Source organism: Meriones unguiculatus (assembly GCF_030254825.1).
Source record: "Meriones unguiculatus strain TT.TT164.6M chromosome 13 unlocalized genomic scaffold, Bangor_MerUng_6.1 Chr13_unordered_Scaffold_56, whole genome shotgun sequence".
Taxonomy (NCBI): Eukaryota; Metazoa; Chordata; class Mammalia; order Rodentia; family Muridae; genus Meriones; species Meriones unguiculatus.
In genome coordinates this window covers 464,361-536,449 of record NW_026843662.1, presented here as the reverse complement: position 1 = coordinate 536,449, position 72,089 = coordinate 464,361, and the positions used below count along the sequence as shown (strand labels likewise).

The following is a 72,089-nucleotide window of genomic DNA, read 5'->3' as shown; positions in this document are numbered from 1 at the left end:
GGCATTTCAGCCCAGTTATTGTCAAGACCAACAGGAGCTTTTCATTGCTGAGCCCCCTCAACTGCCTTATGTTGCTCATTTATGACCAACTATTCCAGTACTAATGTTTTCACCTGTATATTTGTACCTGTTTGAACACTCATTCCCTTTTAGTAAGTTCTCATTCATATTGCAGTTAAAACTGGGACACTTCAGGTTTCTGGAAGATAGATACAGAATTGTATTGAGTATATAATTCTTTGTAGGAACTACAGAAATACCATGGAGTTCTTTGAATCTTTCTTAATTGAATGATTTTTGCAGCGATAAAGGCCTTAACTCTACCTCAACTGGATGTCATGAAATTTGTTTTGGAGGCCAGACAGGCTTATAGCTCAATGAGATACACATACCTCTGCTTTCTGACTACTGGAATTAAAGTGATGAGCCAATATATCCTGCTTATCCATAATTATTGTAGTTAGTAATTGTGCATACAATTTCTGTGATCTGCGGTCTGTACTGTTCATCAACATCCTTGATATGCTTACTTTCTGTCTGTTAATTGACATTTCTCTTGGAAGGCTATATTCTATTCAAATGGTGAAGAAATGAGATGAACCACCTCATTTAGTTTACTTCTAAAATGACCAGGTGAGTACATCAGAACTTCTCTGTCAGGAGATAAGTCAGGGAATATCCAGAATTATATGACTATATTGTCAATGAAGTATACTTTTACATTGTTGCCACTATTGTGCTTTCTCTTATACCCATGTTTGAGATAATTTAGAATTTTATCACCTATGATGATGTGAATGTGTACTTCACTCGGGAAGAGTGGGCTTTGCTGGATCCTTCCCAGAAGAATCTCTACAAAGATGTGATGATAGAGACCTACAAGCACCTTACAGCCATGGGTAAGACAGTGAATTTTCTTTCACTATTTGGTTAAAGTGGACATCTGTTGTTGATTTTTCTCAATGATGCTCTTATGTAATTTCAATTGGAATGAGGGAGAATAAATCAATCATGTTTCTAAAGTTCACTGAAGAGAGAAAGTTAAATTTTCCCTAATTTTCAATAAAATATCAACTCTTTCTGGTATATATTTTAGGCTACAATTGGGAAGACCATAATATTGAAGAACAGTGTCAACGTTCTAGAAGATATGGAAGGTAATTATCTCATGGAAGCTGATATAAATATGCCTGTGAAAAATTTTCAATGTGTCCCAGGAGTTTTAAAGGAAAGCAATAGTGTAAAGAATCCAATATTCTAGAGTATTAAGGAATATTAAATTCTCCCAAACTCATGTTCCTCAATGTAAGCTATCTTATGTTTTCAAGGCATTTTGATATGAATGAAGGCAGTGAAACCTTTGCTAAACAGATATTACTGTAAAAAGGACTTTTATTCAACCCAGAAATCATGGTCTCCAAAGATTACTGCCCCTCTGTCTGCTACCCTAGGCCTGGGCAGGGCAGATTCTAGGTTTCATACAACCTACCTTAGGCCTAGGAGTTTTTTGTCTTCTGAGAATTCCTGCTCAATAGACACACCCTATCTTGTTCTTTCTGAGCTCATAGATGGCTGATTCATTTCAGCTTTTCTGGCTCAAACTCCTCTCATAGCTTCCATATTAAATCTGGCTTTTCTGCTGTCACCTAATTGCTTTGTATAGTCTCAAACTAACTCCATCTGTCTTTTCCAATCTTCAGGTCTTTTTTATTCTCTGGCTCATTTGATCTTGACTTCAATTCTCTCCTTCCAACCTGTCTTTCTATTACTGTCCCAGTAAAACTCCCTCCATCTTCATGTAGTACCCCTTAAGAAGCTCATTTCCATTCTTGTCTCGTGAGAGATGCATGTATCATATTCTGCCAAATATTTTTCTGATTCTGTCGGCTTTTCTGCCACTACTTTTTCTTCTAACTAATTTAGTGTGTCTGGTTTTACGTTGAGGTCTTTGATATAATTGGACTTTAGTTTTGTACAGAGTGGGTAGTATGGATCTATTTGCATTTTCCTGCAGGTAGATATCCAGTTAGACCAGCACCATTTGTTGAAGGTGCTTGCTTTTTTACATTGTAAGCTTTTGGATTTTTTGTCAAAAATCAAGTGACTGTAGTCGTGTGGATTTTTTTCTGAGTCTTCTATTCAGTTCCATTGATCCACCATTCTGTTCTTATGCCAATATCATGTAGTTTTTATTACTATGGCTGTGTAGTATAGCTTGAGAACAGGGATAGATATACCTACAGACAAACAGTTGTTGTACAGGATCGTTTGGGCAATTTGGGTTTTTTTCTTTTTCCATATGTAGTTGAGAATTGTTCTTTGCAGGTCTGCAAGATTTATGGTGCTATTTTGAAGGAAATTGCATTGAATCTGTAGATTGCTTTTGGCAGGATGGCCATTATCACTATGTTAATCCTATGGATTCATGAGCACGAGAGATCTTTCCATCTTGTGATATCTTCTTCAATTTTTTTCTTCAGGAACTTGAAGTTTTTTCAAAGAGGTCTTTCACTTGCTTGTTTAAAGTCACACCAAGGTACTTTGTTATTTGTGGCTATTGTAAAGGGTGTTGTTTCACTAATTTCTTTCTCAACCCTTTTGTCTTTGGTATACAGGAGGGCTTCTGATTATTTTGCATTTATTTTGTATCCAGCCACTTTGTTGAAGAAGTTTATCAGCTGAAGGAGTTCTCTGGTTGAATTTTTGGGGTCACTCATGTATACTATCATATCATCTGTGATTAGTGATACTTTGACCTCTTCCTTTCTTATTTGTATCCCCTTCTCTCCTTTAGTTGTCTTATTGCTGTAGCTAGGACTTCAAGTAATGTGTTGAAGAGATATGGAGAGAGTGGGCAGCCTTGCCTTCTCCCTGTTTTCAGTAGGATTGATTGAAGTTTCTCTGCCTTTAGTTTGATGTTGGCTATAGGCCTGCTGTATATTGCCTTCCCTATGTTTACATATGGGCCTGTATCCCTGATCTCTCCAACAGTTTAAATTTGAATGGGTGTTGGATTTTTGTCAAATACTTTTTCAGCATCTAAGGATATGATCAGGTGGTTTTTCTCCTTCATTTTGTTTATATGTAGATTACATTTTGACTATGATGTGATGTGAGTTTCTATCCTGGCCCTGTCTATTGGTGTCCAGTAGGCCTCTTTTGTGGTAATGGACATCTCTTTCTTTAAGTTGGGAACATTTTCTTCCATGATTTTCTGGAAAACATTTTCAGGACCTCGGAGCCTGGAATCTTCTTTTCCATCTATTCCTATTATTCTTAGATTTTTTCTTTTTTTAATTAATCTTTAATTAATAAAGAATAATAATTATTAATAATTAACAATAATAAAGAATTATTAATAATTTTATTTTTATAGTTTATATATTTTATATATTATATTCATATTTTTATATACTATATTTATAATAATTTTATTAATAAATTGATAATTTATTAATAATTATTAATAATTCTTTATTAATTAAACTTTTTTCCCTTTTGTATCCCCCCTGTAGTTCCCTCCCTCCTGCTGTCCCAATCCCTTCCTTCCTCCACCCTCTGCATGCATGCTCCTCCCCAAGTCCACTGATAGGGGAGGTCTTCTTTTCCTTCCTTCTGATCCTAGTCAATTAGGTCTCATAAGGAGTGGCTGCATTGTCATCTTCTGTGGCCTGGTAATGATGCTTCCCCATCAGGAGAAGGTAATTAAAGAGCAGGCCAATCACTTCATGTCAGAGACATTTCTCTTCCTATTACAATGGAACTCACTTGAATACTGAACTACCATGGGGTACATCTGTGCAGGGGTCTTAGGTTATCTCCATACACAGTCCTTGGTTGGATTATCAGTCTCAGGAAAGACCCCTGTGCTCAGATTTTTTGGTTCTGTTGCTCTCTTTGTGGAGTTCCTGTCCTCTCCATATCTTACTGTTTCTCACTTCTTTCCTAAGATTCCCTGCATTGTGCCCAAAGGTTGCCCATTAGTCTCAGCATCTGCATTGATAGTCTGCAGGGCAGAGTCTTTCAGAGGTCCTCTGTGTCAGGCTCCTGACTTGTTCTCTCTTTTCTCCTTCTTCTGATGTCCATTCTCTTTGTTTTTATGGATAGGAATTGAGCAGTTTAGGAAGAATCTTCCCTCTTGATTATTTTCTGTAGGTGTATAGATTTTAGTAGGTTTATCCTATATTATATGTCTGTATGAGTGAGTATATACCGGGTGCAACATTTTCCTTGTTTCTTATTGCTGAGTAATAGTCTATTTTATATTACCTCCATTTGTGCTTCCATTCCTCCACTGAGGGGCATCGGGGCTGTTTCCAGCTTCTGGCTATTACAAATAAGGCTGCTACCAACATTGTTTAGCAAATGTCCTTATTGTATACTTGAGCCTGTTTTGAATATGTGCCTAGGAGTGGTATATCTGGATCTTGAGGAAGCGCTATTCCTAGTTGTCTGAGAAAGTGCCAGATTGCTCACCAGAGTGGTTGTACAAGTTTACATTCCCACCAACTGTGGAGGCGGGTTCCCCTTTCTCCACAACCTCTCCAGCATGTATTGTCTCTTGAGTTTTTTATCTTAGCCACTCTGATATGTGTAAGGTAAAATATTAGGGTCGTTTTGATATGCATTTTTCTGATGGCTGATGAGGTTGAGCATTTCTTTAAGTGTTGCTCTGCCATTTGATATTCCTCTATTGAGAATACTCTGTTTAGCTCTGTACTCCAATTTTAATTGGATTGCTTGATTTTTTGCTGTTTAACTTCCTTATTTCTTTATATAGATTTTGTTTTCTCAGAGTATCCTTGATTTCTTGCAATGATTGTGTTTTGAACATTTCTAATATTACCTTTTCTTTGAGAGAAGTTTAAATTGCTGCAAGCATATCTTAAGTACCTGAGATTCTCCCTTCCATCTCTTGTATTCTATTGGTGATGCTTACTTTTGTGGTTCCTGATGTTTTCTAGAAGTTCTCCAGCTGCAGGTGTTTCTCTGTTTGTGTTTTTGTTATTGGTTCTAATTCTGTTTTCACACCTTGCACCATTTCCTTTCTGCTGTTTGAACATGGATTCTTCTCTTTCTGCAATGGTCTCTAGTTTTTGATGGTTTCCTCTCTATATGGCACTAATTGTGCCTCTACTTGTGCCTCTTCATTTGGCTATGTTTGCCTGTATTTCTTTAGGAGCTTTGGTCATTTCCTCTTTATTTGCCTCCATTTCTGTGGCTATACTTTGAGAGATTTGTTCATTCCTTTGTGTGTCACTAATAACTGGATAAGTATAGCTTCAAAATCATTTTCCTGTGTTTCTGATGAATTAAAGTATCCACTGATTTGTGGGGTTGCTGCTGAAGCCATGATGTCCTGATTTTTTTATTGGATGTGTTCCTGCGCAGACCTCTGGCCACCTGCTTATCCGTATTCTTCACTTTTTGTTCTTGAAGTCTATAGTTCAGACTGGTTTCATCTTTCTCTGGTATATGGAGTATTCATCAGGAAGATGGGAGAGGTCCACAGGTGTGAGTGTGTGTGTTGGAATATCCACCAGCACAGAAGCACAAATGTGTTTGAACAAGTGTGTACATGGAAGGGTGCCTTGAAGGAGAGTGTGCTAGATAGTGTAAATGCCTGGAATATGGTGCCCGGGATAGTGCATGCACAAGAGTGATTGTTTACACTGCCAGATTTGGCAGACACAATGCACATGTGCAGATTCCCCAAATATCTCAGTAGTCTACATGCCATTGGTATTCAGCTCTGCATGGGCTCCAGTAGTTGTTTGCCTGGAGTCCACTGGTTTATTTGAAGAACCGGGGCTTCCATGTTGAGAACACTGTCCCAAGAATACCAATGTTGTCTACAGTGGGTGTGTGGGTGGGAGGGATCTGATGTCTGGCTGATAGAGTAGAGGGACCCTGGATCTGGGGCTCTGCAGGCACTCATTTGAAGGCATGCTCAGAGCTCTTTGGTCTAAACAGAGAACACAGGTTTTCACCCTGTTTTCTACTCCCAGATGTGTCCCTGCTTGGGCAAATCTGGATGTAGGAGCTCTATCAGCTCAGTGGTGCTGCAGCTGCAAAACTTGGAAGCTGGTAAAACAGTCCACTGGGGGAGTCCAGCCACAGCTGCAGAAGTGGGAGGCAGGTACAAATGTCTTATGGGAAGCGTTGTGGAGACCCTGCAGCAGTCTGCAGTCCTGGGTGGCCTGTACAGCCAGCTGCCCTCCAGTTAGGGTCTGGGAAGCTGGTACAGTCACTGGCTGGGAGGCCCTGAAGGGCCAATACAGTTGCTTGTGGACCTGGGACATGGAAGGCTGGTATAGCCAGCAGCTGCCACTGAGGACTTAGGAGGCCTGCCCCTGCTGACTTAGTCAGGAAGCAGGGATTGTTCTGCTAGGAGCTGCGGGGTACTGTGAGCTGCCTCGGCTAAGGAGAAGGGAGACCTGACAAGGGAAAGTGCACAGGGATCAAATGCTCACCACTCTCAGTCCCCAGAGGAGTCCTTGGATGACATGGATCTAAATGGTCTCAGCTCATGTGTTGTCCCCTCTTGCCAAGGAAGCCGCGATGTAGATGTTCTGGCTTCAGCTGCCTCTCCACTCACCAATTTCAGAGTTTCAGATCCTCGGCCTCTCAGATATGATGTACGCTGGTTGCCACCATCTTGGATCCCCCATTGTTCTTTTTTAAATAACTATTTTTTGTCAAGTGTGATACAACTCACGTGAGCATACGGATATGTAAAATAGAAACATACCTCTCTTTCCCAGAACAAGTAGAAGATGTGTAGTAGTCCTTATTTTGTGCAAACTTTCTGAATGTGGTGCAAATTTATATTTAATTTATTAATCATCATTCATAAATAAATTATTAATGAAATGTTAAAGAGCATTCATTGTCTCCCCAGTAGCAGTGATGATCTTGTAGGTCTCCATCATTACATCTGTGTAGAGGTACTTTTGGGAAGTATTCACCAAATCTCACTTTTCCTGAGTGGGCTTTTTCCTGATGCATATTATCATAAGTTATTGCATTCTAAACTTCACTATACCTGTGTACAATAGAACACATGATAGTGACCACAGTATAAATTAATATTTGTTCATGTTTTCATACATTCATTATTAATAACAAATAAATCATGAACTTGTATTACATTCATAAAGTCTAGTCTGAGTAGGGGATTTTTAATAATTAAACTAATTACTTAATTAGTTTTCCAAACTCATTGAAAATAAAGTCAAATAAATCACACTACAAAAAATCACTATGATTACAGGCCCTCTGGAAATTGTTGTGTTTATGATGGTTCACTTTACAAAATCAGTATGACTACAACTAAATGAATGCATTCACTGTGATAAAGCTGAGTTCTTCTAGGCCTTTTTAAATATGTGATGAACCACTTATGGAAAAATGATGCTATGAGTGAGGCATGTAATAAAGTTTCTCCTGATCAATGGTATCTTGTAGGGTACAAAACACCCACAATCAAGGGGGAAACTATGAATGTAAACAAAGGGATAAAATGTAAATATGAACCTTTATTTTACAGTTATGCCAAATTGCAACCTTAATTTACACTGACAAATAGATCATCATTGTAATGATTATGGTAAAGCTTACACATATCCTAATTATCTTTGCAGGAATGAAAGAACACATGTTTATGGGAAACCCTATGAAAGTAACCAGTGTGGTAAAGCCTTCACACATCACACTGATCTTCAAAGGCATAAAAGGAATCAGAGTGGAGAGAAACCATGCAAATATAATCAATGTGGTAAAGGCTTTTTGCAACACAGTAAACTCCACCTACATAGAAAAACACATGCTGGAGAGAAACCCTATGAATGGAATGAGGGTGAGAAAATCTTTTCCCAACATGGAAATCTCCAAGTGCATAAAAGAACACAAACAGGAGCGAAACGATACCAATGTAATCAAAGTGATAAAGCCTTTGTATGTTGCAGTGATCTCCGAAAGCCTGAAAGAACTCATACTGGAAAGCAGTCCTGTGACTATAATCATTGTTGTCAAGCCTTTTCACAACAGGGTAGTCTCCAAATGCATAAAAGAACACATACTAGAGAGAAACTTTATGAATGTAACCAAAGTAGTAATGCCTTTTCATGCCCCAGTAGTCTCCAAAGGCATAAAAGAACACATACTGGAGAGAAACCCTACAAATGTAATGAGTGTGGTAAAGCCTTTTCACACCACAGTAATCTCCAGGTGCATAAAAGAACACATACTGCAGAGAAACCCTACAAATGCATTCAGTGCGGGAAAGCCTTTTCAAACACTAGTATTCTCCAGGTGCACAAAGGAACACATACTGGAGAGAAACCCTATGGATGTAATCAGTGTGGTAAAGCCTTTTCACAACCTAGTGGTCTCCATGTGCATAAAAGAACACATACTGGAGAGAAACCCTACAAATGTAATCAGTGTGGGAAAGCCTTTTCACAACCCAGTAGTCTCAAAAAGCATAAAAGAACACATACTGGAGAGAAACCTACAAATGTAATCAGTGTGGGAAAGCCTTTTCACAACCCAGTAGTCTCCAAAGGCATAAAAGAACACATACTGGAGAGAAACCTTACAAATGTAATGAGTGTGGTAAAGCCTTTTCACACCCCAGTACTCTCCATGTGCATAAAAGAACACATACTGGAGAGAAACCCTACAAATGCAATCAGTGTGATAAAGCCTTTTTACACCCCGGTAGTCTCCATGTGCATAAAAGAACACATACTGGAGAGAAACCTTACAAATGTAATCAGTGTGGGAAAGCCTTTTCACACTACAGTAATCTTCAGGTGCATAAGAGAACACATACTGGAGAGAAACCCTACGAATGTAATCAATGTGATAAAGCCTTTGCAAGTTGTAGTGGTCTCCAGAGGCATAAAAGAATTCATACTTCAGAGAAACCCTAGGAATGTACTTAATGTGGTAAAGCATTTGAATATTGCTGTGATCTCCAAAAGCTTGAAAGATTTCATACTGGAGTGAAACTCTCTGAATATTACCAGTAAAGCCTTTGCATGTCACATTTTTTTTTCAAAGCCAGGAAAAAATCCTACTAGAGAGAAAACCTTATGAATGTATTTAGTATGATAAAATCTTTGTTCATTTCTATAGGCTTCACTTTCATGAATGATTGATACTGAAAGGAAAGCTGATGAAAGTGGTATAATTAGCAATTGACTGCATCTCACTACATAGCATGATGTGATATGAATATGTATTTATAATTTGATGTTCCATGATTCTGTATGTTTCTGCTAATTATCCGTTTGTCATTTCATCTTGAAGTACTATGTTCTATAGGAAATATATAAAAGGTTCTAGATAATGTAACAGCAAGGATAATTACTAAAAAAGAACCACTTCTGGTGTGTGTGTGTGTGTGTAAGGTTGTGTGTAATGTTCATGGGGTTTGAGGCCATGGCAGATATGTACAGAGTGGGACACAACTTTGTTTCATCTCCTTTGGCCATCTAAATATGATGATTGAGGTCTGGTTACCTGCTTTAGACAACCTGAGGACAAGCTACCTCCTACTGTATTCTCTGTATCTACTCAGCTATGGTGGGTCAATTCTCCAGTTCTTCCCCTCTTCTTTTGTCTTCTCAGACATGTGTACTTGTCAGTCAGAATACCAAGGAGGCCACCACTTTGTGGTCTCAAATAGGAGTTTAAATCTCCTCAGTCCCCACTCTGTCATCCCTGTAATCTCTCTGCCTAGCAGGAATAAGGATATTCTGAATAAACATTCCTATATCTCCCTTGGGTGAATATCTAGTCAATCAGTGAACTCCATGAAATTCTGATTTCCTCTGGAATGTCATTGTTCAAAAGACCTATGCCTGTAGATGAGGTATTTTCTGCTCAATAACATTATGTCATTCTTTGAATACCTTGCAGAAGATAAGTTGAGCATGGGGGAGGAATTTACAGATGGGAAGTTTTTAATATGTGGCTTGGTTATATTACTAAGTTGTGTATCTCTTGCCTGCTGTCTAAACCTGTTAAACCTAAAGGATGAATTAGGTACCATATGTTGTACTTCACACCTGAGAAGAGCTGGTGAGGTGCCTTTTTGACAGAAGGGATCTGGCTTCCAGGTTCTCCCAGCATCCCTCAATCCCTACCTTCTAAAAGACATGATTGGCATACTCAACCTCTAACATTAATTTTCCAGTCCTGTAGAATGGGCTTGCTATCTCCCAGAGGCTCTTCCCCATATAGCTAGATATTTTGTTTTCTTCTATATACTTTTCTTCTCTCACTCTTTCTTTCTGTGTTACTTCTCTCTCTTTCTGTTTAATCTCTGTGTGTTCTCTCTCTATTTCTTTTGCCCCCTTCCTCTCTCTGGCCACATTTATGTTTTCTGCTTGGACCTTTAATGCAATTCCTTAAGAACTGGGAACCCTCTGAGAACTGTTTGCAATAAGCCTGCTTTTAAATGCATTATCATGTCTGCAATTACCAAATTTCACTTGTAGGAAGAAAGATAAAGTGAAAACTTATATATTCATCACTGGTCAAAATTAGTCACAATAAAGAAATATGTTAACATGTTTCAAGGTTTCGTTAATAATTTGTGTTTTAACCATTGTTTTTTTTTTTTTTCTTTTTTACCTACCCCCTTATCGGTGGACTAGGGATGGTGCATATGGGAAGATGGGGAGTGGGTGAGAATGGGTGGATATGGAAGGGGATACAGCCAGGATACAAAATAAAGAAATTGTAAGAAATAAATAATTAAAGATGATTTCATTGTCAATCATTGATTTCTTTTTTTTGTTTGTTTTTTTCATTTGAAAGAATAGTCTCACTCTGAGTCTCAGGCCTACCTGGAAGTTAGTATACATACTAGATCTGCTTACCTTGCCTTCTTAGTGTCTGCAGTATAGTTGGGCACGGTCTTCCTCAGTAACTCAGTTTTTTAAATGGGCTTATTGAGAATGAATCGCTGAGTTCAAATGGTCATAGTAGGAAGGACACACGCTCTTGTCTTAACTCCATTAAGAGAAAAAAAAATCTTTGTTCAATTACAATTGTTTGGTTTAAAATCCTCTCCTATAATTATAAAGAAAAATGATTTTTTTTCTTTAACATTGAGTTTTTATCACTCATCATAGTAAATCTGAGTTCTGTCCTTATTCAACAAATAGTGAACAGGTGCCTCACAGACATAAGTATGTATACTTATGTGTAACCACTCATTACACTCATCTAAACATTCTACTAAGTCACTGAGGTTGAAACCACCTAAGCCAGGCTTGGTAACACAGGCCTATAGTCATGGTGCTTAGAAAGAGGAGGCAGGAACTTGAAGATTTCAATGTCATCCTAGCAATTATCCAAGGTCAATGATATAATGGGAGGTCCATAATGGAAACGGAGACTGATTGGATAAGACCAATGTCCATAGTCCTCCCTACAGCCCCATAACATCCAGGCCATGCCAGCACGATGTGTTACCTAAGGAATTTGCCACCCCTTGCTTGCTAATGTTTCCTGTCCAAGACCGGTCAGGTCACTTCAGAGTTAGACTTATTTTGGGAATTGAAGATTAGAATACTCTTGGAAGTGGGAGAATTAGCCTCAGGCAGTGGTGAGTTCCTTATTTATATACCCTATGGAAAGGGTTAAGCACAAAAACCCTTACCCACACATGCCATATAAATGGACTAAGTTTTGTTTATATACATCGATCCATACTTATTCACACATTCTTTTTTAAGACATTGGAAGGAAAGAATTTGAAATGGGGTGGAGAAAGGACAAAAATAGGGGAAATGATGTAATATATTTTAATTAAAATGTGTAAAATTAAATTCAAATAAAAATTGGTTATAGAGGGCATAGGGGAACCCCCAGTTGGTACTACCTCAGATCATGCTAAGCTATGTAACATTGACAGCTAAAGCCAACGAGCACACACAGACAAGGTATAAGAATTTTTAACAATTTAAAACCAATGTATTAGCCATCTCAATCATCTTAGTAGGAAAACCACAAGCTAACACAGCAACAATTGAAAAACGCAGATATGCCAAGAAATGGGTTACTGACTTTTCAGGAACTGAGATTTTTTTTTTCCTAGATAGAGAGGCATTCATCTCTAGAATTTTCTCCAGACATGGGGCAGATCTGGGTGTTGTTATAGGAGACAGGTTCCATTTCACGAATCACAAGCTAGCTAAGCATAAGCTGTAAATGCATCCCCAAGGGATCTGATGTCCTCTTTGGCCTTTGCAGTTAAGACACACAGACAGGTGAATGCAAAACATCCAAATAAAAGAAACACATACAAAGCTTTAAAATGTTGCTTTCTAAGGGCTGATGAGATGGCTCTGTATTTAGGAAAACTCACTCAGGACTTCACAAAAGATAAGGCTGAATCCTATCTCCCATAGACGCAGCCTCCCTGTTCTTCTGACTGAGAGATTCACACACAGACTGGGGCCCTTATATACCTGTAACATATACATCTTCCAAGGGGCTCAACACAGTCCCAGACCCTTTGGGTGATTGTTCTCTCTCTGTCTCTCACACACATACAGACACATTCAAACATGCACATATCTCCATGAACTCCACCAGCACAGTGCCCTCACATGGCCCCATAACTCAGAAAATAGAAGATTGTGTGGTGACCAGGTTGTCCTTCTCACCATATTCTTTTTGAAATGGTGCCATACTTACACTCCAGAGAGTGACACACCCCATCCAATGATTCCATTATCTCTTAATTTTCCTCAGTCTGTTCCATTAGCTGAGCACCAAGCTTTCAATTACATAAGCATATTGGGCCATCATCATTCAAATCATCATGTAACCTCTAGTCAACTTTTCATTGAGTCTATTTTCCACTGAATCTTCCCTTACCTTGACCTCCATGACCTGTATTTCTCTCGCCACTCCCTTCTTTCAGTACTTCCTGGAATAAAACATTAAGCTCCATGTTAAACATAAAGTGGCTTTTGATATCTAGATTTCTTATATATTGTGTATTGGTAAAAACAACAATACTTGGATTTTCTGACAATGACAAGCATATTTTGAGGGTACAAATTTTGTTCTTCCTTTCTTCTCTGTTGCTGTCATTAACTCCACTAATGGAAAATGACTCAGGTGATAAGTTGGCTTCTTTGGCTGATGCTGGCAGGCCCCAAACATTGAGGGAGCTCAGGAAAGAAACTCAGGCTATCAAATGAAGGCATGGATTATTGTGGAACACTGTTTGCTGCTATGTTCTTTTACAAGGTCACTGTCTACTTCTATGTATGTTTTCTTAACCAGCTCATGCCACATGTTGAGATAAATTTCGACCATCAGTGCCTGGAGTTTACCATTGCATTCACAACAACTGTATTCACCCACAAACATAGCCACAAGTGATTGTCATCTGGGGAACCCCCAGTTGGTACTACCTCAGATCATGCTAAGCTATGTAACATTGACAGCTAAAGCCAACGAGCACACACAGACAAGGTATAAGAATTTTTAACAATTTAAAACCAATGTATTAGCCATCTCAATCATCTTAGTAGGAAAACCACAAGCTAACACAGAAACAATTGAAAAACGCAGATATGCCAAGAAATGGGTTACTGACTTTTCAGGAACTGAGATTTTTTTTCCCAGATAGAGAGGCATTCATCTCTAGAGTTTTCTCCAGACATGGGGCAGATCAGAATAGCCTTCTATGCTTCTCCTGTTAATCTCTGGTTTCTACAGATGCAGCTACACAGATGCTTGTAAGAAATAAGTGCTGTCTATGACATAAATGTGTTGCCTGATTTTCACTGCTTTATCTTTACCAGGCTGCTTTGCCTGGCCTGAGGATGAGGAGGAGTTCAGTCTTGATATGAATTGATGTGTCAGTGCTGGAAAGAGGCTCCCTTTTTTGAGAACAAGGGGAAGGACAAATAGGGTGAGAAGGAGCCATAGGAAGGAGAGGAGGGAGAGGACTGTGATTGGGATGTAAAATGAATACAAAAATTAAAAATAAATATAAAAAGAAATATCAACCATAAGTCTTTTCTCTCAAAGAGTGTAAAACTTGTATTTAACATATGGAATTCTAATCTCAACATATCCTCCATCCAGCATAATATTCTTCCTTCCCAGGAACATGTCTGAATTCTAGTTGTTTGATGACCAGGATCAGTGACCTTTCTTTTCCTGGAGCAATGTCTTCCTTCCCCTTCCTCCTTCTTTCCATATGCACCAGTTCCTTTCATACTCACATTGTGAAGGAGATTGTGAGCTCTAACCACAAATTTTGGAGAAAAGAAACTCAGTCACCACCACATTCCTTAGGATAAAACCAAGTGCATTTGCTATTGAGGAACTGTTCTTCTCCCAAATAGGTACGTTCCCTTTTAACAAGCACATCCTCCTGATGAAGTGCAAAGGTAGTCTTGTCCAGGCAATTATTTGTAGCAATTCATATTTTAGTGTGAGAAGGTAAGTAAGTTAAGGAAACACCTGAATCATCCTCTGAAGATAAATGCCTCCCACTAGCTTCTGTAATGGCCTTGTACCTTGAGAATTCTCCATCTGAGTAAAGGAACCCCTGGGGTGCAGGTCTCTAGACATTACAGTGACTGTGGTCCAAGGAAATTAGCAGGGCCGCAAGAACCATCTGTGCATACACCAAAATCAAGAAATGCTTTGGGGAACCAAAAAGTCCTGTTTTGGTAATTGGGTCATCTCAGGGTTGAGACATGTGCTTCATATGAAATTTGGGTGCAAGAAATCTTATAAAAAGACATTCAGCAAAATGTAAACCAACATGGGTGAGCCACCAAGGTAGAGATAGCTCTAGAGAAAAAGAAAGTAGAAACAAACTGAAGAGAGAAATCATTTCTTGTTGGCACTGGGGAGCCAACTCCTCCTGCTCTGTGACAGGCTTCCTTCATCTCCCCTGACCTACACTGACTAGGGAGAGATTGTAAACTGCAAGTTTTCCAACGTAGGTTTTTATCCAGGCTTCATACTTTAGTTCAAGTCTCTATCCTCTTTGTGTGTATCATTATCTGTAATTTCCCTCCCTACCAGCCCTCACAGAAAAAGATGGCAACATTTAGGTCAGCTCTGCAGTTAATGGCAGTCTCTTGGGGTGGTTAATTTTGACTGTCTTCAATGCCATAAGTCAATGCTTTTCTGAGCAAAAGTGACACACACACTACCAATATTTTACTTATGATAAACTATTTCAGAAAGCGTGTTTCCCAAAGTATTAAATTCCAGATCATATAAAAGGTCCCAGAACCATCTGAGCTCAGCCCCGTCACAGTCAACCACAATACAGTGGGGTCTAGAAACCTCTTGTACCTGGGGACTGAGGAGGTAAAACCCCTGAATGACAAGGCTTTGCTTCCACAGTTGCAGTTCCTATGCTAAAATATGTGGACTCCACAGTTTCTGATTGAGACAACAGAATTCTTTCCTTTGTTCCATGCCTAATTACCCCAGCCATAGAAATCTTCTCCTCCTGTATCCAGGACAAACTAACATGGTTTTATAAAGAAAAGGGAGTCTGACTGGAGTCATCTAAACCATGTATCCCACAGGGCCATGTGCCTACTGAGTGTTGAGCTCACCATCCATTGAAGGTGAGCTAACTCTTCTTATGATTTTGTTGCTATGAAAACATGCGGTGACCTTGGACTCACATAGAAAGGAAAAAGATTGAATAGGAGCTGGCTGACATTTGCAGAGGTTTAGTCCATGATTACCATGGAGGGAAACATGGCAGTGGGCAGGCAGAGATGGGGCTGGAGAAGGAGGTGACAGTTCTAGATCTTGATCAGCCAGCTGCAGAGTCATCCTAGGCCTGCTTGAGCATATGAGAAGTCAAATCCCACTTTCCCAGTGACACACTTCCTCCAACAAGGCCATACCCCCTGCAACAAGGCCCCACTACTCAACCTTGGCACTGCCAATTTGTCAAACATTCAAATACATGAACATGTCTGGGCCATTCTTTTTCAAACCACCCCATTGACCTTGAACACAATGGAATCATGTGGTTTGATCATCTTTTGGCTAGTAACCTTACCACCATGGAGGCAACCATGAATTTGCCATGTTCTTTACTAACGATTTCATGAAAAGGTAAATGCCATGTGACTTCTTGGTTGTTGTTGCATAGAAGAAAATGGAGGCATCCATAAACTTCCTGCTGTCAATGAGCTCTCTGGGTATCACCTGATTTTTACTAAACATGTGACCTTGAGACACCAAAGAATTTTGGGCATTGGTTTAAAGTTAAAGCACAAGCCTGAAGGAAAGCCAGCCAGGTGCAGACAAGTCCGGCCACCTGGGGAAAGGAACGAGCTTCACTACATTCTTTTCCTGCCCACTAGAGATTCAGTTGCTAGGATACTGCCTATGCATTCCTTTCTGTAACCCAGATTGTGATGCCTCTAAAGGTTGACTTAAAGAGTTTTTCTTCCTCATGAATTGGCTCGTGTAACAGGAAACAGGCATGTATGCTTGATGTCAGAGAGAGTAATCCTTCTCAGTTGGTGGTGTCATTTGGGAAGAATTCAGAAATTCTGTCCTGCTGAAGTAATATGAGGTGGGCTTTGAGAGTTTACATTCCTACAGCATTTCCAGTTTCCTTCTCTGCTTCATGCCTCAAGATGATGATGTGAGTTCTTCAGCTGCCAGATCTGAAACTTGCTGTCACATCACTTTCATAGTGATCCCATATCCTTCTGGAACCATGAGCCAAGGGAAACTATTGTAAAAAGTTGCCTTAGACACTGTGTTTCCTCACAGAAACAGAAAAGGCAATACTGAATACCCACAAAAAAATAACTGGGGCCTAGGTCCTCTCCATGTAGAGTCCTTGGTTGAGTCATCAGTCTCTGCAGGCCCCCTGGGCCATGATTTTTGGACTCTGTTGATCTCCTTGTGGAGCTCCTGTCACCTCCAGGTCTTTCTCTCTCTGCCTTGTTTCATAAGATTCCATGCACTCTGCCCAAAATTTGGCAATTAGCGTCAGCATCTGCTTTGATACCTTGCTGACTAGAGTCTTTCAGAGGACCCCATGGAGGACTCCTGTTCTGTTCCTTGTCTTCTCCTATTTCCTATGTCTATCCTGTTTGCTCTTCTGAAAGAGGATCAAGCCTCTTCCTTAGGGTCCTTGTTGTTGTTTATCTTCTTTAGGAATCTGTGTTTTAGTATGTTTATCCTATATCATATGTCTAATATTCACTTATATGTAAGTATATGTCATGTGTGTGTTTCTGCTTCTGGGTTACCTGATTTAGGATCATCTTTTTTTGTGCCCTCCATTTGCCTGAAAATTTCATGATTTTCTCATTTTTAATGGCTGAGTAATATTCCATTGTGGAAATGTACCACAATTTCTTCATCCATTCCTCTGTTGATGGACAACCAGGGTATTTCAAGAACCTTGCTATTATGAATAAAGCTGCAATGAATATAGTTGAACAAAATGTCCTTGTTGTATGGTTGAGCATCTTTCAAATATGTACCCAGGAATGCTCTAGATGGATCTTGAGGTAGCACTATTGCTAATTTTCTGGGAAAATGCCAGAATGATGTCCAAAGAGGTTGTACATGTTTACATTCCTACCAGCTTTGTAAGAGAGTTCTCCTTTCTCCACAACCTCTTTAGCATATGTTCTCACTTGAGTTTTTAAACTTAGTCATTCTGATGGGTGGAAGGTGGAATCTCAGGATTGTTTTGATTTGCATTTCCTTGATGACTAAGAATGTAGAGCATTTCTTTAAGTGCTTCCCTGACATTTGATAGTCCTCTGTTAGAATTCTCTGAGTAGCTCTGTACCCCATTTTAAAAACTGCTTTGCTGTTGTTTAACTTCTTGAGTTCTTTATATATTCTGGATATTAGCCCTCTATCAAATATAGGTTGGTGAATATCCTTTCCTTGTCTTTAGCTTGTTGTTTTGTTCTGATGACAGTATCCTTTGCTTGACATGAGATATTCAGTTTTGTGATGTCCCATTTATTGACTTAGTGTGTCTAGTTTTATGTTGAGTTCTTTCATCCAGGTGGACTATAGTTTTGTGTAGGGTGAAAAGTACAGATGTATTTGCATTCTTCTACATGTAGACATCCAGCTAGACCAGCACCAATTCTTGAAGATGCTATCATTTTTCCATTGTATGGTGGTGTTTTCTTTGTCAAAAATCAAGAATCTGTAGGCATATGGGTTTATTTCTGGGTGTTCTTCTCGAGTCCACAGATCCAGCAGTATATTTCTATGGCAGTAACAAGCCTTTTTTTATTGCCATTGCTCTATAGTACAGCTCAAAAACATTGATGGAGATAGCTCCAGAAGATCTTTTATTGATTCTATTTCACCAAAGTCTATGAGTCTGTTTTTTTTTTTTAACAGGGTATTTAATCCCCTTGAGAATCCCAAAGTTGAGAATTGTAAAACCCTGTTTACTATTGGTTGAGCCATAATACACACCTTTAATCTAAGAACTTTCTGTTAGTTGTAAGCCTATGATTACACTGTGGTTTACCTAGCCCTAGCACAGATCTTTATTCTGCAAGGCCTCTGTATCCTGGATCTAAACCTCAAGATTATAAAACATTCAGAAAGATGATCAGAACCATGTTGGCAACCATATATATTTAATACAGAAATCAGCACTTGAATTACACAATAACCTTATGCCTAGGAAAAAACATAGATAAGAAACCTGTGAGCTTCATATAACTCTTTTTATATTTTCATGTATACTGCAGATAATAATTACTTTACTCAGTTCATACACTGTTAAACAGCTAGTTTGTTCACCAAGGTTTTAATATTTTTAAAATAGTTCTGGATAGTATTATAGAATGCTTTCTAAACATACACTTAATTTTCAAGATTATACCAATTAAATTGTTTTGAATTCTGCTTTAATGACAATCTCTTTGAAACGCATCATGATATTCAAGGTCCTTGATCCTAACATTAGAGTTAAATTTTATTTCTTCCATGGTATAGAATTTTACCTTTTAAAATTATATATGACATATATGTAATATATATACATGTATATATATATATATATATACATATATATACATAGAGAGAGAGACAGAGAGAGAGAGAGAGTGCCTGGTTATTGTGTAATAAGTTGTTACTGCATTTTAACTAATTGTCATGTTTCATCGGTCTTCTATGAGGAAGGCAACAGATACAAAGTTTGTAGAAATGTAGAAATCAGAATGCAGTCAATAATTATGGTGGCTTATTAAGTTGAACACGTTAGGTTCTTTTTATAAAGTCCATGACTTCACTCTCCTGGAGTACTTAGCTAGGTTTCTAATACCAGACATGTTTTCCATTTTCTTCGTTGAGTTTTAAGTTCCGTTGAACAGATGTTAGTTACCACCAAACTATGAGTGTCGCTATGGAAACCATAGGGATATCTTGCCATGGTAATCACTGCTGTAGTTTATAGGTACAGCTGTGTAACACTGTTGGTTGCTTGCCGACATCATAAGCCCACATAAAAACATCCAGTGTTGTGAAATCTATTCTGCATGCAGGAGGCTTTCAGGTCAAATCCAAGATGAATTCTCTGAGGCCTGTTTCTGAAGTTCATGTTGGCTTCAAGAAGTGGGGGCTTGCCTTCAAACTCTGGAATAGAACCAAAGGTAACAGCAGCAACCTAAGGGTTTTTCACATGCATTGGACACTTTTCATGTGAAAGAGAATTTTTTCCATGCATGGCACTGGTGCTTTTATTACATAGTAGTCTATGTCCTCTGTGGGGAGCATTGGCGGCCCATGTGTCATAACTTTTTTACAAACTATATGTATGTTTATATAGACACATACATATGTCTTAGAGATGTCTTATTAATGAAATTCTTTCTGCCAGGGAATGGCCTGAACTTTCTCAAGGTCACTATAGCTATGCATTTTTCAGCTTTATTCATCTTTTCAAAAAGGCAACTCTTGGGTTCTCTCTTTAAATTGCATTTTCTTTAAATGCATCATAGATCTACTCTCTTATTATTATTTAGTCCCTAGTGTTTCTTAGTAATTACAAAGGTATTTTTTATTTTCTCAAGTGCTCTGTATTATTTACTTCCATAGAGAACATTGTCTCCTATAGCCCAGGCTTCCCTCATGCAATGTAATTACAAATAGTCTTGAATACCAAGACCGGTGTCTGCCTCCTAGTGCTGAGAAGACAGTCCTGAAACTCCTTCCAGGCTGGGCCTTACTGGTCAATGCGAAGATAAATTAGGCCAGTGAATGAGACTTCCAAACATTCTGGCCTTTATTGGAGACTTACAAATGAAGAAGAAACTGTGTAAGAAGTGAGATAACTTATCAGTATTGGAGTTTTTGTATTCACAGCACTGAAACGGATGGGCAAGAAGAGGGAGGAAGCTTTCATGCTTTGACAGTAGTTGACATTAACAATATGAAGTGAGGTAGTCAATCATAGATGATCAGTAAATGTCCTGATTAGACATTTGTGTGTTCTAGAGCACAGGCATTCAAGAATCAGAATAAAAAAATAACCTTCTGAAGAGGAAGACATGACTGCTCTAAATTGTGTATCACCTGGGTTTTTTGTTGTTGTTGTTTTGTTTGTTTGTTTGTTTTTGCTTTTCTCCCAGAGTTGTCTGATAACTACCAGGTGAAAAGTAGCTGCAGTTTCACTGACCCCACTGTGAAGTCACACAATAACAATTTCATTTGTTTTCCTAAAATCTCTCTTTAATTGTCAGCATTTTTGGCAGGCTTCCTCCTGTGGACAGATGGTTAACTGCACTGCAAGTTGAATACTGGGCTGTTCAAGCTATCCCACTTGATTTCAGGAGGAGGGGAAGTCCCTGCTCAGTGCTGGAAGACAGAAGGGTAGGCTATTAGACAACAGGCAGAATTCTACTGACAAAGAAATCTCCGCAGATCTGGAAATGGTGTGGCCCTTATTCTCCACATATGTACCCAAAGTTCAAGTCATGGAACCAAGGTCCCTGCCGTGAGCATAGCTTCCTCCCTAAGCCAGGCCCTAGTTGCTCTTTGTAATTAGCAAACATGCATTCATTCCTCCTGGGTGAGGAAGCACTATGCTTTGTCTCTTCAGTACACTGTGAGCCTAGGGGAGGTGCCCAGGTCACTCGAGACTCACTGGCCAATCAGAACTTCCAGACCAGGCCTGTAATCAGAGGAAGAGGAAGGTTCTTCCGGGTGCCAGGTTTCAGGTTTTTTTAGGAAGCTGAGCTGGCTGGAATGTTGGGCGTGCTGTAGTCTGAGCTCAGCTGCTGGGTCCTGTGAGGGGATTTCAGGCGACTTCCAAAGAGGCGACATGGTGAGTGTGTGACCGCTGCCCCCAACATGGTGGTGGAGTAGGAGGCTGAGCAGCAGAAGCTGGTGTGGTTTTTCCTTCCTGGGCTGGATGGAATTCTGCAGCCATCAGCTTCTTGTGAGGTCCTTTGTCCTGGCCTTAGGAATGCTGAGCTGTCTTAGTCCCACATGTTACAAGTGGGATGGACTGTGACCAGACTGCATGTGGCGACCTGGGCACTGTTAAGACTCAAATCCGGGGACAAATGGCTGAGGGGCCTATTTAACAGTTCAGAGCAGAATTAGCTACCATTTTGCCCAGAATCCCCGAGTCCCTACCTGGTTACAGGACATGGCAGGCATACCCTGTCCTGTAGCCAAAGGCTCGGACCCTTAACCCACCTGCCCTTCTTTCTGTTATCTATCCAATTTGGTTACCTGCTCTATTTCATCTATTATTTACTGTCATAATCTCATGGTTTGGCGTGCTCCTCTCCTCCCTCTCCTCACATGGCTCACAGGTGCCTTTCTCTCTATAATAAACTTTCTCCCCACCATATCTAGGAAGAGTCATGTCACTTAATTTAAATTTTTTTATTCACCTTCCATATTCCACTCCTTTCTTTCAAATCCATAGGTTCTTTAGGCTTCAGTTGTTGTTACTGTTTGTGTTGGATTGAGGGGTGCTGCAGGAATTCTCAGCTGTGATGTAGAGATGACTGCATTGGACAGTGAGAGGGTAATTAAATGTGTACATGCAGGACCCTGTGACGTGTAAAATAAACATGTACCCTGGGAGAGTGGAAACATTTATTAAACTACTACTTTACCAGGCTAAGGCTCTGTCTGCCCCTAGGATGGAAGGGCAGAGCTGAGATGGTTTGTGCTGTCTGAGACACCTGATCTCTCATCCTCCAGTAGAGGATCTGCCAGAGTCCTGAGGCCCAAATGCCTGGTCTAAGCTAATGATGGACTCTGGGGAAACTTTACAACCTGGAAGGAGGAACAGTATAAATTACCTTGCAGAGTCTTTCCAAGATTCTTTTCTGGTTCTTCTGTAGTGAAGAATATGCAGGACCAGAAGCTATGCCATGGATATCATGGGGTTCGTTGTTGCCAGGCCCAGAAAAGCTGGTCTGCCGAGCTAGGAGAGTCCCATGTGTTAGAGGTGGGATGGACTTTAAGCCAGACTGGATGTCATGACCTGGGCAAAGGCTCTTGCCCTGTCAGCCTTTCTGAGTGTGGATTCCCTGGAGAGGAGGAGAGTCTGCAGCTCTGGCCTCTAAAAGGGACTTTCATTGTCCTGTTTTTGTTGTCCTTGAGGCTTAGTACTCTCTTCTGTGTGTCTTTCTGGGTCTGTGTTATTTCACTCAGGAAGATATTTTCTTGTTGCACCCATTTGCCTGGAGATTTCATGATTTCCTTGTTTTTAATGTCTGGTTAGTATTCTTCTCTGTAAATATATCAGTTTCTTTACCCATTCTTCAGTTGAGAGGCATATAGGTTGTTTCCAGTTTCTGGTTAGTAGAAATGAAGCTGCTATGAACATCGTTGAGGAAATGTCCTTGTTGTATGTTGGAGCATCTTTCATATGTATCCCCTGGAGTGGTATAGCTGGGTCTTTAGGTATGTCTTTTCCCAGTTTTTTGAGAAAGTGCCAGATGTATTTCCAAAGTGGTTGTAAAAGTTTGCTCCCCTGCCAGCAATGGAGGACTGTTCCCCTTTCTGCACTTCCTTGCCAGCATATGTTGATACTTCAGGTTTTGGCCATAGTCATTCTGACAAGTGTAAAATGGAGTCTCACAGACAGTTTTGATTTGCATTTCCCTGATGAGTGAGGATGTTGAGCACTTTTTTAAGTATTTATGCACTGTTGAGTATTCTCTATCCCTGTGTCCTATTACTAATTGTATTATTTGGTCTGTTGGTGCTTAATTTCTTGATATCTTTAACATAATTCTGGATATTAGCCCTTTTTCAGATGTAGGGTGGTGAAGATCTTTTCTCAATCTGTAGATAGTCATCTTCTCATCTTGATAGTATCCATTGCTTTACAAAGCTTTTGAGATTCAAGATGTTCCATTTATTAATTGTAGATCTTATCGCCTGCATTGCAGATATTCTGTTCAGGAAGTTGTCTCTCCTGGACCAATGAGTTCAAGAGTGTTACCCACTTTCTCCTCTTGCACATTTTGGGAATCTGGCTTTATGTTTAAGTTTTTGATCTACTTGGATTTGAGTTTTCTGCAGAGTGAGAAATATGGATCTGTTTGCATTTTTCTACATATGGACATGTATTTGGAGCAACACTATTTGTTGAAGATACTGTCTTTTCCATTGTATTTATTTATTTATCTGTGTCTTTTATTTGTTTCCATTGATCACTCAGCTTATTTCTATGCCAGCCCCAGGTAGTTTTTATTACTATTGCTGTTAGTATATCTTGAAGTCAGGTATGGAGATACTACCAGAAGTTCATCATTCTAGGCTGAAGTAATCTTTGTCTGAAAAAATATGTCCAGGAGAACACAAATGGGTGTTGGCTTTCAGATGTAGCCACACAGTAATGGGTGCTTTGATGTAAGGACACAGGCACAGGTGACCTAAAGGATGAAGCATGGGAACAGATGCCTTGAAGGGACGGGTCACAGGTTGTTTAGTATTTTTTGTTTTTGTTTTTGTTTTTTAAGAAGCAAACATTTTGCTTTGGAATGAAATGAGCAGGAATGCCACAATTTAAGCTATTGAAAGAGAACACAAAATGAGTTACGGCAATTGACTTCTTTAGGGCATTACCAGTCTCTGTCATCTGGATTCTAGAAGTCCACTCAAACAGCAAATGGAACTGTTTTCTTAAATGTCTTTTCTTTGTCCATTTCTTAATGTCTACCTCCCTTCGAAACTTTATTCCTTCCAACACCCTGACTAGGTAAAAGAGAACAAAAGCTAGAAGGGAAAGAGTTATAAGTCCCTTAAAGCTACTCTGTGAGGTTTAGGGTGGCCAGGTTCTTTGGGGCAATACCTATTAGTCACCAGGATATCCAGCAGTCCAACAAACCAGCAGTGACAAATGGAGTAGCAGTGTGGGTGAACAGCATCAGGAAGAGCAGCAGCTTCTTCCTTCTTCAAAAACCTGGTCCCTTTCATGGCTCTGTCATGTGAACTTTCTCCAGAAGACTGAGAAATAACTATGTGCAGGTGACAAAACCACAGGCCTGCTAGAGCACGAGACAATCATAACTAACAGCTGTGAACAAACTGAAGCAGCCTTGCGCTCCACACCTGGGGTTAAAAGAAAAACACATTCACATAACATGAGTGGGATTTTAAAGAAACAAAAATTATTAACACAGTTTCTGATTTTATAATTTAATATCTTCTCTTTCTTTTAGTTAGTTTTGATTAGAGTGTGTCCATCTGTTTTATTTTCTCCCAAACCCACACCTTTATTTTTTGGATTCTTTATCATCTCTTTATATATTTTTTTTAATTTCTGCTCTCAATTTGATAATTTCTTGATCTCTACTCCTTTTGTGTGCTTATATATTTTTCTTCTAGACATTTCAGGTCTGCTGTTACATGGATAGTATGAATGTTCTCCAGTATCTTTATGTAGGCACTTTGTGCTATGAAGTTTCCTCTTAGTATCACTTTTCATTCTTCATTATTTTCCATGAGTTTGCATGTGATATGTATTTATTTTCTATGAATTTTATGCTTTTCAAATGTTTTATTTCTGTTTGAAACTATTTTTTTTCACTTGTTTGAAGGTTATTCACTTTCCATGAGTTTGTAAGCTTTGTGTTCTTTCTGATGCTATATATATCCAGCCTTAAGCCAGGGTGGTGTGATAGGATACATGATGTTATTTCAATGTGCTCTAAAAACTTATATTCTGTTTGAGTATTTGGTCAATTATAGAGGATATTTCAATTAGCAATAATCGCGCCTCGGATAAACCTCATTGGCTATGATACTGCCACTGCGCAAAGCTATGGATATTTCATGAAATGATGAGAAGATGTATTTCTTTATGTTTCTGTAAAAAGTTTTGTAAATTTCAGATAGTTAGTCCCTGCTGTGGTAATATAGCTGAGCTCTGGTGATGACATATTACCTGACTGTTCTTGAATCTATCCCTAAACTGGTGTCTATGCATCTGGGTTTGGGGCAATTATAGGCCAAGTGCTGATTTGATGTGTGGGAGTTTTGTTCTTGGGGTTCTGTTAGCACTCTGAAGTTTCAGAAAGTGTGGGATGAGTGTTGCTATTTTAATGGCCTGCTTGACTACTGTATTCATGGTGTTCTGTTTGCTGGATGGTATGGAGAGGAAGGAGCCACATGTTTTTAGTTAGAGCACTAGGGAAGATCCTGAGAATTGGGTTTCAATTAACAAAGATATTGGGGAAGATCCCCAGTATACCACCTTAGACTCCATGCAAGCATATGCTATTGTGCTGATCCAAATCCACCCTTATGTTTTAATATTTGCCAGAGAGTATATTCTTTGTCTCGCGATGTCATGTACTCATGACATTAATACTTCCTGAGACTTCTGTGTCATTGAATTGCAAGTCTGTAACATTCTTCCTACCTCTTGTGTTTGTTTTGAGTTTTTAAATGAGGTAATACGAGTAGAATTTTTCCTGTATGTGTGACTATGCACCTCTTGTGTACCTGGTCCTCACAATAGTCAGCCAATGGCCTCAGAACTTCAGAATTTGGGGTAATGGGTAGTTGTAAGCCTGAATGTAAGCACTGGCAATTGAACCCAGTTATATCCAGACAAACAAGAGCTTTTCATTGATGATCCACTTCAACCATCTTATGTTGCTCATTTATGACCAGCTATTCCAGTACTAAGGTTTTCATCTGTCCATTTGTGCCTGTTTGAACACGGATTCCCTTTTAGTAAACTCTCATTCATATTAGAGTTTAAACTGTGACAGTTCATGTTTCTCTAGGATAGATACAGAAATGTTGTGAATATATAATTCATTGTAGGAACTTCAGAAATACTATGGAGTTCATTATATCTTTCTTATTTGAATGATTGTGGTGGATTCAGGTCTTAAATGTACCTCTGCATGTCATGAAACTTGTTTCAGAGGCTGGGCTGGCCTCTGACTCAATGAGATACACATACCTCTCCCTCCTGAGTGTGGGAATTAAAGTTTTGAACCAGTACATCCTGCTTGCTCCTAATTTTTGTAGTTAGTAATTGTGCATACAATTTCTGTGATCTGCGGTCTGTTCTGTTCATCAGCATCCTTGACTTGCTTACTTTATGTCTGTTAATTGACATTTCTCTTGGAAAGCTATGTTCTATTCAAAGGTTGCAGAAATGAGGTGAACCTCCTCATTTAGTTTCCTTCTAAAATGACTTGGTGAGTACATTGAAACTTCTGTGTCAGGAGATGTCAGGGCAGCACCAGAATTATATGAATATATTGTCAATGAAGTATGTATTTACACTGTTGTCACCATTGTCCTTTCTGCTATCCTCACGTATGGGATCATTTAGAATTTAATTACCTATGCTGATGTGGATATAAACTTCACTCAGGAAGAGTGGGCTCTGCTGGATCCTTCCCAGAAGAGTCTCTACAAAGATGTGATGATAGAGACCTATAAGCACCTTACAGCTATAGGTAAGACAGTAAATTTTTTTCACTATTAAGATAAAGGGGACATCTGTTGTTACTTTTGTTTGTTTTTATTGATACTCTTATATAATTTTAATTGGAATCGGGATGTTTGAGGTTAAAAATCAGGCATGTTTCTGAGATTTACTGAAAATAGTAACAGAAAATTTAGGTATTTTTCAATAATATATTATACCCTTTCTGGTACATATTTTAGGCTACAATTGGGAAGACCATAATATGGAAGAACATTATCAACCTTCTAGAAGATATGGAAGGTAATTATTTCATGAAAGCTGATATAAATATTCTTGTGAAAATAATTTTCAAAGATGATTTATTTATTCATTATTTATATGTTATTCTACCTGCACACCAGAAGAGGACATAAGATCTCATTATAGATGGTTGTGAGCCACCTTGTGGTTGCTGGGAATTGAACTCAGGACCTCTGGAGGAACCACTAGTGCTATTAACCTCCAGGTCATATCCCCAGCCCCTGTAAAAAATAATAATGTGTCCCAGAGGTTTTAAAGAAAAGCGAAAGTGTGAAAACAAACACCACTCTAAGAGTATTAAGGAATATTAAATTCTCACAATCCCATGTTCCTCACTGTCAGGTATATTATTTATGTTTGCAAGGCATTTTGAAACAACAGAAGATGGTGAAACCCTTGTTAAACAGATATTACTGTATAATAAGTCACCTCTCTTAATTCCTGTCTCTAAAGATTACTGCTCCTTTGTCTGCTATTGTCGGCCTGAGCAGGGCAGCTTCTAAGTTCCATATGATCTATCTTAGGTGTAGAACATTTTCAGCCTGTGTGAATTACTGCTTCATATGCACACCCTATCTTGTTCTTTTGAGTTCTGGCCCAACAACTCTCCTAGCTAAGTTATTACATCTGGCTTTTCTCCCACCCTCTGAATTGCATTGTTTGGCTTCATATAACTCAAGCATTTTTTTCTAATCATCAGAGTCTTTCAAATTTTCTGGATCATTTGATGTTAACCTTAATTCTTTCCCTGCAAACTGTCTTTGTATAACTGTGCCAGTAAACCTGCATACTCTATTCATGCAGTGCCCCTTAATGAGCTTCCTTTCCTCTCTCTTCTCATGAGAGATACATCTTTTCTATTCTATCAGTTATTTTTCAGATATTGTCCCCTTTTGTGCCACTTAACTAGACATCCCTTTCAAATATGGGTGCTTCATTCTAGCAATATTTTACATCCTTTGTTTGAGATTACAGGCATGTACCACCATGCCTGAACCATAGCATTACTTTACTAGACATTGGTGTATACCAGGCTGGCATTGAAGTCAGATCTGCTTGCCACTGTCTCCAGGATTAAAGGTGTATTTATATTCCAGCCAGACCACATAGACATCGAAGGACTTTGAATGGGATCTTTTACCACAGCATCCATGTTCTAAATTTAAATTCCTCTATATAAATGATAAATTATTACTTACATCCACATTTTAGATACTCTGTAGAAATTACTATCTGTTGAGTATCGTACTGTTCATACTGCAAAAGGCAAATTCATTGAATAGGTGATAATTTTATGTGCAAAACCCCCTTGTGAGAAAATATTTCATAGCAAAGGTGATGTTACTCAAATCCTTGAAGTTGCTAAGCTAAGTTAGACAGAATGTATGAGAGTCAAGAATATTGTTGTGGAGGTACCACAATCCCTATAGCACATGTCTTTGGAGAACAAAGAGTCAAATTCTGTGAATTTGGAATCTTTCATTTATTATTGCTCTTTTAATAGGTGTATCCTTTGTCATAATTCATACAAGTCATGTGAGAGTAAGGATACGGAATGAAGAAACATACCTATTCTCCCAGAACAATTAGAAGACGTCGTAGTCCTTACTTGAGTAGATGTTTTGAATGTGCTGCAAGTATTCCTTGAATTTATTAATAATTATTAATAATGAAATAATCATTTAATTGTTAAAGGATATTCATCGTGTCCTCCATAGCTATGATGTTCTTGTACATCTCCATCATTACATCTTTGTTGAGATACTTTTGGGAAGGATCCAGCAAAGCCTGCTTTTCCTGAGTAGGCTTTTTCCAGAAGCACATCATCATGTGCTTCTAAACTATCCTATTGCATTCTAAACTATCCTATACATGTATACAACAGAAAGCATGAAGGTGACAACACTACAAGTTTATATTTGCTCATGTGTTCATTCATTCAGTATTAATAAAAAAAATCATAAACTTGTATCACATTCAGAAAATCTAGGCAAAGCAGGGGACTCTTAATAAATTATACTAATATACTTAATTAGTTTTCCAAACTCATTGGGAATACAGCCAAAAAACCTCTCACTCCAGAAAATCCGTATAATTTCTGGCCCTATGAAAACTGTTGTGTCTATGATGGTTCATTTACGAATGTAGTATGACTCCAACAACAGGAAAGTTTATGAATTCAGTCACTGTGGTAAAGCTGACTCCTAGTTCTTTTTTAAATATGTGAATACGCACTTACATAAAAATGAACCTATAAGTGAGCCATGTAATAAAGTTCCTTACCACCAAAGGTATCTTGGAAAGTACAAAACACTCACTGTCAAGGGAGTAGCTATGAATGTAAACAAAGTGATAAAAGGTTAAGATGCAACTTCATTTTACAATTAGACGAAATTGCAAACTTAATTTACACCAACAAATAGATTCATCAGTGTAATGACTATGGTAAATCTTACAGATACCCAATTATCTTTACAGGAATGAAAGAAGACCTATTTTTGAGAAGCATGAATGTAAGCAGTATGGTAAAGCCTTTTCCCAACCCAGTGGTATCCTAATGCACAAAAGAACACATACTGGAGAAAAACCCTATGAATGTAATCAGTGTGGGAAAGCCTTTTCACAGCATGGAAATCTCGAAATGCATAAAAGAACACATACTGGAGAGAAGCCCTACAAATGTAATCAGTGTGGGAAAGCCTTTTCACTACTCGGAAATCTCGAAAAGCATAAAAGAACACATACTAGAGAGAAGCCCTATGAATGTTATCAGTGTGGGAAAACATTTTCACAATTGATTAGTCTCCAGATTCATAAAAGAACACATACTGGAGAGAAACCCTATAAATGTAATCAGTGTGGTAAAGCCTTTGCTTGTTGTAGTGGTCTCCAGAAACATGAAAGAATTCATACTGGAGAGAAACCCTACGAATGTAATCAGTGTGGTAAAGCCTTTACACAGTCCAATGCTCTCCAAGCGCACAAAAGGACACATACTGGGGAGAAAACCTACGAATGTAATCACTGTGGTAAAGCCTTTGTAAGCTCCACTATTCTCCAAGTGCATAAAAGGACACATACTGGAGAGAAACCTTATGAATGTACTCAATGTGGTAAAGCTTTTTCACACCTCTTTACACTCCAAGTGCATAAAAGAACACATACAGGAGAGAAACCCTATGAATGTAATCACTGTGGTAAAGCCTTTGCACAGTCCAGTAATTTCCAAGTGCACAAAAGGACACATACTGGAGACAAACCTTAGGAATATAATCAATGTGGGGAAAGCCTTTTCAAAACCAATAGTCTTCAAAGGCATAAAGGAACACATAATGGAGAGATATCCTATGAATGTAATCAAAACGGTAAAGCCATTGCGTGTAGTAGTGGTTTTCAGAGACATGAAAAAATTCACATTGCAAAGAAACCTTATGAATGTAATCATTCTGTTAAATGCTTTTCACAACCCAGTTGTCTCAATGTGCATAAAAGAACACATACTGGAGGGAAATCCATAAAAATGTAATCTGTGGGGGAAAGCCTTTTCACGATACGGAAAACTCCAAATTAATAAAAGAACACACACTGGAGAACGTAATCATGGTGGTAAAGCCTTCACACGTTGCAGTGATCTCCAAAGTCATGAAAGATTCCATACTGGAGTGAAACCCAATGAACATACTCAATGTTGTAAGGCCTTTGCACATTGCTGTGATCTCCAAATGGATGAAAGATTTCATACTGGAGTGAAACCCTATGAATATAACCAGCAAACCCTTGTCACATTTTTTCAAAGCCTTGAAAGAAATCATATTGGAGAGAAAACCTTGTGAATGTTTTTAGTATAATGAATCATTTGTACATTTCTATAGGCTTCACGTTTATGAATGAATGATACTGAAGAGAAGCCCTAGGAATGTGTTTTATATGGTAACTCAAGGCTTTGTTTTCATGTTTCATAGAGGTGTAAAGAAGTGGTTTAATCAGGAATCAACTGCAACTCACTGCATAGCTTCATGTGATATGAACATGTATATATGATTGGACGTTCTGTGATTCTGTATGTTCCTCCAAATCATCCATTTTTCATTTCATCTTGAAATATTGCATTCTATACGAAATATATAGTATAAATATTCTAGATAATGTAACAGCAAGGATTTTACTTAAAAAGAAACACTTCTGGTGTGTGCATGTGACAGGATTATGTGGTTTTAATCCATGTCATATATGTAAAGAGTGGGAGACAACTTTTTCACATATCATTTCGTCATCTCAATATGAGCATTGAGGTCTGGTTTCCAGCTTTGGACACCAAAATCCTTTCCTACAGCTCTGTTTCCCTGATGATCCAATAAGATTAGTTGAGATATTACATCGATAAAACATTGTCTTTTTTCACATTATAAACATATTGTTATGTAATAATTGATGAATTCATGGCAATTTCAATGATAAAATTTCTTTGAAAATGAAAATGTGCAGGCAGTTCTCGTAGGCCCTGAGCCACATGTTTAGCCCCATGAAAGTGTGATGAATAGCATTTAGGTGTGAAAGGTTGATCCTAACTACATCTTTAACTCAGCCCTGATGACCCAGAAGGATGAGAAGATTGAGAACATAAGAAGGTAACTTAGGCTTGGTGTTTAAAGAAGTTTCTGAGCCAATATCTTCACAAAAATATGGAAGTTTCCAAAAAATGGCCAGGAGAGCAACTGACAATACAAGTGTTTTAAAAGTGCCTAACCACTGGACCAAACCCACCAGACTGAGTTTATCTCACAGATAGTAAATAGGTATCAATGGGAACCCACCAAGACATATGTCAGGTATATCCTTTTTTGAGATTATGCCTAGTGCAAAGACAGAAAATGAACTTGAAGGCATGAAGACCAACTTTTCTGAAATGGATTGTATTCTGTTCCCCTGATGCATGCAAACATTCAGTTAGGAGCCATGATTGCTGAAGACTTCAGATGCTGTGGAGGTTGTTGTCAGGGGAGCCTGAGGTTCAAACAGATGTCATTAGAAGGCTGGAGAAATCAGGCATTTACAGAGACCTGAGGAACATGGAGAAGGAGATTTGGGTGATAAAGAAAGGGAGGAAGATTTGGATGTTAAAGAAAGGATAAAAGTCCTAGAGAGCAATTTATTCTTGGGCTGTACCTGAGGACAAGCTGCCTCCTCCTGTAGTCTCTGTATCTACTCATCTATGGTGGGTCAACTCTCCAGTTCTATCACTCTTTCCTTGTCTTCTCAGATACGTGTATATGTCAGTCAGAATGCCATGCAAGTCACCACTTGGTGGTCTCAAATTGATTTTAAATCTCTCCCCCCCCATCATCCCTGTAACCTCTCTGCCTGGCAGGAATATGGATATTCTGGATAAACATTCCTATATCTCCCTTAGCTGAACATCTAATAAATCAATGGACTCCTTGAAATTCTAATCTGGTCTGGACTGTCATTGATGAAAAGACCTATTCCCCTAGATGAGATATTTTCTGCTCAATAGCATTATGTCATTCTTTGAATACCTTGCAAGAGAGAAATATGCTGAGAATGAAGGAGCAACTTATAGGCAGGTTGTTTTTAATGTATGGCTTGGAGAGATTACTTAGTTGTGTATCTCTGCTCTCTAAACCTATTAAACCTGAAGGATGAATGTTTTACCTGTTGTATTCACACCTAAGACAAGCTGCTGAGTTGCCTCTTTGACAGAAGGTTTTCTGGCTTCCAGGTTCTCCCAGCATCCTTCAGTCCCTACCTTCTAAAGGGTATGATTGGCGTTCCCCACCTCTACCCTTAAATTTTCAGTCCAGTAGAATGGGCCTGCCCTCTCCCAGAGGCTCTTCCATATGTACCGAGATGTTTTATTTTCTTCTCTTTCTCTTTCTATTTGTACTCTCTCTCCCTGTCTTTCTCTCTCTTTGTACATGCTTCTCTTTGCCCACATTTAGGATTCCTCCACAGTAGATTCCATTGCCTTATTCCTTGGGAACTGGGGACCTCTGAGAACTGTTTGTATAAGCTTGCAATTAAATACTTAACCATGTCTTCAATTAGCAAATATTGCCTGTGGGAAGAAAGAAACAGTATAATGTTATATATTCGTCACTGGTCAAAATTAGTCACACTGAATAAATATGTGAATGTTTCTAGTTTTTATTAATAATTTGTGTTTTAACCATTGTTTTTCTTTTTCCCTAGCCCCCTATATGTGGACTAGGGAAGGTGCATGGGGGAGATGGGGAGGGTGAGTGGAAATGGTCAGAGTTGTAAGTGGAAACAGCCATGATACAAAGGGTATAAATTGTAAAAAATAAATAAATCGCTTAATTAAATATGTTTTTATTATCGAACATTGTATTCTCTCTTTTTTATTTGAAATAATAGTCTCACTATAAATTTCAGGTGGACCTTGAACTTAGTGTACATAATAGATCTGCTTACCTTGCCTCCCTAGTAGCTGCAGTAGAGTTGGGCATGGTCTACCTCGATAATTCAGTTCTTCCTGTGGGCTTATTGAAAGTAAATGGCTGAGTCTAAATGGTCATGGTAGGCAGGACACAGACTCTGTTCCTGAGTCCAGTAATGGAAAAAAAGCATTGTTCAGATGCAGTTGTTTGACTTAAAATCCTCTCCTTAAGTATAAAGATGATTATTTTTTTTCTTTAACATTGAGATTTTATGACACATCAAAGTAGATTGGAGTTCTGTTCTTCATTCAACAGATAGTGAAAACCAGCCTCACAGACATAAGGAGATTCTCAATATAGTTAAGTGTAAGTACTCATTACAGTCATCCCAACATTGTAGTAAATCACTGAGGTCAAAACCATCCAAGGCCGGCATGGTAACACAGGCCCGTAGTCATGGTGTTCAGAAAGATAATGCAGGAAGTTCAAGATGACAAAGTAATCCACGGAAATATCCCAGGTGAATGGTATAACGGGAGGTCCACAGAACAAAGAGAGACTGATTGGCTAAGACCAATGTCCATACTCCTCCCCACAGCTCCAGAACATCAAGGCCATTCCAGCACCATGTGTTATCTAAGGAATTTGTCACCCTGTGCTTTCTAATGTTTCCTGTCCAAGACAGTTTAGTTCACTTCAGGGTTAGACTCCTGTGGGTATTGAAGACTAGAACACCCACCAAGTTGGAGGATTAACCTCAGGCAGGGATGCACTCCTGAATTATATATCCTATACAAAGGATTCAGCACAGAAACCTTATCTACACAACCAATAGGAATAGACTTAGTAGGTTTTATATATATACAGGTCCATACATATTCACATATTACTTTTTAAGACATTGGAAGGAGGGAATTCAGAACGGCATGGAGAAAGCAGAAGGAAAGGGGAAATGGTGTAATATATTTTAATTAACATCTGTAGAAAAAGTTAAATAAATGGTGGCTGGATTAGCATGGAAGTTAACAGCACTGGATGTTGTTACAGAAGACAAGTTCCATTTCAGATATCACTTACTAGCCAGCAAGTTCCATGTCAATGCGTTCTCATGGCATCTGGTGCCCACTTTGGCCATTGCAAGTAGGTTACACAGACACTTGAACATAAAACGTGCATATATCTGAAAGACATGGAAAGCTTAACTATGTGGCTTTCTCAGGGTTGGAGTGCTCAGTGATTTGAAGCAGTGACTGGTACACAGACACATGAACACAAAACATCTGTATATCTGAAAGACATTTGAAGTTTTAAAATTTGGCTTTCTCAGGGTTGGAATGTTCAGTGATTTGAAGCAGTGACTGGTCTTCCAGATGACCTGGGTTTTATCCCAACAACCACATGGCATCTTACAGCTGCCTAGAACTCCAGGGTCCATCACTTTTACAATATATCAATGCACATGAAATAATAATAAAAAAAACAACAAATTTTACTAACAGAATTCTCTATATTGATGTCACAGTTCTGAGAAAGATAGCAGTCTTGGGTAGCTGCAATGAACTCCTCTTCCTTTATTGAGCCAACCTGCCTAGAGGCAAAACAGCCTTATTATAAGGTTGAACTAACTCACCATAGATGTTCATCTAAGAATTGCAAATACAGTCCTGATTGGTGACATTTCCTTGATGTTTTCTGTATTTGTGATCTCTCCCCTTGGTATGTGAGAGACTTTTGGCATTGATGAATCTTGCAATTGTATCTTTTATATCACACATGTGGATCTAGAAGATAGATTTGCTGGGGAAATCTTCATCTGCTTCAGGACTAGACTTGCAGTCTTCATTTCCTGTTGGAATTATTCAAAGTGTGGGAGGTTTCCAAGATGGTGGTGAACAGTGTGCCCTGTATTAGAGGGGCAGAGGATCTGAGACTCTGAAACTGGTGAGGGGATAGAAAGGTGGATCCAGAGCATCAACCTTGAATTTTCCCTGATTAGAGGGGACATCCTGTGAGTTGAGACCTATTGGACCCAGCCCCACCATGGTCATCTCTAATGTTTGAGAGTCAAAATGCGGAGCTCCTGCACTTTCTGCCCATCCCAGCCAGTGAGGATCCCCAGGTCCAGGAACCACCACTCAAGCAGCCAGACATCAGATGGTCCATGCTCCCCTCAAGGGAGCTTCAGTATTCCCGGGACAGTTAGGCTCAATTGCACCCAGTCCCCCCATGGCTGTCTGCCAGGTCTGAGAGTCATGAACCATGGGGGCTCTATACTTTATGCTGATGCCAGCGACTGAAGACCCCCAGGTCTAGGGAACCTCTGTTCTTGCAGCCGGACATCTAATCTCTCTTAATCCCCTTCAAGCATCTTCAGGATTCTTGGGACATTTTGGGGTCAATAGATCTGGTACCCCCAGAGCTGTTTCCCAGGTCTGACAGTCAGGAAAAATGGACCCCCTGCACTTGACAGATATGCCAGTGAATGGAGATCACAAGGTCCAGGAACTTTCCTTTCCAGCACCCAGACATTGGATCCCTCCTGGTCCCCTGAAAGCAGTATTGAGGTTCCTGGGGATGAGTACCCAACATTGAAGCCACAGTTCACTGGTCACCCAGACTAGGCAAACAGTGGAAGCACCTGGAACATGGATACAGGATGGCCCAGCCGAAATGAGTCTGAGTGACAGAGACACAAAATCTGGCACAAAATCCCTTGTATATTTCCCCCTAAACCCCTCATTTGGCCTCCTGTATTCTCTGTCTGCCCTGCACCCTCACTCTCTTCAAGGATGCCACGACAGATCCTTGTACTCTTTCCTTCTCCAGAAACTAGTGCCTTGCCTCTTAAGTGTGAAAAATACCAACTGAATCCACAGACGTCAGCTCAACCTGCTCTTTGGCATCCCTTCTGGTCAAGGGCACCACCAAACACATCACTTACACTCTTCTGAGGAGATCACACACTGTTGCTGATCTTGATCCATCTAGCTCCCAACTTCCAGAAGAAATGAACATTCAGGACTTCCCAAAAGGTGATGCTGAATCCCATCCCCCATAGACCAACACTCCCCATTCATCTTAGTAGTATACACATACAGACTAGGGTCACTTCCATACCCTTAACACATACATCATCCTAGGGCTGGACACAGACAACGTCACATGGAGTGCTAGTGTGTTCTCTTTTCTTTTAATGTTCCTTTGAAATGTATACACCTTACCCTTGTTCATTCCAATGCTGATTTCTTTTCTCCCTCCCCCCATTCTCTCGCTTCAATTAGGATATTGCATTATGATACTTATCCTAAGCATCCTGTCTCAACTTTGTTTAAACAGGCCATAATAAATCAACTAGCCACAATGTTGAGCAATGGGATGAGCCAGAGGGTAGGAAAGATGGGAGGAGCTAGAGGACAGGAAATGAGTGGGAGGAGAGCTAAGGGAGGAGACAGCTGGGGGAGAGATCTTGGAACTACGTGGAAATGGACTAGACCTAAGTTATCACTAAAATCAAGTATAATGCAGGAAATCTAAATGTTAAGAAACTATGAGGGCATGAAGGTTTAGGATTGAGTAAATATTGCCCAGCATTTTGTTCTAGGTTAACTAAAGAAATCCCCGTGTCTGTGTGGCGATTTGGTTGCACAGCTGTTAAAGGGTAACAGCAAGCATTACTAAAAGATAATAGTAAATTTTAACAGCAACTTACAACAAATGACACCCAAGTAATCTAAGTATCCACACCTTTAAATCACACTTTATCATAACTTGGTGGGGGTAGTAAGATCCCAGTGATAAAACCCAAGCTTGGGGGGCGGAGCCAAGATGGCGATTAGCACACACCGTTTCTGTGTGGTGGGATACCTGAACTTCTGAGTTGGTGAATGGAAGGACCCCTAACCCAGGAAAACCACGGTGAGGCTTTCTAAACAACAGGGAACATCGCAGGAGGTGAAAACTTTGCTCTCAGGTCACCCGGGGACTTGTTTGGGGAAGGAGAGAAATGATCCTTTGATCTTGTGGCACTCCCTTCCCCCAGACCTCCTTCCTCCTCAGCACACCAGCACAGCGGACTCATCTTTCTCAGTGCAGACCTAACTGCCTGGCGTATATAGCCGCTGAGGCGGAGCCCCAAGCACTTTAGCGGCAGGCAAAAGCCAGCAGTAAGTGTCTCACAGTCCCAGATTCACACAGCAGCTGCACCATCCTCCCAGGGTGCGAATCTGGTAGATGCCATACTAGCTCCGCAGGATCGCGATCACTGATGGTACAGCCCACCCAATCCCACAGTGACAGAGAATATGCTATATACTCACCAAAACAAGGCAGAAACATCATACAACCTGGACACACCAGGCTATGGGCCTCCCAAGCTGGGAGAGCCCAGCAAAGAGACCTCAGGACTTCCCAGAAAGCATCGGGACTAGCGACCCAGTCTCCAGTTACAGCGGGACTTGGTGGCGGAGCAGCACTGAACTGGAGGGGCACAACAGCCCTCCAGTTTAAGATTAACCAGGGCCAAACCAGAGAACAGAGAGCCTGGTTACCCCATCCCTGCTGAAGTGACCACCCTGAAATCTCCAGCTGCAGCAAGACCTCAGAACCTGGCAGTGACAGCAGCACAGAACTGGCGGAGCACATCAAAGAAGCAGGGCCAAACCAGAGAGCAGAGAGCCCTGGATACCATGATCTCTGCCAAGAGACCTACCTGTAAGTGAGTGCACCCTTGAGAATCTGCAGTTCCCCAGATCCTGGGTCCTTATAAATCAGAAGCCAGGCTTCGAACCACCCTCCCACCCACATACCCACTTTGGGAAACAGAGGGGCACTAGCGACATTGAAGTTCCTGCCCTGTGGGCCTGATTGAGGAGTTAAGACAGTTAATGCCAGAAATTGCGCTGCAATCATCATTAGCGCCTGCGACATATACAGTTCAGAGCCCCTCCCACACACTCAAGGGTTCAACATTAGCCATCACTCTGTCCCTTGAGATACTCATCCACGCACACTTACACACACACGCACACAAACGCGCGCGCGCATACATGCTTGCATTTGCCCCGTTTGCACCTGAGTACTTTCCTCCCACATGTACAGCTAGTCCTCAGCACACGCTGAGAGTTCTCAGCTTCCTGAAGAACTCTCCAGACACCAGAGAGAGACAGCACCAGTCTGATCTGCAGAATCCAAAAACAAACAGGGAAGGTTTCAGACAAGCCAATGGCCAGGGGTAGGCGAAAGAACACTTCCAACATAAATCAGGACATCATGACTTCACCAGCAAACCCCAAAATCGATGGATACACCAATTCAGCAGAAGCACAGGAAAATGACTTTAAAGCCATGCTTACCCAATTATTTGAGGCTCATAAGGAGGAAATGAACGAGTCTTTCAAAGAGATGGCCAGTCAATTGGAGGCAAAGAAAGAAGAAATAGACAATATCCTTAAAGAAACACAGGGAAACATAGACAAACAAATAGATATACAAGTAGAGGAAAAATTAGTGGCATATAAAAAGGAAGTGAAAAAAGAAATAGAGGCCATCGTAGAGAGACAGGAATCCAAATTCAAACACATGAAAGAAATGGTGCAAGGCATGCAAACAGAATTAGAATCAATAAAGAAAACACAAAATGAGAAAACCCTTGAGCTGGAGAACTTGGAGAAAAGATCAGGAACCACAAAAGTAAGCATCACCAACAGAATACAAGAGATGGAAGAGAGAATCTCTGGAGCTGAAGACACACTTGCAGAAATGGATACTTCTCTCAAAGAAAAAGTAAAATCAGAAAAGTTCCAATCACAAAATATCCAAGAAATCAAGGATGCTATGAAAAGACAAAATCTAAGAATAATAGAAATTCATGAAAAAGAAGACTCCAGACTCCAAGGTCCAGAAAATATTTTCAAGAAAATCATAGAAGAAAATTTTCCCAACTTAAAGAAAGAGATGTCCATAAGTATACAAGAGGGCTACAGAACTCCAAATAGACTAGACCAGAAAAGAAACACATCATGTCACATCATAGTCAAAACACTAAATCTACAGAACAAAGAAAAGATATTAAAAGCAGCAAGGGAAAAAGGCCAAGTAACATATGAAGGTAGTCCTATCAGAATCACACTGGACTTCTCATCAGAAACTATGAAAGCCAGAAGGGCCTGGGCAAGTATCATGGAGACTCTAAGAGATCACAAATGTCAACCCAGACTACTATACCCTGCAAAGCTTTCAATCAACATAGATGGAGAAAACAAAATATTCCATGACAAAACTAAATTTACACAATATCTACAGCAAACCATCCCTACAGAAGATACTAGAAGGAAAACTCCAATCCAATGAAAACAAATTCACCCAAGAAAACAGGGCATACAGATAATATCCCAACAAAAATGAAAAGAAAACAAGCAATGAAACAGGGTTAGATCACCGACTCCATTACAAAAGGAACTAACATGCATTGGTCACTATTATCTATCAAGATCAATGGACTCAACTCACCAATAAAAATGACACAGGCTAACAGAATGGTTAAGGAAACAGGATCCAACATTCTGTTGCATCCAAGAAACACACCTATGCAACAAAGATAAATACTACCTCAGAGTAAAGGGCTGGAAAACTGTTTTTCAAGCAAATGGTTCCAGAAAACAAGCTGGAGTAGCCATCCTAATATCTAAGAAAATAGACTTTCAACCCAAGTTAATCAAAAAAGATAAGGAGGGCCACTATATTCTCATCAAAGGAAAAATCCACCAAGAGGACATCACAATCTTGAATATCTATGCCCCAAATACAAGAGCACCGACAATCGTCAATGAAACATTATTAAAGCTTAAATCATACATTGATCCTAATACCTTAATAGTGGGAGACTTCAACACTCCACTCTCACCAAGGGACAGATCAACTAGACAGACACAAAATAGGGAAATAAAAGCACTTACAGAGTCCCTAAATCAAATGGACCTAATAGACGTCTACAGATCGTTTCACCCAAACTCAAAAGAGTACACCTTCTTTTCAGCACCGCATGGAACCTTTTCCAAAATAGACCATATAGTGGGTCACAAAGCAAGCCTCAACAGATACAAAAGGATTGAAATAATCCCTTGTATCCTATCTGACCACCATGGACTAAAGCTAGACATCAACAACAACAGAAACAACAAAAAGCCGACACGCACATGGAAACTGAACAACTTACTACTCAATGACAGCTGGGTTAAGGAAGAAATAAAGAAAGATATTAAAGACTTCCTAGAATTCAATGAAAAGGAAGGGACAACATACCCAAATTTATGGGATACATTGAAAGCAGTGCTCAGAGGAAAATTTATAGCACTAAGTGCCTGCAAGAAGAAATTCGTAACATCACATACGAACAACTTAATGGCCCAACTGAAAAACCTAGAAAAAAAAAGAAGCAGATACACCCAAGAGGAGCAGATGGCTGGAAATAATCAAACTAAGGGCTGAAATCAATTAATTAGAAACAAATAAAACTATCCAAAGAATCAATGAAACAAAAAGCTGGTTCTTTGAGAAAATCAACAAGATAGACAAACCCTTAGCCAAACTAACTAAAAAGCAGAGAGAAACTATCCAGATCAGCAAAATCAGAAATGCAAATGGGGTCATAACCACAGACACTGAGGAAATCCAAACAATTATTAGGTCATACTACAAAAGCCTATATGCCACAAAATTTGAAAATCTAAATGAAATGGATAATTTTCTTGAAAGATTCCATCTACCAAAACTAAGTCAAGATCAGGTAGAAAGACTGAATAGCCCTATATCTCCCAAGGAAATCGAAGCAGTCATTAACAGTCTCCCCCCCAAAAAAAGCCCTGGACCAGATGGCTTCGGCGCAGAATTCTACAAGACCTTCAAAGAAGTGCTAACTCCAATTCTCCTCAAGCTATTCCACAAAATAGAAACAGAAGGAACACTACCAAACTCATTCCATGAAGCCACAGTCACCTTGATACCTAAACCACACAAAGACCCAACAAAAAAGAGAACTTCAGGCCTATCTCTCTTATGAACATTGACACAAAAATACTCAATAAAATTCTTACAAACCGAATCCAAGAACATATCAAAGATATCATCCACCATGACCAAGTAGGCTTCATCCCAGGCATGTAAGGGTGGTTCAACATACGGAAATCCATCAATGTAATCCACTACATAAAAAAATTGAAGGAAAAAAACCACATGATCATCTCCTTAGATGCCGAAAAAGCATTTGACAAAGTCCAACACCCATTCATGTTTAAAGTCTTGGAGAGATCAGGGATACAAGGCACATACCTAAAGATAGTAAAGGCAATATACAGCAAGCCTATAGCTAACATCAAACTCAATGGAGGGAAACTTAAATCAATCCCACTGAAATCATGGACAAGACAAGGCTGTCCATTGTCCCCATATCTCTTCAACATAATACTTGAAGTCCTAGCCAGAGCAATAAGACAACTAAAGGAGATCAAGGGGATAGAAATCGGAAAGGAAGAGGTCAAAGTGTCACTATTTGCAGATGATATGATAGTATACATGAGCGACCCCAAAAATTCAACCAGAGAACTCCTTCAGCTGATAAACACCTTCAGCAAAGTGGCAGGATACAAAATCAACTCAAAAAAATCAGAAGCCCTCCTGTATACCAAAGACAAAAAGGCTGAGAAAGAAATTAGGGAAACAACACCCTTCACAATAGCCACTAATAACATAAAGTACCTTGGAGTCACTCTAACCAAGTAAGTGAAAGACCTGTTTGAGAAAAACTTCAAGTCTCTGAAGAAAGAAATCGAAGATATCAGAAGATGGAAAGATCTCCCATGCTCATGGATTGGTAGGATTAACATTGTGAAAATGGCCATACTGCCAAAAGCAATCTACAGATTCAATGCAATTCCCATCAAAATACCAACTCAATTCTTTACAGACCTTGAAAAAAAGATTCTCAGCTTCATATGGAGAAACAAAAAACCCAGAATCTCCAAAACGATCCTTTAAAACAACAGATGATCTGGAGGTATCTCCATACCTGATCTCAAGCTGTACTACAGGGCAACAGTAATAAAATCTGCATGGTACTGGCATAGAAACAGAAAGGAGGATCAATGGAACCGCATAGAAGACCCAGAAATAAATCCACACACCTATGAATACTCGATATTCGACAAAGAAGCCAATTCCATTCAATGGAAAAAAGACAGCATCTTCAACAAATGGTGCTGGACCAACTGGATGTCTACATGCAGAAAAATGAAAATAGATCCATATTTATCACCCTGCACAAAACTAAAGTCAAAGTGGATCAAGGACCTCAACATAAAACCAGATACCCTAAATCAATTGGAAAAAAAAGTGGGGAACAGCCTAGAACTCATTGGCACAGGAGACAACTTCCTGAACAGAACACCAACAGCACAGGCTCTAAGAGCAACAATCAATAAATGGGACCTCATGAAACTGAAAAGTTTCTGTAAAGCAAAGGATACCGTCATCAAAACAAAACGACTGCCTACAGATTGGGAAAGAATCTTCACTAACCCTTTATCTGACAGAGGACTAATATCCAGTATATACAAAGAACTAAAGAAGCTGAAAAGCAGCAATCCAAGTAATCCAATTAAAAAATGGGGAACAGAGCTAAACAGAGAATTCTCGACAGAGGAATATCAAATGGCAGAAAAACACTTAAAGAAATGCTCATCCTCATTAGCCATCAGGGAAATGCAAATCAAAACGACCCTGAGATATCACCTTACACCCATCAGAATGGCCAAGATGAAAAACTCAAGCGATAACACATGCTGGAGAGGTTGTGGAGAAAGGCGAACACTCCTCCACTGCTGGTGGGAATGTAAACTGGTACAACCACTCTGGAAAGCTATCTGACGCTTTCTAAGACAAATAGGAATAGTGCTTCCTCCAGACCCAGCTATACCACTGCTAGGTATATACCCAAAGTTTGTTCAAGTACACAAAAAGGACACTTGCTCAACCATGTTTATAGCAGCTCTATTTGTAATAGCCAGAACCTGGAAACAACCCAGATGTCCATCAACGGTGGAATGGGTACAGAAATTGTGGTATTTTTATACAATGGAATACTACTCAGCAATCAAAAAGGAGGAAATCATGAAATTTGCAGGCAAATGGTGGGATCTAGAAAAGATCATTCTGAGTGAAATATCCCAGAAGGAGAAAGACAAACATGGGATATACTCACTTATATAGACCTATAAGATATGATAAACATAATGAAATCTATACACCTAAAAAAGATAATCAATTGAGCGGACATGGGGTAAGATGATCAATCCTCATTTAGAAAGACAGATGGGATGTGCATTGAACGTATGACAGGAGTCTACTGAGCGCATCTGAAAGACTCTAACTAGCAGTGTTTTCAAAGCAAAGACTCATGACCAAACCTTTGGCAGAGTACAGGGAATCATAAGAAAGAAGGGGAGTTAGTCTGATGGGGAAAGGATAGGAGCTCCACAAGGACCAAATATATCTGGGCACAGGGTCTTTTCTGAGACTGACATTCAACCAAGGACCATGTATGGATATAACCTAGAACCTCCACTCAGATGTAGCCTGTGGTAGCTCAGTAACCAATTGGTTTCCCAAAGTGAGGGGAACAGGGACTATTTCTAACAGGAACTCAATGACTGGCTCTTTGGTCTCCCCACCCCCGAAGGGAGGAGCAGTCCTGTTAGGCCACAGAGGAGGGCTTTGCAGCCAGTCCTGAAGATACCTGATAAAACAGGATCAGATGAATGGGGAGGAGGTCCCCCCTATCAGTGGACTTGGAAAGGGGCACGGTGGAGATGAGGGAGGGAGGGAGGGACTGGGAGGGAATGAGGGATCGGGTCACGGCTGGGATACAGAGTAAATAAAATGTAACTGATAATAAAAAATAAAAAAAATGTGTACAGGATTTGAAAAAAAAATAAAAATATAAAAATAATAATAATAATTTTGTCACACACACACACAAAAAAAAGAATCAGGAGTCTCCATGAGAACTCGGATGAGGGATAGAACAAACAGCTGTACACAGAAAAGACTGTGTAACATAAAAGACAAATCATAAGTTAACACTGAGATTGTGAGGGAGGAGAAAGACAGATAGAAATGTTGTAAATTAAAATCATAAAACCACCAGTCAAATCAGACAACACTGGGTTTCCAGCAGAACTAATTAAGCAGAGAACAGAATATGGGCATAAATGACATGGATTTCAGAACGCTCTATTACAATATCAGTGATGATCAAATAAGTGATAAGTATGACCACAGTGTCTAAACTCTGAGATACTTTAAAGATAGTAAAGCCAGAACACGTGAAATTGGAGAGTCTAAGATTTGTACTGAGCACATAGGGATATTCAAGTTCACTAGAGCAGAAACTCTCCAAGTCTCTGGAAACAGATATTCAAACATAAGACATTTAGATGGCCAGATAGACCTGAGAAGAATGGAAACTTATCTTGACATATTAAAGTCAGTGTGTTAAAAATATGTAAGTCTCGCCATGGACTCACACCATGGAGAGACACAAAAGTCGTTCTTTTTTTCTATCCCTGATTTCTTTCTGAATGGAAACATAACAAAGAGAAGTGGAAATGTTTTCAGAGGCACAATGAAGCAGAAAAAAAATGTGAAACTATTTTTCACATTATTCTGTATCTAGTTCATTATTCTCAATGGAATTACATGTGTTTAGCAGGTCATCTAGTACTATCTTTTAACCAGAACAACCATAGCACATTCAAGCAAGTACTCACAGGTTGAAATTCCATCGTAGACTTGGTTCTGTGTCAAAAAAGTTCTGGTCATTTTGGGATAGATCAAGTGGAATGGAAATGGGAATAAATGTAGCAAGGTTAACATCTGCCTCCATGTAGGTGTTGGACTTTCCATAATAACCACAATGGATCAGAAATATCTCTGTTGATGTATACACAGGTTGCAGGAGGAGGCTGAAGCAAAGCAAAGGAAGGGGCATGTCAGGCTCTTCACTACACAGAAACAGTCCCCTGCATCGAGGCAGATCCAAGGAGATTGTTGGCTTATGTCCTGCAACAGGCTCAGACCTCAACAATGTCAAAGAAGACTTTGTATGCTGCAGCTGATTCTTACTGTTGCTTCAGGCTCTCAGTCTTTGCATAACCAAAGGTTCTCATGATAGGCCAGCTCACTCACTGTAGCAAAGTCCAGAAAACTGAGGGTCACAGTGCTGAGATATTTCAGTCACTGTAGCCAGACTTGCTCTGAATTTTCTGTCTTTTTATTGTTCTGTTCCTCACATCCATGTACTCTTGGAATCCCATAGCCCTGAGGCTTTGCACCTGGTTCCTCCATGTGGGTGAAAAACATGTTTGGTTCTTTTTTCAACAACCTGTATGATTTCATCATGGTCCACAGTGATTTGGAGAGCACCAGAGTCTGAGACAAAATTGTAGGTCATCCAAAAACAGCTTGTTTGTTTTGGATTGCTGTTGTGAAAGTAGTTTGAACATTTGATTTCTCCTAGGAAGGGGAGCAGGGGCAGTCATGCTTTGTTCACTTTGATAGCTCTTTGGTCACTTCCATCAGTCAAGGTGGCTAAATTAAGCAACAGGGAAAGTAGATCCAGACAGTTTTGATGAGATCTGATAAGCTACAGTAATATAGTAGAGGAGGAGGACGTCCTTAGTGGACTTGAGGAGGGACATGGGGTGGGGGGGCTGGAGAGGGAGACTTCAGTCATACTTTGACATGGGGTTTTGACCAAGAAAGTAAACAGTAGTGACTCAGCCATATGCAGGACACCTGGGTTCAGGGTTCTCAACTCAGCTTTTGCATTCAGACCTCCTCCTGGATGTCTGGCACCTAATTCAGAATAATACATGACCAAAAGAGGAGGCAAGCTTCTCATAGTCAATTTAAATCATGACAGGCAACACATTTACGGCTTGTGTGCTTAGTTTAGATTATCAGCCACTTTCCTCTTTACATTCTTTCCTGATTAAAAGACAAACATGCATCACTGAAGAATCAGGATAGGAGTAGGTTTTAGGGCCTGTGAATATGAACTCAGTTTTGAACCTGGAAGCAGAAGTCTTGAGATGGCTGGATTCAGTCAACTGTCTCATAACAACAACCAAAAAGAAAAATACTTCATCTCTATACTTTTTCTACTTTACTGTAACACTATTTATCATAATTACTGCTGATATAATTTCATGGTATTATTATATATTATTGTTATAATATGATATATACAATATAACACAAATAAAATTTTGATATCTAACTTAGGTAAAATTCATGAAAATACGGCCATATAAATTTCAAAAGAGCTAAAACTGCAAAAGGCTTTGAAGGTAGGAAAGTGAAAAAATGATGTAATGTTAATTCTTATATATAAACAAACAAAATAATTAATTGATGTCTCCTATGTATAATCTTACAAAACTTTGGTTACTGGAATTTAAATATATATATATATATATATATATATATATATATATACAAATTACACACACAAATCTATCTATCTATCTATCTATCTGTCTGTCTGTCTGTCTGTCTATCATCTATCTCTCTCTCCCTCTCTATCTATCTACCTATAAATAAATATAACTATATAGTGAAATTTTTTTGGAGACACCAGCTTAATTTCTCTATGTTCAGTGAGTTGAATAAGTGTTGTATTCAGCAAAAGAGATTTGCAGTGAATTTATGGAGAGCAAATTATAATCTTGACAAAAGTGTGCATTGTTTGGGGATTCCAATAAGACTCCTTTGGCCACCAGCTCAAGTAGATATAACCCAGTCTTCATTTGATGCCAAGTGACATCGTATTGGGACTCTCATATTATTTCATTTGGATCACCTTCAGTTATGTATATATTGTAGGAAGCAAACTGTTGTGTTAGTTTGCTACAGGAACATTCAATTGACATTTAATTTTGGCTGTCTCTCTTCATATTACTTTCCTTAATGTCTTCTTTCTTCCCCACTTCCAACCAATTCTCCTTTATGAGCCCTTCTTCAATCTATAAATAACTATTTTATTACCCTATCCTAGGGAGATCTATTTACTTCTTCAACACTAGTCCCTTATTCTTTGTGTATCCTACATGGTTTTATGTACTATAGGTTGCTTATCATTCACTTTACAAGTAATAATATCATGTAAGTAGGTACATGTCATATTTGTATTTTTGAACTTGTGTTATTATATACTCAGACTGATTTTTTCTAGTTTACCTGTAGATATGCATTTACTTTGAAATTTCATTTACTTTTTTAAATGACTGAGTAATATTTTGTTGTGTAAATGTCCACATTTTCTTTATCTATTCTTCTGTTGATGGAAATCAGTGTTATATCCAATTTTGGGAAGTGTTGAATAGAGCAGTCATAGACATCTTTGCAAAAATGTCTCCATGGAAGGATGAAACATTCTTTGAATATATGGCCAAGAGTGCTATAGTTACTTCCTGAGGCAGAACAATTTCCATCTTGCTGAGGAAGAGCCATAGAGATGTCCTTAGTGGCTAAACATGTTTGTCCTCCTACTAGAAATGTTTGACCATTCTTAGCCATTGTGACTCTCTTTAGGCCATATCTCAAACCACTTTTGGTTTTCATTTCCCTGATGACTATGGACCTTGCACATATCTTTAAATGTTTCTCAGCTGTTTGAATTATTTCTTTAAGAATTCTCTTCTGATATCTTATTCTATTTCTTTCTTCAGAGACTGAAAGTTTTTTCTTTCAATGCAAGTCTTTGACTTGCTTGGTTGGAGTTACAGCAAGGTATTTTATGTCCTTTGTGGCTATTGTGAAGGGTGTTGTTTCCCTAATTTCTTTCTCAGCCCTTTTGTCTTTTGCATACAAGAGTGCTACTATTTTTTGTGAGTTGATTTTGTATCCAGCCAAGTAGCACTTGGCTGAAGGAGGTTATCAGCTGTAGGAGTTCCCTGATAGAATTTTTTGTGTCACTCATGTATGCTATCATAACATCTGCAAATAGTGACCTGACATGAACTCATGGGCTGGTCCTTTGATCACCTCCATCTGAGGGGTAGCAGCCTTACCAAGAGAGGAATACAAAAAAGCCAGTCTTGATGAGACCTGATAGACTAGGGTCAGATTGAAGGGGAGGGGCTCCTACCCTATCATTGGACTGGGGAGGGGTATAGGAGAAGAAGAAGGAGGGAGGGTGGGATTGGGAGGGTTGGAGAAGGAGTCTACAGCTGGGAACCAAAGTGAATAAACTGTAATTAATAAAAATAAAAAATTCTTTATTTAGAATTGTAGGTATGTTTTATTTGGATTGCCTATTTTCTTGATATATATTTTTTTCTTTTGATTTATTTATGCATTTTAATATTAGCCTTTATTTGGGTGGGTAGATGGTAGAAGTATTTTAGTTTTGTGTATACTGCTACATTTTCAGAATGATGGCAGTCCTTTGTTATACAGAAGATTTTCAGTTTTCTGCTGTATTCCTGAAGACTATTTATCTTTATGCCTGGGCAAGGGCAAGGAAGCTCTCCACTGCTCATAGATAAGATGAATAGTGTAAAACTCTCCATCCTAAGAAAAACAATCAACATCAACATTCAGTGCAATCCTCATCAAAGTTCCAGACAATTCTTTCTAGATGTTGACAGGACGATTTTCAGCTTCAAATAGAAGCATAAATAAACCATGACAGCTAAAACAATCCTAAATAAGAACTGCTAGAGGTATCACCCATCCAAAACTTAAATTGAACAAAAAACTATAGTAGTACAGGGAAAATTCTCATGTTGTATGCTAGTGACTCAAAATCCAGCATACTTTCATTGACAGCCAAGTTGAGCGATTTGCCATAGGGTATCAATTTGCTCCTGCAGGAGGTCAATCCTCTGATTGAACACCATCAAGCCTCCTTTTAGTTGAGTATTAATTCCTTTTTTTACATCTAAGGCATGAGATACATTGGCTAAAAGGTTATTCAGGGTCTGAGCAGTCTGCCCAGTATGACTCATGTCTAATGCCGCGGTGGTAGCTCCAACAGCCGCCAATGAGATGGCAGTAACAATGGCAGCTGTAATTCCAAGATCCCTTTTCTGTCTGAAGAGAGTTATAGCGTGAGGGGCATCAACGGGCACAGGCACTCAGCGAGGTATGTGAGTAACCAGCTAGTAAATTTACTAGCATTGCAGCATTGGGCAAAAAAGCAAGTATCATTACCACAATTACTTGGCTCTATCTGGCTAATAATGAATAAAAATGGGGGATATAAACAAGCAGGTGTGGGCTTATAGGAAATATTATGAGAAGCCTTAACCCCCTCATTGGAACATCCCGCATCAGCTCTATAACTAGCAGTGGTGGTGTCCGAGGTCTGAGTAGGTTCAGGAGACCATTGACCCCAGGGGCGAGACGTGCTCCATGTAAATTGACTAACTCCATGTTTTCCTCCACTTTTAAAAGTCATTTAAGGTTCTTAAATTATTTTTCCTTTTTTTTAAAATTTTTCATCAATTACACTTTATTCATTCTGCATCCCCCCATAAGCCCCTCCCTCCCCTCCCAATCCCACCCTCCCTCCTCCCTCTGCATGCATGCCACTCCCCAAGTCCACTGATAGGGGAGGTTCTCCTCTCCTTTCTGATCTTAGTCCATCAGTTCACATCAAAAGTGGCTGCATTGTCCTCTACTATGGCCTGGTAAGGCTGCTCCCCCTCAGGAGGAGGTGACTAAAGAGCAGGCCAGTCAGTTCATGTCAGAGGCAGTCCCTCTTCACATTACTATGTAACCCAATGGGACTCTGAACAAATCTGTCTAAGCAATTGTCTAGCTATATTTTAGGTAATTGGACTGGAGAATTCGATACTATGATGGAGCAGCTGAGAGTGGCCATTGTCATGGTAAATTCTACCAGAGTGGACACAGGACTAGCCACAGGATTATCATCATGGATTGCTGCAGCCATGAATCATCTGAAGGAATGGGTGGGCATGGGAGCGTTAGCAGGACTTCTGGTGTTGGTCACCTTGGTTTGCCTGTGGTATATATGCAAGATTAGAGTCTCACAACAGCGTAATGCAGCCATGACCATTCAGGCCTCTACAGCCATTGAAGCAGGACATTCTCCCCAAGTATGGTTGGCTACCATAAAAAGCCAAAATGTTATGCTCAGGATGCGAGGCTAAGCACTGCACTCAGGGTCAGCCGCTTTGGACCCAGAGAAGAGCATGTCTGATTGCATGCGGGTTGATGCCCCAGGTCCCGCCTCTGAGAAAAAGGTATCAGACAGGTCTGATGCTCTTTGGGTGGATGACACCTAAATGAACATCAGTACAAAGTCCCAATTTATTTCTAATATCAGAGATCAGACCTCTACTCTTGCGTGATGAATCTAAAACAAAAATGGGGAACTGTAGAGAGCTGTGTAATGCTGTGCCTGAAAGATGGAGCTGGTTTCTGCCTTCCACCTTCTCAATATGAGTGCTCTCTGTCACGAACAACTCCACATTTGGCTAAGGCTGAGGATCTGGCTTGCTTCCATGTATGTGGACCTATCTGCATTGCCCACGTGGCATGCTGAGGTTGGCTACCCAGAGGCTATTTAAAGTGGGCTGGCTTTACCCAGGGTCAGATGATTGTTCAAGGTTCCTGAATAAACTGCATTGAAAAAAAAAAAACTATAGTAGTAAGTAACAGGATGGTATTGGCAGAGTAAAAAACACTTTGGTCAATGATGGGATCAAAGATCCAGGCAGAAATCCAAATACTTATGGACACTTGATATTTTTAAGATAAGAAATCTTGAAATAAACACTGGAAAAAAAGACAGCATCTTCAACACATTGTTGTGGTCAAACTAGAAGTATGCACATAAAATAATTCAAAAGATGCTTATGTATCACTCTGCACAAAACTCACCAGAATAGATTAAAGAGCTCAGTAAAAATCAAAAAACAGAGAATCTGATGGATGAGAAATTAAGGAATAGCATTTTATCTAGTCATGAGAATGACTTTTTGATGTTTTAGACTGTGTTGGTGAGGCTTATCACTTAAGTTTTTGTTAGACTTCTTCAGTTTTTTATTTCTAGATACATCTCAGGTTTTAAGTTTATCGATTTCTTTTGTAATAAAATGTCTTCAACTATCTTCAGTGTTTTATTTCACTTTTTATTTGTTTTCACAAACATCATTGAGGTTTTATCCATATCCTCTGTTATATCCTTGATTTATCTATGTTTTGAAATCATTGTCTTTTCTGTGGCTATATTGAATTCCTCAGGGTCTCCTCTTGTAGGGTTGTGGTGATTTGGTGTCTTGGGTGTTAATGATTTTGATTTCTCTTTGGTGTCTAGTGATCTGGGTTTGGGATGATTGTGATTCTAGCTGTTGCTATCTGGACTTTTCTATTTTAGGTTTATGATGTTTAATTTCTTCACTTCTGTTTTTCCCTCTGGATCTTAGGGAAGGGTGTTAGCTGTGTATTGTCTTGTAGAGAATTCTTCGGAGTGTGTGCCTTGATAGGTCATTAGGAATACTAGAGAGAGACTGTTCTTAGGTGTGGGTGATTACACTAAAAAATAATGATGAATAAAGATAGCCCTTTCCTCAGATTATAGGGCTGGAAATGGTTTGGAAAGAAAATTGACCCAAAAAAACAAGATGAAGTAGACATTTTCATGTCTCAAAAAATAAGTTATCAATCAAAATTAATCAAAAGAGATGGGGAAGAACACTTTATACTCACTGAAGGAAAAACTCACCACTACAACCATTTAAAAATGAACATCTATGATGCAAATATAAGGGTAGCACCATTCATAAAAGAAATATTACTAAAGCTTAAATCACACATTGAATCTCACACATCAATAGTAGGAGACTTCAGCACTGACTTTCTCCAAAGGACAGATCAAGACAAAAAGTAAGTGGGGAAATAAAGAAACTAACAGACATCTTTAATCAAATGGGACTAAACAGATATCTACAGAACATTTCTCAGCAACTCATGAAACCTTCTCCAAATTTGACCATAGAATCAGTCACAAGGCAAGCCTCAGAAGATATAAGAAGGTTGAAATAACTCCATGACTCTTATCAGACATCCATGGATTAAAGCTAGACTTCAATAAAAGAAACACCACTTGATCATGGAAGAAACAAAGGAAGAAGTAAAAGACATTCTAGTTTTCAATGAAAATGAAGGCAAAACATACCCAAACTTATGAAACACAATGAAAGCAGTGCTAAGAGAAAAGCTCACAGCATTTTGATAAATGACGTGCCTTTATAAAGAAACTGGAGAGATCCCATACTAGTAATTTAGCTGCACACTTGATAGCTTTCTAACAGAAGGAAGCAAACACACCAACATGGATCAGTTGACAGGAAATATTCAAACTTGGGGCTGGAACCAATACATTGGAAACAAAGAGACTGATACAAAGAATCAATAAAACCAAAAGCTGGTTCTTTGAAAATATCAACAAGATAAACAAACCCTTAGCCAAACTAACTGAAAGGCAGAGGGAGAGGATCCAGATAAACAACATCAGAAACAAAAAGGGGACATAACTACAGACAATGAGGAATTCCAAAAAAATCAATAGGACTTATTTCAAAAGCCTGTATTCCACAATTCAAAAATCTAAAGTAAACAAGTGATTTTCTGGATAGATTTAACCTACTGAAGATAAATCAAGATCAGGAAAAAGCTTAAACAATCCAGTAACCACTAAGAAAATAAAATAAAAAGCCAGGATCCAGATGGTTTTCGTGCAGAATTCTGTCAGACATTCAAAATAGAAACAAAAGGAACATTGCTAAATTTGTTCTATGAGGCCACAGTCATGCCTAAACTACATAAAGATCCAACAAAGAAAGATAATTCAAGACCAATTTCATGCATGAACTTCCATGTTAAAAAAAAAACCTCAATAAAATAAAACTGAATCCAAGAACACATCATATACATCATCACAGGGATGCAGGGAGGGTTCAACATACACAATATCATCAATGTAATCCACCATATTAAAAAAAAATTAAAGAAAAAATCACATGGTCATCTCATGAGATGGAGGAAATATGTTTGACCAAATCCAACATCCCATCATGATGAAAGTCTTAGAGAGATCAAAGATATAAGATTTATATTTAACCATAATAAAGGCTATATACAGCAAGCTTATTGCAAGTATCAAAATAAATAAATGAAGAAATATTGTAAAAAATAAATAAATGTAGAAAAATTCAAAGCAATTCCACTAAAACCAGGGACAGGAGAAGAATGCCCACTCTCTCTGTTTCTCTTCAATATAGTACTTTAAGTTCTAGCTATAGCAATAAGACAACTAAGGGAGATCAAGACATACAAATCAGCAAGGAAAAGGTCAAAACATTGCTATTTGCAGATGAGGTGGTAGTGTATGTAAGCAACCCCAAATATTACACCAGAGAACTCCTACAGCTGATAAACAGCTTCAGCAAAGTAACTGGATACAAGATTAATTTTTTTTAAAAATCCGTAGCTCTCCTGTACATAAGGGACATATGTGCTGAGAAAGAAATTAAGGAAACTACATCATTCATAATATCCACAAATGCTATAATATATCTTGGTGTGACTCTAACCAAATAAGTGAAAGACCTGCATGAAAAGAACTTCAATGTTCTGAAGAAAGAAAATGAAGAAGATGTCAGAAAATGGAAAGATCTCCAAATTTCCTGGATCCATAGGATTAAGATAGTGAAAATGGCCATCTAACCAAAGGCAATCTACAGATTCAATGCAATCACATCAAAATACCAATACAGTTCTTTTCAGACCTTGAAAGAACAATTCTAAACTTCATATGGAAGAATAAAAAAACCCGGAACAGCTTAAACAATCCTAGACAATAAAAGAACTTCTGGAATTATCTCTATCCCTGACTTCAAGCTACAACACACAGCAATAATAATAAAAACTGCATGGTACTGGCATAGAGATAGACTGGTTGATTGATCGATGGAATTGAATCAAAGACCCAGAAATAAACCCACATACCTTTGGTCCATTGATTTTTGACAAGGAAGCCAGAACTGTACAATGGAAAAAAAGACAGCATCTTCAACAAATAGTGCTGATCTAACTGTATCTCTGCATGTAGAAAAATGCAAAGAGATACATATTTATCTCCCTCCAAAAAAACCTCTCACATTCAAGTGGGTCGGAAACCTCAATATAGCAGCAGATACACTAAATCTGTTAGAATCGAAGGTTGGGAAGAGCCTTGAACTCATTGGTACAGGAGAAAACTTCCTGAACAGAACACCAACAGATCAGGCTCTAAGATCAACAATCAAAAAATGGGACCTCATGAAACTGAAAACTTGTGTAAGAAAAAAAAAAACACGATCAACAGAACTAAATGTCAGTCTAAACATTAGGAGAAAAACTCATCAATCCTATTTTCAACAAAGTGCTAATATCCAAACTATACAATGGACCCAAGAAATCAAACGCCAATAAAAAAATGACTCAGTTAAATAACTGGCACAGATTTAAGAAGAATTTTCAACAGGAAAATCTTGACTGGATTAGAAGCACTTAAAGAAATGCTCACCTTCCCTCATCATCAGAGAAATGCAAATCAAAATGACTCTGAGATTCTATCTCATACCAGTCTGAACAGCTAAGATCAAAATCCAAGTTACAGCACATCCTGGCTAGGATGAGGACAAAGGGGAACAGTCCTTCCTTGCTGGTGCGAGTGTAAACTTTTACAAGCACTGGTGCTTTCTCAGAAAATTGGGAGGAGCCTTACCTCAACACCCAGCTCCACCACTACTGGATATATCCCCAAAAGATACTCAACAAGGACAACCTAATTAACCACTTTCATAGAAGTTTTATTTGTAGTAGCCAGAATATGGAAACAACCTAGATGTCTCACAACTGAAGAATGGATAAAGTAACTGTGGCACATTTACACAATGGAATACTACTCAGCCATTAAAAACAAAGCAGTCATGAAATTTGTAGGGAAATGGATGGAACTGGAAATGATCATCCTGCGTGAAGAAATGCAAACCCAGAATGACACACATGGTGTGTAGTCACTTACATGTAGATTTTAACCACATCATACAGGATAAGTATACTATGAGGCACAGACCCATAGGAGATAAGCAACATAAGAGGATCCAAGGGAGGATATATAAATCTCACTTGGTTGTAGAGTCAGCATGGACACAAGTAGTGGTTGAAGAGAGGGAACAAAGCAAGGGAGAGGGTGTAGAGAGTTAAGAAAGTAGAGATCAGAAATGAGGAGAGAAGACAGAAGACTTTTAGGGAAATGGCCTGAGGGTGTGGTATCTCTGTGACAAGCTGGAGATCTAACTCAGAGCAGACTCCTGTGAGGATATGAGGGAAATTCAAGCAGAGACTCCTAAAAGCAGAGGCCATAGAGATTGAAGAGTGCACCCACTAACTAGAGTAGTCTCCCAGTACAGGGAGGGGAACACCAACATACCCTCACTAAATTCAATCCCAAATTTACCCAGCCTTCAAGATGTGTAGGAAAAATGATAGAGCAGTTAGAGCCAAGAGTGAAGGAATACCCAAACAATGCCTGTCCAAACTCAATACCCATATTATGGGAGAGTGGCCATTTCTCTTACTATAAATGATACTCTGCTAAGGTTCCTTACAGGAGCCTGTGAGATGTCCTCTGAGAGACTCTATGTAGTAGTGCCTCAAAACATAGCTTGAAATTAATAGGCCAACATATGATGATCAGTAGGAAGTCTTGTCGAAAAGTGGGAGGAAAGAGAGAAGGACCTGGAGGTGACAGGAACTCCACAGGAGGACCAAGAGAGCAAACAACCATGCCCAAGGGATGCTAGCTAAGACAGATGCATCAACCAAGATCCATGCATCAGCTGAACCTAGGCCCCTACTAAGATGTAGCAGATGGGAAGTTTAGGAATCTTGTGAGTCCTCTAGTAAGGGAAGTGAGGTCTGCACTGAAGGCTGACTAACTTGCCAGCTTTTTGATCACTTCCCTCTGGTGGGACTTCCTTGCCAGACTAAAGTGAAGAGGACATGGTATTTCCTAATGCAACTTGATGAACTGGGTTGTATGGGAAAGGGGATTTCCCTTTACTGAGGAACAAGAAAGGGTAGAAGGATCAGGGAGAAAGGTAGGGAAGGTGATACTGAGAGGGGAGGAGGGATGGGGCTACAACCATAATTTAAAGTTAATAAAAAATAAATTTAAAAACAGAAGGAATATAGGAACAATAGGAAAATAGTAGATTATTGAATCTATTCTTATAGATGTTTGGACATTGATACCAAAATTAAGCTCATAATTGGTTACATTGGTATAGATAATTTGTATAATGATACAAAATTAAGGTTATGTTTTGAGCTTTTTGTGAACAGGATTTGACAAATTAACCATAGGTCAAGAGTTGGACCTAAAACAAGCTGACAGAGATTAAAGAGCAGGAGGGACTTTGAGTTGAGGTGTATTGAAGACAGTGTGGAGAAGAAGAAAGGGGTTATCTTAAACTCTGGCTTTAGCTTTAGCTTATACTTCATCTTTTAGCTCTCTGGTTTTGGGGACTTTGACCTAGTAAGCCTTAAGCCTCTAGTTTTTTGGCCTTTTCCTCCTGGGTGTTAGTTTACCTAGTGAACCTATTGGGATTTATTTATTTATCTGGACCTGATCTGGAAAGTAATGCCAGCTGTGTGCTTTCTCTTCTTCTCTGAGTTAGAAGGTTTTCACTGCAGCATATGGCCCCTGACTCTTTATTGGTAAAATTGAATGTCTGGGATTTTCATTTTTGTTTATAACAACGTTTGCAATTCAAAACATTCACCCAACATTCTGTCTGAACTGTTACAGCATAAAAAATTCATCTGATCATGGTAATTCTGGGAGAAAAAAAAAGGTTTATATTTAAAAGATAATGTCCTGTTGCTATGCCTAGATCATGAGACATCCCCTGCCTCCAAGAGACCAGCAGGAATATGAGTATGATGCAAACATATAAGGGTTTTTATTCAAGCTTGAGCTTAAGCCATCAATCATCCCTGACACAGTAATTCAGAAAGAGAGTCCCTGAGCCTAGAGAGGGTAGAGTTTTTAAGAAAAACCACAAGCGGGGAATTCCAAGCCTTGGCATTACACAGTTGGGTAAGAAGTGAGTAGGTAGATTGAGGTAGATTGACCTTTAAGCTGATTGTTTTGGACCAGTTGGCCAATCCATAAGGAGGAAACAGGCTATTGAAAAAGGAACTTTGACTTGGGCAATGCCCTGAACTATGTATGTACTTTTATTTCACTGGTTGGCTCCAGGTGCTGGGCCTAATTATTCTTGCCAAGTTCATCCTGTGGGCCTATTTGTTGTTGCCAAGTTTCCCCTGGCATTTTTCACTTGCCAGTTTCCTTCTGTATATATTTTTAAATGCCAAGATCTTCATGGGAGAACTTGGGTCACCTAAAGGACAGGGATATTCAAAATGGTGTCTGAAAGGCAAGATGGTGTCAGTTCTGCCCTTGCTCTCTCACCTGTTGTATTTCAGTTGGTGTTGACATTTAAAGATTTGTGTGTTTGGTTGTGTTAAAGGAGGGTCTCTTGTAGCCAGGTTGAAGTCAGAGTATAAAATTGAGGCTAACCTTGAATCTCTGATCTTCTGGCCTCTGCTTCTCAGATAATGAGATCACAGGAAGGGGCCAACATACATAGTATATGTGGTGCTAGAGATGAAAACCAGGGCTTTCTACATGCCAGACAAATACTATACTAACTAAAATACATGCACAGGCCTACAACATGTTGTTTAAAGAACACAGTTAAGTCCATAAGAGAGCTTTCAGGCTGTTTCCTGGGGACTGGGCTTCCCACTTGAGTCAGTTTAGTGGGAGTCACGTGTCTCCACAGGGAAAATGCAAAGATTTTTCTCCCTTGAGTGAGTGACCAGAAGTGCTGTGAGAACAAAAACAGAAATATAAAAGAAAGGAACTTGATAGGTACCAGGTATGGGGGAGAAGAAAGCTATTGTAGATGTGGGGAAGAATGTAGACAAAGCAGAGCAGGGACATCTGGATGAATCCAAAGTGAACGTGACCCTGGGCTATGTGAATAAAATGAAAAAATAAAAATAAAAAATAAAGGAATGACTGGGGTAGTTTTCCAGCTCAGCAGACCTCTGTCCTCAGCTCCAACCACAGCCCCCAGAAATGATTAAAGCAGTGGCCTTCCATTATTAGAAGTTATTTGTTTACATACCAGGATGCTATTTTTTTGAGACAGATTCTCGGAATGGACTTGACTTACCTGACATACTTTCTAGACAAGGCAGGCCTTGACCTCACATAGATCAACCTCCTACTTCTAGACAGAGTACTCGAATTACAGGCATGTGTCAACCTGCTAGGCTCTGACTTTTTGTTTTAATGTGTGTGGGGGGTTGTTTTGTTTTGTTTTGTTTTGTTTTTTGAGACATGGTGTCTCTGTGCATCATTGCCAATCCAGGAATATCACTGTAAATCACGCTAACCTTGAATTTATAGAGATTCACCTTCATCAGCCTCTCAAGTGCTGAGACTAAGGATCTGTGCTACCATGCCTGACATGACTTTCTAATAGCCTAGTTGAAGTCACAGTATGTGATTTCAGACATATCTAGACATGTGGGTATGAAAGCCCTCGTTTTATTCAGCAAGGTTTCTCTCTGTAGTCTTGCATACCCTGGACTTGCTTTATAGACCAGAGTGATGTTTAACTCACACAAAACAGCATAGCTGTGCCTCCTGGAGATCTGGGATTATAGACATGTACAACCATGCCTGGCTCAGATTTTATATATATGATTAAAACACTATTTATTAAATATATATTAATTACATTATGTATTTATTAAATATTTTATATAAATATATTAAAATATAGATTGAATAAATATATATTTACATACAGGCTAAAATATATTTATATACATTAATGATTTGGTATTTTTGAGACAGTGTTTCTCCTTTTACCCGTGGCTGTCTTGGACAAGATGTGTAGAATAACCTGACCTTGAACTGACAGAGACTGGCCTGCTGCTGCCGGCCAGAGTGCTGGTCCTAAAGGCCTGTGCCACCAAACCTGGCTCAGATTTTTGTTTGAATCTTATTTTTTGTTTTGCTTTGTTTTGAATAGCGCGTTTCTCTGTGTAGGCCTGTCTGTCCTAGACTCTCTGTCAACCAGGCTGACATTGAACTCACAGAGATCGGCCTGTGTCTGATTCTTGTGTGCCTGGATTAAAGGCTTATGTAATCACGTCTGACAAGACCTTAGACTGTTAAGAATTTTTTAGGAGGGTTTCTTATATACTAAATTTTTTATAAGATTTATGAGTGGGTGGATGAAAGGACCTCTGATTATATTATCTGTGTGTGTGTGTGTGTGTGTGCGTGCATGCACAGACATTAAATCAGACATCCCTGACGTCCTCACAATCCTTTTTTGATCAGAGCTTTTGTTCTCCTTATTAAATTTTATTTTATTTTTTTAGAAAAGTATCTCTTAGCCTTCCTTTGTGTAAGAGGGAGTCAGATGCACTGGAACTGGATTCACAGACAGTAGTAGATGTTGGGGATTGAACCTAGGCCCATCTGGAGCAGCAGGCACCGCCGTAACGACTGAGCCATCACTCCAGCAGTGCGTCATGTAATTTTAAAAATGGAGTATTAATCACTGTCACACAAAATCGCTACAATTCATCTGACAGTGGGATGTTGGGGTGAAAAAAGCTCAGAGACCGCCTGCCACTGCCTGCACTGGGATGATGGGGTGTGCCCCCACACCCAGCTCTTTAAAAATATATTTAAAAGAGATTTATTACCTGTGTCTGATTGACGTAATCAAAGTTGCAGAGACCCAAAGACCCTTCACAAGCTACTGGCACTGAAATTAGTAGCAACCTCTTCTCTAGCTCTCAGGGACTGGACATTTTTTACTGCAGCAGCAGCAGGAGAAGCAGCAAAGTGTGTGGACTTCTGGGACAGGGGGCGGGGCGATGACGTCACAAAGCTCCTGGACAATATTGTTTCCAGGGAAACTATGGTGTGCCAGGAAGATTCACAGACCCCGAGTACAGTGGAAAGGCCATGAGAGCTCTGAGGATGACGATGCGTCACAGAGCTGCAGCAGCATTAAGAGCAGCCAAGCGCCTCTTTGCCCGCCAACCGTGAGGGTAGCTGAGGAACGCCGGCATGTGACGTTGGGAACCGCACGCGGTGGATTCCGGGATTTGTCGGCGACACGCGGGCCACAGTCCATCCTGCAGACAGGGAGAGATGTAAAGGAGAGATGTAGAAGCATGACTACAAGGAATCCCAGTATGCGTCACACCGCCTGGAAGCCATTTTTATAGGTCTCAGGTACAATCCCAGAAGTCCTTGCTCCGAAGCCATGTTTGTAGTTCTCAGGCAAGTGGGATTGCATGAGACTTAGCCGCAATGCATCTTGGGATTGTTGGTCCTTCCCTGAGACTCCAGCGCTCCGATGTGGGAAACGAATGTCTTCTGGGATTAGAAGCTTTGTATCACCGTGGCGGGGGTCAGGGAGATGGCTGGAAGTGGGAAGTAGGGAAGGAGGGTGACTTCCTATCCTCCACGCCCGGAAGTCCCTGCTCTAGCAAGGCGGTTGAGGAATGGAAGCCAGAAGTGGCGGGACTTCCGTGATAGGTGAGCCAATATCCGGACCGTTTTCCCAGATCAGCATCCTTCTTATCCCAAGCTGTTTGACAGAGTTCCACCTCATTCTCACACGCGGGAAGGCTGGGGGGGGGTTCCCCGCCTCCCTCCTCCTACCCACCTCCTGCTGTCCATTCGTCTGTCTGTCTGGAGTCCAGGAGCGGCTAGTGCCTGGTGCAGAACCACAGGCAGGGAGATGGCGGGAAGAGAGGGTCATAGTCCTCTGTTCCCACCAAGCCTGCATGCATCCTGGAGGAGATGGGTGCACCCAGTCCTCCCCCCACCCCCTCGTGGGTCAGGTTGTGCTCGACCTTATATAGGGTGTTCTGGGGTCCTCTTCTGTCCTGTGGATGCATGAGGAGGCAGGACACTATAAATAATGCTTAGAGTGCTGAGGGCTCAGTAAATAAGGTGCTCTGTGCTTAGTGGTTAGGTTGCTGGGGACTTAGTACATAAGGATCCTGCCACCTCTGCTGGCCTGAAGGCATACACTCATGCTGAACAATGTACAAATAGTGCTTAGAGTGCTGGGCCTCAGTAGATAAGGTGCTCTGTACTTAGTGGTTATGGTGCTGGGGACTTAGTTCATAAGGCTCTAGCCACATCTACTGTCCTGGATGCATACACACATGAGCAAAGAAAAAAAGTAAGAAGTGGAGGAAGGAAGGAAAGAAAGAAAGAAAGATGTGTTTGTTCGTTTTGTTTTATTTTGTTTTCTTACAGAAAATCACCCAGCTAATTGAAACGTGGTAGTATTTGGCATTTATTTGTTGAACTTGAACCAACGTACACAGGTAAATATTCAGGTATTCTGTAGTGATATAAGTAATTGATGTTTTTCTGCATGGTGAATAAAATATTTTCAGCTAGAAGAAAGTTGTGGAATATGGCAAAGCAATACATTATATTTACACACTGTATCAAATAAGAATGATTTGGTGAACTTTTTCAGAGGAAGCTTCTCCTATTAAAAAGGAAGAACCATCTCTCTCTTAAAGCATTTTCTCGAGGGACTGACACCCTCCCAGTACCCAGGAGATTCTTACTTCAATAAATTCTGGATTGACAATTTTGATTGCTTACTTCCTGCTTTCCTATGTAGAAATCATACACCATACCCAGCAAATAGGACCGGGAAAGGATAGGAAAGGTAAAGAAAGAAAGGGGAAAGGGAAAGGGAAAGGGAAAGGGAAAGGGAAAGGGAAAGGGAAAGGAAAGGAAAGGAAAGGAAAGGAGAAGGGAAGGGAAAAGCAAAGTGATGGGAAAGGGAAGGGAAGGAAAAGAAAAGGGAAGGGAAGGGCAAAGGGAAAGGATGGGAAGATGGAAGGAAGGGAAGTGAAAGAAAAGGAGAAGGGAAATGGATGGGATGAGAAAGGGAAGGGAAAAGGAAGGGATGGAAAAGGAAGGGGAGGGGAGGGGAGGGAAGGGAAAGAGAAGGGAAGGGATGGAAAGGAAAGGGGAAAGGAAAAGGAACAGAAGGGATGTGAACGTGAAGGAAAGGGTAGGGGAAATGAAAGGGACAGGAAAGCGAAAAAAAGGGAAAAGGAAGGGAAGGGAAAGAGAAGAGAAAGGGGGAAAGGAAGGGAAGGGAAAGGGAAGAAATAGGGAATAGAGAAGAAAAGGGAAGGAAAAGAGAAAGGAAGGGAAGAAAAAGGAATAGGCAGGGAAAGCGAAGGGAAGGGAAAAGAAAGGGGAGGGGAAAGAAGGGAAAGATAAGAAAGGGGAAAGTGAAGGGAAAGGGAAAAAGAAAGGGAAAAGAAGCAAAAAAAGGGAAAGGGAATGGAAGAGAAGGAAGGGAAATGGAAGGGAAGGAAAAAGAAAGGGGAAGGGCAGGGAATGGAAGTGAAGGAAAGAGAAAGGAAAGGGAACAGCAATGGGAAGGAAAGGGATCGGAGTGGGAAAGGAAAGAGAAGGGGAAAGAAAAGGAAAAAAGGGAAAGGAGGGGAAGGGAGAGGAGAATGGATGGGATGGAAAAGGGAAGGGAAAGGGATGGGAAAGGGAAGTGGGGAAGGAAAGGGAGGGGATGGGTGGGAAAGGGAAGGAAAGGAACAGCAATGATTATAGCTCTGGTAGTATACATGCTTAGCATGGGTGCAGAGTTCAATGATCAACAATGAAGGGAAAGGGGAGCAGTGCAAGACTAAAATACAACATGGGTTAATATCAGTGTATGAATCAAAGTAGAAAATAAGCCCAACATTTTTTAAATGTCTGATTCTATTTATATGCCACTCTACAAACAACAAAATTATACAGACAGAAAGCAGAACTGTAACCAGGAGAGAGCAAGGACAAAACAGACTGCAAAAGAGCATTAGAGGACTTTTGTTTTGTTTTATTTTTCAATACAGGACTTCTCTGTGTAGCCTTGGCTATCCTGGGATCTCTTTGTAAAGCAGCCTGGCTTCAAACTCACAAAGATTTACTACAGATGCCTCCCTGAGTGTTGGGATTACAGGCATGCACCACCGTGCCCTGGTTTATAAGAGTACTTTTTATAGGGAAGAAAATGTACAATGTCTTGGTTGTGGTAGTAATTATACTAGTGTATGTAATTGCTTAAAACCACTGAACTGTTTGCCTAATTTTTCACACAAAGATTATACGTGAATAAAACACATAAATTATACAAGATATAACAGTGAAAAGTATACATTTCACACTTCAGATCATAATTTATGCAACAGTTTGAGTTTCATTTAAAAAAACAAAAGGAAAGAAAGAAATCTTCCCTTTGTTTATGTGGTCAGAGTATGGCCAAAGCCAAACACATTGTATCAGAAACTGTGGGTCAAAGTTGAAGGAACAAACTGGCCTTGGGCATTAAGATGGAAAGGGAGTGAGGGTGAAGATGCCTAAGTGCGAGGTCAGAGCATGAGCAGAACAAGAAGTGTGTCCACAGAATCCATCATAAGCACAAACACATCAGAGCACAAGCAAGTTGGACAGACCCTGTGTGAAGGCATCCTGACATGGGCTTTTAGATCCAACAGGGCTGGAAATGAGGGAGGAGGATACAAAATGAAGAAATACCTCAGTAGGGAGATAAAACAGGTCGTTATAAACAACAGCAAAAAAAAAAAAAAAAAAAAAAAAACACAAGGTGTGTGTGTGTGTGTGTGTGTTTGTGTGTGTGTAAAGCCTGATTTCTCACTGTTTGAAAAGACCATTACAACATGAAAAATGCAAATGCTAGATTTCTGGGCTGAAGTCAAAAGTACTGAATTAGTTCACAGTTTTCAATGTACAGAGACAGAAATACATATATATGTGTAAATATGGATAAATATATCCTCTAGCTCCAATCATGAAGAGAACCTGGGAATACTTGTAACTCAACAGCAGTAAAGATGCTACCTGGGAGAAATTAGCTTCCACTGAGGAATAGTTGATTACAGGGCCTCACTTCCTTATTGTGTAAGCAGCCTCATATTAGACACTTTCCACAAAGGAGAAGAAGTGTGTGTGTGTGTGTGTGTGTGTGTGTGTGTGTGTGTGTGTATGCCAGAAATACCTTAGGTCGAAAAGTAGTCCTACCTCAAGATCCAGTTATACAACTCCTAAGCATATATCCAAAAGATGCTCAAGTATACAACAAGGACATTTGCTCAATCATGTTTGTAGCAGCTTTATTTGTAATAGCCAGAAGCTGGAAACAACCCAGATGCCCCTCAGTTGAGGAATGGATAAGAACTTGTACTACATTTACACAGTGGGATATTACTCAGCAATCAAAAACATGGAGATTTTGAAATTTGCAGGCAAATGGTGGAAACTGGGAAATACCATCTGAGTGAGGTATCCCAGAAGCAAAAAGACACACAGGGTATATACTCACTCATAAGTGGATATTAGACATATAATATTGGATAAACATACTAAAATCTGTACAACTAAAGAAATTTATCAAGGAGGAGGACTCTGGCTAAGATGCTCAATCCTTATTCAGAAAGGCAAAGAGGATGGACATCAGAAGAGGGAAAAAACAGGGAACAGGACAGGAGCCTGGCAGTTCAGTGTCCAAGTGGATTCCATAATAATGGAAGAGTCCCAGGGACCGTCTCTGATATGAACTCAGTGGCTGACTCTTTGATCACCTCCATCTGAGTGGGGAGCAGCCTTACCAGGCCACAGAGGAACACAATGCAGCCACTCCTGATGAGACCTGATAGACTAGGAACCATCAGTGGACTAGGGGAGGCGCATGAGTGGGGAAAAGGGGGTTGAGAAGGGAGGAAGAGCTCCAGGTGGGAAACAAAATGAATAAACTGTAATTAATAAAAATATAAACAAAAAAGTAATGATGCTCAAAGAACGATGGAAATGGGACATGCCAAAAAGACACAGAAGGGGCTGGAGGGATGGCTCAGTGGTTAAGAGCGCTGGTTGCTCTTCCAAAGGTCCTGAGTTCAATTCCCAGCAACCACATGGTGGCTCAAAACCATTTATAATGAGAACTGCTACCCTCTTCTGTCCTGCAGGCGTATGTGCAGGCAGAACACTGTATAAATAAGAAAAATTCTTTAAAAAAAGAGAGAAAAGACACAGAAGGCAGATATATAAGCTCTCACTGGTCAAATGACAAATCATTTAAAACATCAAAATGGTCTGAATATTTATGTCCTCCTAAAATTCCTATGTTGAGGTCCTAATACCCAGAGTAACAGAACTGCATGAAATCTTTGGGAGGTACTTAGGTATTGGAGGTGAAGTCCTTATAAAAGGTTCATAACCTTATTAAAGAGATCCTATAAAATCATGTGGCCCTTTAGGCCACTGAGGTTAAAGTGAGAACAGGACTGTATACAAGCATGACCCCAAGTAGCCCTCATATTTTAACTTTAGACTTTCCAGAGTTTACAACTGTGAACAGTAAAGCCTTTGTTTATGAATCATTTGTCTTGTAGCTCCAGCAGACTAACACAAAAAATAATAGTACAGCCCACTATAGAATGCACATAAATCATGAATCCATACTGATGTAAGTGCATGGCAAATGCATTAACATTCTGATGAGGACCAAGACACAGAGTGTCAGGGTATTCATGGGGGCACAGAGTATTATCTCTTAGTAGAAAAGCCTTGTAGATACTGATTACAAGTAATCAGATTGAAAGTATGTACTACCTGATAAGACACAGCATGTGCAAGTGTTGTAACCTTGCTTAAGTGTATGCAATAATCCATGAGAGCACAGAGAGCTGAGAGACCATCTACAAAGATAACTAACCTGGGATATTAGCTATATAGTACATGATAACAGTAGTACAACCCACAGACCCAAATAAAATGGAGGGTACAAGAGAGGACACTTAATTACCACTAAAAAGAGGAAATAAATTAGATATCACAGACATGGAAAGTGGAGGGATAGAGAAAATGGGTGGGAGAAGGGGGTGAAGAGAAGAACAGGATGGGGGATTGGGTGTGGGAAAAGTGGGGATGAGGGGTGAGAGGGCTAGGAGAGAAGGGAAATTGGTGTTGGGCATCTCTGAGACAAGATGAAGACCTGGAATTTTGGAGGTACCTGGGAAGATATGGGGGTGGTGAGCCTGTCTGAGCCTCCTAGCAGGTATATTGAGAATGAAGTGGACATATCCTGTAGCCAGTGGAGGGAGGGGGACACCATCAAACTCACAAAACACTTGACCCAAATTTCTTCACCTACAAGATATGCAGGGATAAAAGATGGAACAGAGATTGAAGAAAGGGTAACCAATGACTGGCACAACTTGAGACCCAACCCATGGGAGAGACCCAACTTCTGACACTATTAATACTATGCTATGCTTGTAGATAGGGGACTAGCATAACTATCATCTGCGAGGCTTCATCCAGCATGTAATGGAAACAGTTGCAGATTCCCACAGCCAAAGAAACATTAGGCAACAACTCACAGAGTCTTGTGGAAGAGTTAGAGGAAGGATTGAGGGAGCAAGAGGAGTAGGACACCACAAGACAACCTGGACTAGTCCTTTCCTCCTACACATATGATATTGATGGGCTGCTTGTCCTCAAGTGGGTCCCCTAATATCTAGAGCAGGGGCTATATCTGATTTGTATTCTGTTGCCTCCTTCTGGATCCCATTGCTCTAGCAGGGCTGCTTTGTCATGACTCAGTGAAAAAGGAGATACTTAATCCTGATGTAACTTTATGTGCCAGGGTGGGTTGGTTGGTGTTGGGGTGTTATAGGGAAAGTGGGTGGGGAGGTGGGACTTGGAAGAGAGAAGGGAGTGGGGTTGTAAGTGGGATATAAAATGAACAAATAGATAAGTTAATGAAGAAAAAATGTAACTGACCCGTAGTCATCAAAAGTGACAATATCATGAAAAAGATTAGGGAAATGTTCCATATTGAAAGAGACTAAATAGATAAAGAAACAATGCAACACTTAAATGTACCAACTTCTTTCGATATTTATGTGAGTAATAACATAGTCAATAAAACTCAAATTAAATGGAATTTAATTTTAATTTGTCAGCGTGAATTTTCTGTTTTGATAACTGCACTGTCATTATGTAGGACAACGTTCCTATTTGTATAAAATTGACACTAAACCATTCTGAGTGACAGGGCATAAGGCCAGCAGCTTCCTCTTAAAAAGTCCAAAGTAAAACAACCATTAACTGTGTACCATATTTGGAACATTTTTAAAGTTTGTTATTGTTTCAAAATTGTTGTGGGGAAAGCTGGGCATGGTCTTTAACACCAGCACTTGGGAAGCAGAGGAAGGCAGATCTTTGTAGGCTCAAGGCCAGCCTGGTCTACATAGGGAAGCCCAGGATAGCCAGGGCTCTGTAGGGAATCTGTCTCAAAAAACAAACAAACTAATTAACCAAATAATATTGTTTTAGGGGGAAGAACAATGTAACTAAAAACTGAACAAGATTAAAAACAAAACTGATTCTCCACAATGGCAGTCTGGGTAAGACTGTCTGTAAGACACTGACAAGTGAAATGACAAGACATTTTGGAGCAGCAAAACGATTCTCTAAATACAGCCCACAGTCATCTTTTTTTTTTATTGTGTATGTGTGTGTTGCGGGGGTGTTCATGATGTGGGTAAAGGATGAATACTAGTGAACACATGGGAAGGTCAGATGACAACTCTGTGCAATCATTTCTGCCTTACACCTTTTCAGGAATTCAGGGATCAAACTCAGGTCTCCAGGCTTGCCCAGCAAGAGCCTTTATGTGCTAAGCAATCCTATCAACCTGCAAGCGATTCTCTTAAATGACCTCAATTAGGTAATAGTGAGAAAAAAAAATGTGAAGGGTCCCTTCTCTTAAACAATTTCTTAGGAATGAATAAATAATAAAAGGAGATGAGCAGAACATTAGTACACTAGTGCTACCAACGACTAAATCATCCAAACACAACCTAAGCACCTCTTGAGACCAGCTGCTGGGCTGGTAGCTAAAATTCCTTGCAAGGGTAAAACTGGAATTACCCTGAAATAAAAGCTTTCCAGGATCTACAGTAAACTTGTAATTACATCCTGTTTATCTATACATAACAACACAAAGAGATACAAATAGGAAAATAAGCCTTCGTGAACCCTGTCAAAGTATAAACAGCAGTGTATCTGCCAAACTGTTCCATATGAGGAATTCTCTGATGAATAAAGGGAACAATCAAAACACGTGAAAGCTGAGTGAGAGAGAGCACTGGCTCTCTTTACCCAAGAGGCTGGCTGTCTTTACTTAAGAAGAATCATTTCATTCTGAAATGCTGGCACTTACGTCCTGAAACAATCTTCCTAGAAATGTGCACAAATCCTGTGGCCTTTCCAAGTACCTGGCTTTGTTTGACTGGATGTCCAAGCTCCCCCACCCCACCTGCCCGAGGGCAGGCTGAAGGCAGCACTGGACTCTGCAGTGTCTTTTCAGGAGGACTGGCTCCAGCATCACTCTTCCTCAGGATGCAGGGCACAAGTGTATCCCTAGGAACTCCACACAGTGTGCTCCCGCCCTCCTAACTACGGCAGCACGAGGGCGGAGTTCCGGGTATCAGCAGCCAGTAGCCAGCACAGAAGCTCTTGTCTGAATGCCGGCAGGCTCTCCCGACCTGCCCAGCCCGCCAGCTCCTGGATGCAATGCCGAGGCCTCGCCCCATGACCTCCATCCTGCGAGTTCCTCACACACGCCCACAGCTCAACCGCTCCCCGACGGCGGACACCCATAGACCCGCCACTCCTCTACCTTGGGACCCAACGCTCTTGCCTCCCCGCCTCCAAGCCGCGACGACCTGCCCCGCAGAGTCCATTGGATGGCTGCCCAGGGGCGGAGGCGGAGCTCAGGAGGGCGGAGGCAGAACCTGGGGGGGAGGGGGGAGGAGGAGGGGAAGGAGCCTGGGGCGGAGGCGGAGCCCGGAGGGTGGCGGCAGAGCCAGGAGAAGGAGGGAGGCTGAGACTGTGAGCAAAGTTGGAGCCCTAGCAGCACCCGCCCCACACCCTTACCTGGCTTCTCCTGGTCTCAGCCTACCATGATGAAGTAGTCCACTAGCCAAGCCACGACCGCCACCACCGCGCCGGGAAGCGGGTTCCTGTCGCCAATGCTCGCCACCGCCGCCCACCAGGCCAGGGCGAGCTCAGCATTTTCCCTTCAGCGTCTGTAGCCATAGCAATGGCGCTTCTGCCATGCTTGACAATGGAGGCGCGCACTGCGCCTGCGCTAAGTGTACATCAAAGCATTTCTCTTCTGTTTTCAAACCCTTCGTCTTTAGTTACTTTTCTATCACTGTGCTAAGATATCATGACTAAGGCTGCTTACAAAAGAAACATTTGGTTGGGTACCTACAGTTTCAGAGGTAAGTCCATGTCCATCATGGCAGGGACCACAGTGGCAGGCAGAGCACCAGACAGAACAGTGGCTGTGAGCTTACATCTGATCTACAAGTATGAGGCAAAGAGCTAACTGAGAATGGTGTGGGATTTTAAAACCTCAAAGCCCACCCATAGTGACACACCTCTTCAACCAATATCACACTTCCTAATTTTTCCAAAACAGTTCCAACAACGGGGTACCATATTTTCAAACATATGAGACTATAGGGGTCATTTTCATTCAAACAACTACACTCCTCAATAGCTTCCTATGGAGCCAAGAATTGAGATAAAAATTTTGAATGTCCCAAAGTATCCCAGACACTCAGATTCTTGAGCAGTTTTGTTGTTGTTGCTCGCTCCTGTTTTGTTTTTGAGACAGAGTTTCATATAGTCCAGGTTGATCTTCATTCCTGACCTTCTTGATGCTCCATTTACAGGCATGTGTCACCACACTTGCTTTATGATCTTTTTCTTTTGTTTGTTTTTGCATTGTTTTATTGTTATTTGTTTTGCTTTTCAAGAGAGCATTTCCTTGTAGCTTTGTCTGGGCTGGACTAGGTCTGTAGAGCAGTATAGCCTTGAACTCACAGAGATCCAGTGTGTGCCACTAAGCCAGCTGACCTCTTTTTTTTTTTCGGATGGGGATATTTTTATCTATTGCATAGATGATGATAAGAGTATTTTACTTGTATGAATATAAGTGTATCACATGTGTGCCTTATATCCCAGGAAGTCATGTGGCATCAAATTCCCTGAAACAGGAACTAAAGAAGATTGACAGCCACCATGGACATGATGGGAACTAGGCAAAAAAAAAAAAAAAAAAAAAAAAAAAAAGCAGAGAATGTTTTGTTTTGTCTTAAGTTTTATTATTTATTATGTATACAATATTGTTTGCATGTACACCTGCATGCCAGAAGAGGGCACTATATTTCATTATAGATGGTTTTGATCCACCATGTGGTGGAAATTAAACTCATGACCTCTGGAAGAGCAGCCAGTGCTCTTAACCTCTGAGCCATCTCTCCAGCCACACAGAAAGTATTTTTCATCACTAAGCAAGCCATCTCTTCAGTCCCTTGGGCTTCCTCTTCAATTATTATTATTATTATTATTATTATTATTATTATCATTGTTATTATTATTCCTTTCTTCTTCCCTAGTATATTCTAAATAAATTCACCTTCTTTCATTTCCTCTACTGAACTAAAATTTTTTTACCTCTAGGCCTTTGAATATATATATTCTTTATCCCTTTTGGGGTGTTAAGTACCTCTTGCTTTTCTTTAGGTTTCATAGTGTAATTTATAGTGATATCTGCATTTCTATGCATGGTCTATAGGTTTTGTTTTGGGTAGATTGCCCCACAAGACTGTAAGCTTATAGAGAAAAAATGGTTTTTGCATGATTCATTTTTGTGTGTTCAGGACTTAGCACAGTACTGAATACCTAATTCACAAACAGTAACTGTCTGCAGAAGGACAAATAACATGTTAAACAGTAAATGCTATTAACAAAGTTTTCATAATCTGATAGTAGTACAGAATTCCCACCTAGAGGATGGGAGCACATAGCATTTTATTTGTTAATGCCAGCCATTGTGCTATCTGTAATAAACTCCTGAAGTATTTTTTATCTTTGTTCTGTTTCTGCTGTTAGTAGGACAGCCTCTATGTCTGTTGCCTTCTCTGTGTTCTCTTTCATTTATCCCATAACAAGTTACTTTCTGAAAGCTTTAGTGAGCTTTAGCATCTGGCTTTATCATATGGAAATACAACCTGTATCTATCTGTTTTGTACAGAAGCTAGAAATA

At 39.9% G+C, this 72,089-nt stretch overlaps 1 non-coding gene across 1 annotated transcript; it reads right to left on the bottom strand.

Annotated features, from left to right (window-relative positions):
• Positions 1-25,181: 25,181 nt before the first annotated feature.
• Positions 25,182-25,318, bottom strand: LOC132651376 (U4 spliceosomal RNA). Its single transcript, XR_009589076.1, has one exon. It is a non-coding gene; the product is annotated as a U4 spliceosomal RNA (small nuclear RNA).
• Positions 25,319-72,089: the final 46,771 nt, after the last annotated feature.